The following is a 70,987-nucleotide window of genomic DNA, read 5'->3' on the forward strand; positions in this document are numbered from 1 at the left end:
CCGGATTTTGATCCAATGCAGTAGTTAGTATGTTTGATGCCTTCGTGGCCCAGACAGGATTTATGTGTTATGTGTTCCGGGCTACGACCCGATGCAGTATGAAGTATATGTGTGTTCATGCTAGTTGATATGTTTATGTTATGTTATGTTCAGTTAGTTCCGGACTTCGGTCCGATGTAGGGGGCAAGGCCCCAGTTAGTCCGGACTTCGGTCCGATGCAGGGGGCAAGGCCCCAGTTAGTCCGGACCTCGGTCCGATGCAGTGGGCAAGGCCCAGTATGTGCTTTATATGTTATTGCATGGTATGTGGTAGATTGGGGGAGCTCACTAAGTTTCGTGCTTACGGTTTTCAGTTTTGGTTTCAGGTACTCAGTTTTGAAAAGAGGAGTTCGGGAAGATTGCAGTGCACACACCATAGGCAGTTAGCCTGGGAATGTTTGACTCTGATAATGAGATTATGTTTTGAATTTAATACTCGAAAGTTATGTTATGACGTATGATACGTTTTTATAAATTTGGTTTTAGTAATGTTTTAAATAGAAATTTTTAGTCATGATTTTTGGGTCGTTACATTTTCGAGAGGTTTACTTCTCATAGACTTCGATTCTATTCTAGAATCCACTGGAATTCTGCCCCTTTTGATCCGATGGGGGGGGGGGGGGGGGGGATCGAGCTCGAATCGAAAATGGTTTAGAGCTTTAATGTCGAATTTTCTTCGATCATTTTCAAGAGTTATTCTGCTCCTTTTGGTCCGATTAACTCTTTTATTGCCGGAATTGAAAAAGAATATGTAAAGTCGGAGGGAAAATGCGTCGTCTGGGGGGCGGGGGGGGGGGGGGGGGTGCTTCTAAATCCAAAAAAAATAAACCTAAATAAAAATATGGCATTTTTTTGAGTTATGTGGCCCACAAACAACCGACTTACCCGGTTGTTTCTTCAAAAATGGTGTTTTAAACATTTGACATCTGACTTTATTCCCCATAAATGAAAAAAAAGACAATTTAGTGACCTTTTAAAACAAAAATGACAAGTTCCTTGGGCTAATATGATATTAACCCATAAATTTGTCACAAAAGCCTATATATGATTGTGTCCAAACCTAAGGCAACCCCCTTCTGGCCGTATGGGGGTCCAAATCCCCCATATACTTGAATATGAACATGAAAACACTCTCAAACAAGTTCTACACAACTCAATCTCTTTCACTACTAGAAACATGGGCATCATTGGCGAAAAATTTCATCTCAATTATGTCGTTGATCCTTAATTTATTGCCCATTCGTGAGAGACCAACGCCATAGACTTGTTGTCTATTAACAACATAATTAGCAACAAAGTTTTTGCAAATCAACGACAAAATTAGTGACAAAATGTTTTCGCAAGTAGTTTTTTTAAAAGGTACATTGTTATCACAAATCTATCACAGTATCTTTCCAACACATGTGTGCAAAATTCTAGATTTAATTTAATCTTTGTATTTTGAATACAAATCAAAAGCTCCCAAATTTATGTATTCTAAAAGCAAATTTCCTAAAATTGAATAGTCTACAACCGAAGCAACAATATTCAAAAAATGAAACTATCAAAATTAAACATTTATATTCCATTTCAAAATATAGTTACGTGTTAGTCAAAATCAAATTAATATATAGTTATTTAGCATGTGTCCCCTCTAAGATGTAGGACCTTGGTTTTTCATGTATATATTGTGTTATGTATTACCTAGTTTTTGATGTATTTGTTACATATTATGTTATGCACTTGTTTGTACATTCATTCAAGTAAATTGTCATAAAGAAAAAACTTTATAAAATGGGTATTCTAAAATGGTTTTACATATGTTTCAAAACATTTTATAAGTTGCATGTTGCATCCGTTCTAATAAGTTTGAATGAATGATCACTAGTGTGGTTTAGACACTTAAAAAGACTTTGGATATCTGATCAGGGAAATGGAATTGAAATAATTAAGTTGTGAACGATATTCTGAAAAACTTTTACCATGTTTTGGATTTTGCAAATGATCCACATGGTATGTGAGTGACGGTTCACATGAATGACTAGTGTGGTTTAGACACTTAAAAAGACGTGGATATTTGATCAAGGAAATGGAGACAAAATAATTAAGTTGTGAACGACATTCTAAAATACATTTACCATGTTTCGGGTTTTGCAAGTGATCCATATGGTACACGAGTGATGGTTCACATGTTACATACTAAGAAGTAAATAAGTTGGGGCCTCTATTTAGGTAATATGATTTGTGTTAGTTTCATATGTATGATTCATATGTATGATTCGTTAACTCGTCATCCCCTTGAGAAGAAGAAGAGAAACATTAGGAAACAAAGGAAAGATGATGAAATATGAATACTTGGGGTTATGGGCACTTTGTTCTAAATCGTATGTGTTATAGATACATTATTTTGTTTATATGATGTTTATGCATTAGTTTATAATGTTTTATTAAGATGGAAAATTAGGTTCCTTTAAATATATAAATTTGTGTTTATTTTTATATTTTCGTATGATTTACAACCATTATATGAATTATATGACTGACCAAATTTCTCAAGCCTAATGTATTATTTTAACGTGTGATTAGTTTAAGGCATAATTGGTGGTACAATTTTGAAGAAAATGAAATAGTTAAATAAGCTTTTAAAAAAGATTCAAATATTTGAAATAGTTGAGACTTTTATACCATTAACTTAGTTTTTTTATCGATTATAATGGCCACCATATACACTTTCAACAACAAATTTTTCTTTGTTAAACGTTTTTAATGTTTTAGGACTTTCATAAATGTTAAAAATGATTTATAAACCTTTAAACAATGTTTTAAATCATTATTTCAAACTACCACATACGACTCATGTTCCAAGATAACTCTCCTGAATTTTCTAATCTAAACAATAAAATTTAATTATATACATCAAACCTAAGTATTTATTATTTTTTTAATGTTAGAAGTATTACGGTGAGTTGGAAAAAACTACATTCATATTAAATGTTATACAATTTTTTATCATTTCAATACAAAACCAAATTGTACGATTAGTAGAAGATGCTCTTGAAATCACCTTTATAACAATTGTGTTTTTTTTAAACGCAAATACAAATATATATTAAACTACTCCTAAATTATAACAATCGTCTAATCATAAAAAACTGCACATTAAGCTGTTGGACGTTGTACTCCTACTGTATACAGTGGTGAGAAATTATGGACAGTGAGGGCTCTGATGTAACATCATGTCATGAAAATGTGTAGACAGTAAGCGTCGTGATGTAACACCACATCATGAAAATGTGTTTTGTGTGTTAAGCGTGAGAAGGACTTATTGCATCTAAGCCATATGGTATCACCGTATTATACATCAAGTTAAAACAATGTTACAGCAATACCCCTTAATTTTTTTTATATTCAAAATCTATCATGTGCGTTAGTTTTAGTTTCTAACATTCATATATTATTATTATTATTATTATTATTATTATTATTATTATTATTATTGTTTATTCTAAGTTTATAACGCCTTAATACAAAATTCTGTATGTATTTACGGGTGTTATAGTTAAACACCATAACACCCTAACCACAAGTACATGTAACATTACATGTAAAAATGGTATTAATTGCAAAGGACCGCATTGGAAAAATGTTTATTTTGAAATATTCTAATGTTTTTTTCTTCATTTAAAGGTCTGATAGTTAACTTATAGTAAAACTTGAAGTAAAAAAAATACCAAAATACATAAAAAAAAATGAAATGTTCCAAAAATACCGAGTAAAAATGTAACATCCGGATTCTTGGAGGTATTTAAATTTAATGTATTTTGGATTTTGGGCCGGACCATGTCGTGGTGAAGGCATCCCACGACGTGGTGATGGTCGATGTATCGCGAATTTTAAATGACCGCCACAGTATGGCAGCCTATGACCACGACGTGTCAGTTGTTTAATGAGAAACTCTAATATTCAGGGTTTGCGCCCCTATTTAAGGAAATGTGATGGCTAGGATTGTTCACCCTCAGCCTCCATCACACTCTCTCAGCCTCCAAGCAAACCCTAACCTCTATTTTCTCTCTACGCCTTTTGTGTTGATTTTTAGGGATTAGAAAAAGAAGAAGGTGTCATTTGGACTTGGATTCAACAAGCAACTCTTCTCATCATCTTGTTGTACGTCTTCTGGAATCTTGTAAGTCCTCAAATTCTAAGCTTTTGGGTTTTTGTGCATAGATCTAGGTTTCTATGTTTTATTCTTCATGTTGGGACTCATTGGAATGTTGGGATTCCATAAAGTTGCCAACTTTATGGATCCCTAGAGTTCCTTTGTGGTTAGGAGTGTTGGATCTGGAGTTTTATAGAACTCTTTTATGAGATCTTGGCCCTTTTTTTTACTTTATTTGACCTAGCTTGAGCTCAAGACATGCATTAGACATGCATGCCTATAAAGCAATGATTTTTATGGTCAATTGGATGAGAGAATGCCATCTGGAAAGATTGAACGGTTGGTTTTATGTATTAAGAGCTTATTGGATTAAGCTGCTCTGAAGCATCCTCACGGCATGGCGAATGGGTCACCACAACGTGGCGGATGGCTGCCTTGCAACTATTTTGTCCTATAGTCCCCACGGCGTGGTTAGAGGCTAACAACGACGTGTCGACTGACTAAGTTGACTTTTGACCAAGATTTTAACCTAGGGATATTTTGGGTATTTTGACCTGTAGTTTGAGACTAGGCCATTATTTGTTGTATATGTGATTTGTAGAGCTAGCAGTTGGAGTTGTGATCTGTTCAGCTATCTTTCTCAAACTGTGAGGTGAGTTTTCCTTACTGTACTTATGGGTCGAAGGCACCAAGGTCGGCCCACTGGATTATGTATCCTGGTATATTGGATTGATGTCATGTTGGTTATATGATAGACTGGTAGATCTATATGATTATTTGTGTTCACTGAGTATGCGTTAGACTGGTAGATATGTATGATTATCTGTGTTCACTGAGTATGTGTTAGACTGGTAGATTTGTATGATTACTTGTGTTCATTGAGTAGGCATTAGATTGTTAGATTGATATGATTACTTGTGTTTGTTGGTCATTGATTGTTATTGTATATGTCGACATGTTATGATTGTGTTGGGTTGAGGCGGTCCTGCTTTGTGATGAAGAACAAGATATCTGAGGCGGTCCGGATATGCTGAAGGCCTGAGAGGCGGTCCAGTCAGGAAGAATGCCCGAAGAGCGGTCCAGATAGAGTGTATGCCATGTGCGGCAGTCCGGTCAGGCTGAAGGCTCATTTATGCATGTTGTTATCTATTTGATTATGTGTGGTACTTTGGGGGGATTTCTAACATCCCAAAAATTTCAGATCAAAACTTCCCTTTAATTCATTTCAAAACATCTAGTAAACATGTTGAAACAACAAAAGATGTATCATAGTGTAATAATATCATAGTGCAAATCCCAAAATCACGCAAATGCGGAAAACATGGGCACATGCAGTGCGATCAAGTTGGGCCCTTCCCTTTCGAGCTGGGAGTACCTGAAACATAAACTGAGAACCGTAAGCACAAAACTTAGTGAGCTCCCCCAAAATATCACAAAACATATACACATACAGTCAAAACATGGTTGGGTCTATTTCACCCCCTTTGGCCGTTTTCAACCAGTATCGGGTATATGTCAACCCCTTCGATCTCTTTCAACCGTTATTGGGTATATTTTAACCTCTCCAGTCTCTTTCAACCGGTATTGAGTATATTTCAACCCCTTTGGTCTATTTCAATCAATATCAGGTCTATTTCGCCCTTACAGCTAGCATATAATCATAACAGTAATAGTCACAAAGACAACAAACATATACAAGCAATATATGGAATTGTCACGAAGACAACTATCATCCTACTAAGATAATCCAGTGGGTCGGCATTGGTGCCTTCGACCCACGTGTATAGTGAAGGAAACTCACCTCAGACTGAAGATATCAAATCACACTCGAGTTGTTGAATCGAGAAATCCTCTCACTAAATCACAAATAATAAAATCCTAATTAGAAATTGGGTCAATAACCCACCCTGAGAGTCCAAACCCTAAATCTCGACTTTAAGGGTAAAAGGTTGCTTTACCTTCCCTTATTTGGCCTAGCATACCAAGGCCCATATCCAAACTAGCCCAAAAGTCCAAAAGGCATTCCAAGTTTAATATAGGCTCAAATCCATAAAGGCCCAGCTTAGAAAACTTGTGGTCCAATAAGGGCCCAAAACCGTAAAGTCCAAAATGACTCAAAACTAAAGGCCTAAAAACCCCCCTTCGTGAGTACACTCAGTGTACCCTCAGTATGCCCGACGTACGCGGATGCTTCACCAGATTGAGACCCCAGGCGCATACGCTCAACGTACATCTGTGTACGCCCTAGTTGGCCAATGCCTCCTTTTAAGGTGTTAATCAATTAAGACTTAACGTCCAATTTTAGATCTAAGCTTATTAAAATGTATTAAGCCATAAATTTGAAAACTTCATGCTTTTTCATGGCTTAGAAAGGTCAAATCTTGGATTTTAACACCTCAACTTCATGAAACAACCCTCAACCTGTAACATCCCCAATTTCCGAGTCCAAAAATTTCAATTTTAATATAACGATTTAGAAAACATTTGTCATAAATCATCACTGTGTCATATCATTTCATAAACTGTAATCTCATGTCTGAAAATCATATCATAGAAGTAGTAACAATGTCAAAGTACAATCCCAAGAAATCTCATAAGGCGGAATCCCATGTGTGTATGATGTGCAGCTACCGCGCCGGCTCCTTCCCCTTCGCTGAAGAGGCACCTGAAACAAAACTGAAAATTGTAAGCACGAAGCTTAGTGAGTTCCCCCCCCCCCCCATCTTACCACATACCATACAATCATATAGCATACATACTGTCGGGCAATTCTGGGGTGCCCGACCTACCCGGTACGACCATTCTGGGGCGCCGACCTACCCGTGTCAAGCCATTCTAAGGTGCTGACCTACCCATGTCGAGCCATTCTGGGGCGCTGACCTACCCTTTGGTCCTACAACCTAACCTCGGGGACTATTCCGCCACCTACTACTTCTATCACATATATCATAACATAAACATATTATCAGACATATCTGGGGTGTCTGAACTACCCTTCGGTCCTATCAACCGAACTTGGGGACTATGCCCCTCCTACTACCACTATCACATATAACATATCATGCCGACATATAAGCATATCATAACATACTGTCAGACATATCTGGGATGTCCGACCTACCCTTCGGTCCTAACAACCGAACTCTACTAATATCACATATAACATATCATGCCAGCAAACCTAGATGAATATAACAAAGACAATCATCTAACATACAACTCTTACTGGTGGGCTGACATTGTGCCCATAGACCCACCGCTACCGGAAGGTAACTCACCTTGTAAGGCTGACTACTAAAAAGTTGATCGGCAGATGTCTGACTGCTGCTCTGGTGATCCTCCAGCTATAAATCCATAAAACACTTAATCAGACACCGATAACTACTCTTAGGGTAAAATGACCATTTTACCCCTGACCAAGCCAAAGTCAAAGTCAACTTCCAGTTGACCCGACTCGCCGAGTTGGGCCGCCAACTCATCGAGTCCTTATCCTTCCATTTGTCCTTCTTTATGCCTCTACTCGTCGAGTTTGGCAACGACTCGACGAGTTCTCCTTCTAAAACAACCCCGAATGAACCTCCATCCGACTCGCTGAGTTGTATGGACAACTCGTCGAGTTCATCTCCATCCTATGAACAAGTCCTGCCCTTGACTCGTCGAGTCGTATGAACAACCCGTCGAGTTCATCTTCGAAAGTTGGGAGATTGCCTTGGACTCGCCGAGTCTGTTCATACACTCGCCAAGTCCTATGATTACCAGGTCTATGGCTAAGTGCAATGTGTTGGGTCACTCCCCCGGACCCCTCTAAGACCACTCTAACACTCACTTGGTTCCTTCGAACCATAACAGAAAAGGGAAGTCAAGCCATGGACTCGCCGAGTCCCAAGAACGACTTGCCGAGTCGGGAATGACCAAGTCTCATTTCTCGATTTTTGATGTACAACACTTGACCAAAAGATAGATCTAGGCTTCTAAGATCGATCTATCACGTAAAGTTACAAACTTTATGTGCATGCATGGGACTATGAGCTCAAATGGACCTAAATGGGACTCTTAAGATCCATGGGGCTCTCTAAGGCTCCAAAATTAGTCCCTTTCTGCCTTGTAACCCCTTAAAGACCTTGGATCTGAAGTCTTAGCCCCCAACCATGCTTGCACCCATGATTGGTCACCAAGAATGGCTCCTATAAGCCCTAAATCACCCCAAAAAGGGATCTAAAACATGAAAGAGCAAGGTATAAGCTTTATACCTCTAAAGAACCGCAAAGGGTGCACAAACTCGAACTCCTTTGGCCTCCTCTTGATTCCTCAAGCCTTTCTCTTCCTTCTTATGTTCCAAAATCACCAAAAACCACCACAAAGGTCTTAGATCTTTACACAAACAATTAGGGTTTGATATGGAGGGTTCTGAGAGCAATAGGGACGAAGGGAGGCTGAATGGGATGCTTAAATAGGGTGAAATCCCTTAGATTAGGGTTTTGTCCAAACAGCGCCTACTCGTCGATTCGGTTTGCCGACTCGTCGAGTAGGCCACTAAACTCCCGCATCCAAAGTCGATTCTACTCGACGAGTTGGGCCTTCAACTCGCCGAGTCCCAGGCCAAAATGTTAAAATTACTTGAATGAAAATACGTACCAGGGACCAGGTGCTACACAACCCTTGCATGGTTGGGCTTAAACCATCAAGACACCATTTTTATGCACAAGGGACATCAGAAACACTAAGATTTATGATCATAACCTTTTGGAGTAGCTTATACTCTCAAGAAGCACTTTAAGGGACCAAAATAACCCAAAAACCCTAACTACCTATAACTAAGAGATGAATCATCAAAGTAGAACTTTATACCTTCCAGAAGCTAGAGAGGGTGAATAACCTCTGGATCTACAAGATTCCTATTGTCCAATGCTTCTCCACTAGTCTTTTCCTTCTTTAAGGTACACCACACACACAAACACACACACACAAGGTCAATCTCTTTGGAAAATGGATTAGGGTTTCGAGGTTAGCTCAAAAAGGCAATGGAGGCTGATAAGGTGAAGGACTTGGGGGACTTAATGAGCTGAAATAGGGTGCAAACCCTAAAAATTAGGTTTTTCCCCTTACTCATGTATGCCCTACATACGTATGGGTATGCCCAACATCATGGGAATGCCTCGACTCATGCACGCTCACTAGTACGCCCGACGTACCTTACGTACGCCCAGCGTACTAGGGTCCAAGGAAACAATTGAAATAACTACTATGGGTTTTATGTAACGCCCCGTTTATTTAAATAAATTAATAAATGTAATTAGTGGATTAATTTGTGAAGAATGTTAGAAGTTGGGGGTTAAAAGTGTAATTTCTAGATTTGTTTTGTAAGTATTTGTGAAGGCAGGGACTAAATGGTAATTTAAGGGACTTCTATTGAAAAGATATGATAGAACCAGGGGTAAAAGGGTAAATAATGGATTGAATATGAAAAGATATCATGGGAAAGGACCATAATTTTAATTATGGCAAAGAAGTGTTATGAGCGGGTATATAAGTTGTAACATTGATGGTTGCCACAAACCCTAACCCTAACTCGTAGCACCAGCCGCCACCCCCACCTTATCACCCCTCGTCTAGCCGCCACCTCCGTGAGACTATCGAGCCACCGTCGGCCACCACGGTGTGGTTGTGTGTGTGTGTTAGCTACTTAGTGTGTGTTTATCCTTGAGTAAAGCATTGTAATTGTAATTTCCAAAAGATTAATGAAAAGAAACTCAAACCACCACCGTGAGCCGCCATTGACCACAACTACCCGAGGTGGTAGTGGATGGTGCCCCGCTAGCAAACCCTAATGGGCTTATAGATTGGTTTTGGGCCTATTGGGCCATGTTTGGGTGGAAAACCCTAATTATGAGTATTGGGCCTTAGACTTATTGGGCCACTTGTGGGCCATTGCGATTGGATTGTGAATTAAGCCCAAATTATTCCATGCCATTTATCTAGTAGAGTAAAGGACTTAATGGACTAAGTCCTTAATGGGCTAATTGAGAAAATCCTAATATTTGAGAAATTATCAGGACGCACACGAGAATTATATAATAAGTGAAATATTAAATAATAATCATTGGCAGAAATTAATCTAAGCAATAACGGACTTAATGGATTAAGTCCTTAGTGGGTTAAGCCCTTAATGCCGGCCCGTTTAGTTAGCAGTAGTTCCAGACTACAGTCTGATGCAGTAGTTCGATATGCTTGGTGTCTTTGTGATACAGACATGGTATGAGTTATGTGTTCGGGACTATGGTCTGATGTTGTATGCAGTATATGTGTTCATATTATATGCTATGATTATGTTATGATGTTCAGTTAGTTCCGGACCTCGGTCCGATGCAGTAGTTAGAGTGCTTGATGTCTTTGTGATTCAAGCATGTTTTGTGTTATGTGTTCCGGACTCTGGTCCGATGCAGTATGCAGTGTATGTGTTCATGCTAGTTGATATGTTTATGCTATGTTCAGTCAGTTTTCGGACTTCGGTCCGATATAGGGGACGGGGTCCCAGTCAGTTCCGGACTTCGGTCCGATGTAGTTAGTTTCGGACTTCTGTCCGATGCAGGGGACGGGGTCCCAGTCAGTTCCGGACATCGGTCTGATGCAGTGGGCAAGGCCTAATATGTGTTTATATGTTATTGTATGGTATGTGGTAGTTTGGGGGAGCTCACTAAGCTTCGTGCTTACAGTTTCAGTTTTGGTTTCAGGTACTCGGTTTTCAAAAGAGGAGCTCGGGAAGATTGCAGTGCACGCACCATTTGTTCAGCTTGGGATGTTTATACTCTGATATACTTGACATTTGTTATAATATTTGAGATACATTGCTTATGATTTTTATATGAGGTTTATTGACTATGGTTTTCATTGTTAAACTAAACGAAATTTTTAGACTGTTTTTTTGGGATGTTACAAACCTGATAAATCAGGTGTTATAGGAACTCACTAAGCTTTGGCTTACAGTTTGAGTTTTATGTTACAGGTACTTCAAATGATCGGGGGAAAGCAAAGGCGTTATTGTATACATCTTTCAATTTTTATGAGTTTGGATGTTGGGATACTCTGATGTCATGGTTGGTACGTATTTCCTTATTTATTTATTTTGAGATTTATTGTGCTTATTTTGTGCTATATTTAGGTACATTTCTTACGAATTTTGTACCTGCTTTGGTGTTATTTGACTCGGGTGCAAGTCGATCCTTTGTGTCTTTGGCTTTTAATCGTCACATATGTGTCCAATGCGAGATGTTGAGTCGACCCCTGAGGTTTTCTATAGCGGACGAGCATGCGGTTTTTGCTACTGATGTGTTCCGAGGATGTGTGCTGGAGATATTTGGTTTCGAATTTCCGATTGATTTGGTACCAATTGCGATGGGGGATGTCTGTTTTATCGTGGGCATTAATTGGTTGAGCCGTTTTGGAGCAGTGATCAACTGCGAGTGTCAGTTGGTGACTATACGAGACCCTAGTGGGGGAGTGCTTACAGTGCATGGCGAGGGTACCAGATTTGGGTCAGCTTTCTACTTTGCTGCCAGGGCGAGGCAGATTTTGCAGCAGGGTTGTATGGGTTTTCTAAAACATGTGATGGATATGTGGGTTGCTACCAAGAGACCGAATTCCATTGTCGAGGTTCTGATAGTGAGTGAATTTCCAGATGTTTTTCCCGAGGAGTTACCGGGTGTGCCTCTCGAGAGGCAACTGGAGTTCCGAATTGATTTGGTTCCGAGAGCGACGCCTATCGCCAAGGAACTTTATCGCATTGCGCCTCCAGAGATGTAGGAGTTATCCTCATAGCTCCAGGACTGCTGGGGAAGGGTTTTATAATGCCGAGTAGCTCGTCGTGGGGAGCGCCGATCCTTTTTGTCAAGAAAAAGGATGGTTCGCACCGGATGTGCATTGATTATCAGGAGTTGAACAAGCTGACGGTCAAGAACCATTATCCACTTACGAGGATCAATGGTTTATTTGATTAACTGCAGGGGCATCTTGGTTTTCCAAGATTTATTTGAGATCCGGATATCACCAGATGAGAGTATGCGAGTAGGATATTCAAAAGATGACCTTTAGAACTCGTTATGGACATTATGAGTTCGTGGTGATGCCTTTCGGGCTCACCAACGCACCGGCGACATTCATGGATCTCATGAAACGGGTGTGCAGGCCTATGTTGGACCGTTCGGTGATCATGTTAATCGATGATATCTTAGTATATTCGAGATCTAGAGAGCATCATGAGGATCATCTGCGAGAGGTTCTTGGGGTTTTGAGGTCAGAGAGGTTGTATGCCAAATTTTCCAAGTGTGATTTCTGGTTATGAGAGGTCCATTTCATGGGATATCTCGTTAATCAGAATGGGATATTGGTCGATCCGGCCAAGATCGAGGCGGTTATGAGATGGGAGGTGTCGAGATCCCCACCCAAGATCAGGAGTTTTCTGGGATTGGTCGGCTACTATCGGAGATTTATCAAAGATTTCTCCAAGATTGCGGTTCCTCTCACCAGACTAACCCGGAAGGGCGTTACTTTTGTTTGGGGGCCTGAGAAGCAAGCATCATTCAAGACTCTTCGCCAAAGATTGTGCGAAGCTCCGGTGCTAGCCCTCCCAGCGGGAGTGGAGGACTTCGTAGTCTATTGTGATATGTCTATTTCAGGGATGGGTGCAGTGTTGATGCAAAGAGATCATGTGATAGCATATGCATCAAGGCAATTGAAGCATCATGAGACCAGGTATCCCACCTATGATCTAGAGCTGGGGGCGGTGGTGTTCGTCCTCAAGATCTGGCGCCACTATTTCTATGGGGTTCGGTGTACCATATACACGGACCACAAGAGCCCAACCTAAATATGTGATATAGGAGGTGGTTGGATGTGGTGAAGGACTATGATCTTGTACCATCCCGGCAAGGCTAATGTGGTAGCTGACGCCCTGAGCCGTAGAGCAGAGGGTGCTCCGATCCGAGATGTGTGTATGATAATGACGGTGATGACTCCAATCTTAGATACCATTCGAGAGACCCAGGTGGAGGCCATGAGACCGGAGAACCACAAGAAGGAGCGGGTGATTGGGCAGGTGTCTGAGTTTTTGATGGACAGTCGTGGGCTTATGACTTTCTGGGGGCGGATTTGGGTGCCCTATACTGGTGGAGCTCGCCATATTCTGATGGAGGAGGCGCACAGATCGAGATTCTCAATCCATCCAGGAGCCACTAAGATGTACTTGGAACTGAAGAGAGATTATTGGTGGCCCTGTATGAAGAGGGACGTGGCTTGGGTAGTTGAGATGTGCTTAACCTGTCGTCGGGTTAAGGCTGAGCACCAGCATCCTCATGGCAAGTTGCAGCCACTAGAGGTTCCCCAATGGAAGTGGGAACAAATTTCTATGGATTTTATCATCAATTTGTCAAGGACCGCGCGAGGTGTCGATGCGATTTGGGTGATTGTGGACCGGTTGACGAAGAGCACTCACTTCCTGGCTATTAGTGAGAGTTCTACTGCAGAGAGAATTGCCAAGATATATGTAAGAGAGGTGGTAGCTCGGCATGGAGTGCCGACATCGATAGTGTCAGACCGGGATGTGCGTTTTACTTCCAGGTTCTGGAAGAAGTTTTATGAGGAGTTGGGTACGCGATTGCACTTCAGTACAACCGACCACCTGCAGACAGACGGATAGAGTGAGCGGACGATTCAGACGCTCGAGGACATGCTTCGAGCATGTGTATTAGACTTCGATGGAAGTTTGGACACATATCTGCCCTTGGCTGAGTTTTCTTACAAGAGTAAATTACATTAATGGTCCCTATGGTTTGGGGTAATTTACGTGTTTGGTCCCTAACTAATTTTTTTAACTTGGAAAGTCCCTACTGTTTGTTTTTGTGACGCATTTGGTCCCTACTATTTTTTTAGTACGCGTTTGGTCCCTATCTTACCTAAAAAGACTATTATTTAAATAGGGAAAAACGGTGGTGTAGGTAAGGTAAGGTGAGGGGAATGGAGTTGGGGGTGTGTTTATTTAAATAAATTAAGATATCAATGGCAAAATAGTCTTTTTAGGTAAGACAAGGACCAAACGTGTAACAAAAACAAGCTATAGGGACCTTCCGAGTTGAAAAAATAAGTTAGGGACCAAACGTGCAAATTACCCTAAACCATAGGGACCATTTGTGTAATTTACTCTTCTTACAACAACAACCACCATTCCAGTATTGGTATGCCTCCTTTTGAGCTTCTTTATGGGAGGAGGTGTCAGACTCCTATCTGTTGAGGAGAGGTGGGGCAACGAGTGATGGCTAGCACTGAGATAGTGCTCAAGACGAATGAGCAGATTCAGCAGGTCAGTCAGAGGTTACTGACGGCCCAGAGTCTGCAAAAAAGTTACGCAGACAGGCGACGATCCGAGCTTGAGTTTCAGCTTTAAGATTTTGTCCTCCTGAGGGTATCTCCGTGGAAAGGGGTGATCCGATTCAGGAAGAGGGGAAAGTTGGGGCCCCGATACATCGGTCCTTTTAGGGTGACCGCCAGAGTGGGCAAGGTAGCGTTCCGTTTGGAGCTACCTGCGGAGTTGAGCCAGATTCATAACACCTTCCACGTGTCTCAACGAAGGAAGTGTGTAGTCGATGAGACGGCAGTGGTGCCATTATAGGACATTCAGGTGGATGCGATCATGAATTACATTGAGAGACCAAGTGTGATCATGGATCGAAAGGTGAAGGTTCTGAGGAACAAAGAGGTACCCCTGGTTCAGGTCCAATGGCAACATCGGAGAGGGTCCGAGTTGACTTGGGAGCCGGAGTTCGAGATGCGAGAGCAGTATCCAGAGTTATTTCCAGATCATGATTTCGAGGGCGAAGTCTGATTCTAGTGGAGGAGAATTGTAAAATTCGGACTTCCAGGTATGTTGTTTATTTATTTATTCATTTATTTTGAGGAACATTGAGCTACTCGATGAATCAGTGCTACAACTCGTCGAATAGATTCGCGATGCGCCACGTGGGATTAATGACTTACTCGATGAGTCCGAGAGCCGAATCACCGAGTAGACGCTGTGATGAGAAACCTTAAATCCCCGGGTTTGGGGCCTACTTTAAAGGCACTTATAGCCTCATTTGTGGCTATACTTCCCTGAAAGTAAACCCTATTTGGCCTGTGAGCTTAGAGAGAGAGTTTTTAGCTAACCTTGAGTATTTGGTGCATCTTTTGAAGAGAAGATAAGGATTCCAAGCCAAGATACGAGAAGGAGCTGCTAGATCTGTGGCTATTTCACCTCAGAGCTTCTAGGAAAGGTATAAAGCTTGCACCTTTCTCATTTTGTTGAGTAGATCTCATGATTTTGGGAGTTTAGGGCTTTTTCTATCTAATATGAGGACATAGAGTTTTTTGAGTTCATACTGAGGTTTGCACTTTAGATCTGGACCATGTGAGGTCCCTAGAGTCCAAAAGTTTCTGCTTTATTCAGCCATAATAATGCTATTGAGTGAAAAACCCTTTTTTAAGGTGTGTTTTAGCATTTCAAGCCCCAAGTGCCATGCATGGACGTAAAGTCTGTGACTTTACGTGATAAATGAGCCTTGAGAGTGTAGATCTAGAGTTTGGGAAGGTTTTATGCCTTGAAATCGTCTGAATGAGAAAAGAGTCGGAATGGACTCGTTGAGTCGAGGAGTCGAATCGACGAGTCAGTTAAGGTTTATCCTGATAAGTTGGCTATGTTGTTACTCGACGAGTTAAGGGTTAACTCGATGAGCTGGACCCTCACGAAGACTTACGAGGAATGACTGGACTCGACGAGTCACATGAGTGCACTCGGTGAGTCAGGTCAAACTGGGACTGTTGAACTCGAGTTTGACTTCTGTTGACTTTAGGGTTTGGTCAACATAAGTAATGGAGACCATGAAGGGGTAAAATGGTCTTTTACCCATTCCAAGAGTTAGAGAGAATGAGAGAACAACCTTTGGTGTATTTGAGTATGAGTGGAGTATTGATTAGAGATCTGTATCTAATGTGTTAGGTGGAGGCTAGTTCGAGATTCCCGAGTACAAGACTTTTACTTGCTAGCTTACGAGGTGAGTCTTCTAACTGTACTTACCAAGAGTGGTATATTTGCGTGATTAAGTTGTCTTATGTGCTTATCTGTGTATTGTGATATTATGCATTATGTCTTTGTGATTATGTTGAATATTGTTATTATGAGTTTACTGAGTTGGGACTGGAGGTTCCACTGAGACACACTGACCGGAGGGTCTTATTGAGTTATGGCCTAGAGTGGCTAATACACTGTGTGTGTGGTATTTTAGGGAACTCACTAAGCTTTGTGCTTACCGTGTTATGTGTTATGTGTTTCAGGTACTTCTCATGATCATAGGAAGGCGCCGGCTTGATTGTACAATGTACACACATAAGAGTTTGACTTATGATTGAGAGGATCATGGAGTTTTATATATATGCAGTTTTTAGACATGAGTTTTGATGATTTGACATTGTGACACTTTGTGGTTTTATTATTGGAATAAATGTGTTTTGAAATTGAAAATTTTGGTTTGAAAATTTACGTTGTTAAAAAAAAAAGTTATTCATGAACCCACTGTGGAAAAAATTGCTTGAAATAGTATTAAGGAAATAGTGGTTTGTAGTTTTTTAAATACGTTTTCCTTTTAAAAAACTAGAAAATTACTCTTTGTCTTGAAATTTCAAACTTCGAATTCTCAAAGTGTTTTGACCATGCGATATATTTTCAAAAAAAAAACATTAGTTGATATTGTTATAAAATAAGGGGTAACGGTGCAACTTGTTACTCGTTTTCTTTTAAGATTGTTTATTTTGTTATTTCTATAAAAAAAACTAAAAAGTTCTTCAAAAATTATGAAAATCTAAGAGATATTTTTACTAGTATTTTTGTAAAAGAAAAAAAATTAAAAATAGAATTTTGAAATGTTGATATTTTAATTTTAAGAAATACTAGCTTTTATAAAATACAATCGGAATTTTTTTTCGAAAAATTCAAAGAAAACAAAACATATGAAGGAACTATTCGTCTTACTATTTTAATGATTTTATACAAAAATATTGTTAAGGGTACTTACATTTTGTTTAAAGAAATTCAAGTTTTTATAAATACTAAGGTGCTGTTTGTTTTTTCGAAGTGAATCTGTCTGAAGTCTGCGGACCACCTCTGCAGACCTCTGCAGTAGAAGAGGTGGACCAAAGTGCTGCAGACTGTAATGAGAAGCATGTTTGTTTTCTTAACGTCTGCAGACTGCTGCAGATATTAAAAAATTTAAAATAAAGTAATTTAATAAACCGAAAATAGTTTGTTAATACCAAAAATTTAATAATTGTAGTCTTAAAACATTGAAATAAAATTCAAACAACGAAATTAGTCTTACAATAACATTTTTAAATAAAATTCATACAACCAAACTTTAATAATTTTCATTCCATATTTTGCATCAATTGTTCGGCAATTTCATCCCGTAACTGGCTCATATATTCACGGTCCGCAGCAGTACCATGTGTTGGAATCTCATCTTCATCATTATCAACGACCGCATTGTTATTCCGAACCGAGACATTTGGTTCATCATATCGTGCAAAAAACTCATCACGTAGTCCCTCTCTTCTTATAAAATTATGAAGCGCAAAACATGCTAGAGTAATGTTTCGTTGTGTAACCAACGAAAATGGTGCCATCCTCTTCAGTATAGGGAATCGTGCTTTCAAGACACCAAAAGCACGTTCAATGACATTCCGAAGTTTTGCGTGTCCATGGTTAAATTTTTCTTTATTCGTTAATGCACGTCTTCGACGGAAATCTCCAAGCCAATACCTAACATTACGGTACGGTGCCATAAAACCTCGAATGTTTGCATAGGCGGCATCACATAGATAATATTTATCTGTAAAAAAAAGTCATTTATTTTCAAATAAAGATAAAACTATTTAAATAACCATAAATTTACCTGAAGGTGGAAGCGGGAATGGTGCATGTGGATTTGCTAATGCTTCTGATAAAATTCTAGAATCGTGTGCTATCCCTTCCCAACCGGCAACAACAAACGTAAACATCATGTTAAAGTCACATATTGCCAATACGTTTTGGTAACAATCGCCTTTTCCCCTACTTCTATATAAATCCTGTTTGTTTGCAGGGACAACAGCATGTATCAAAGTGCCATCAAGTGCACCAACTGCTCCCTTGAACACCCGTCGTAGCCTCCTATTATGTCCCGGAATGTTTGGATTCGGATTAAAAGATGTTGGTACTATAATGTCATGTGCGAAAAGCAACATTTTGGCCAACACTTCATGAAAAAACTTATGAATTGTTTGCTTTGAGTGTTGAAATCTCCGCTTGATAATCACATAACGTTGGTTATGACCGATCATCATCAAAAACATAGCCATCTTCTCCTCAACCGACACATGTTTGCTATCCTTTAACGCGTAGTTTACTCTAAAATGAGCACATAGTCGGACAAATGATTCACGAGACATGCGTAACACTTCAAGACATTGTAGAGGATTACGGTGAAGTAACTCTAACGTGAATTCATGTCCTGTCATTTCCGAATCGTTGTCCCGCACTCGTTTTACACCCCTCTTCCAAAAGTAGCGGACATACAAGTACATAAGAATTATGAGTAGTATCTTTTTGTCGTGATCCATTACAAACCTATTAATAAAGAAAACATATAATAACATAAGATAATAATATATCATAAGATAATAATATATCATAAGATAATAATATAACATAAGATAATAACATAAATCTCAAGTACCAGAAAAATATAACATAAATTTCAAGTACCAAAAAACATATCATAAATCCCAAGTAGCAAATAACCAAATAACATTCAAGTACCAAATAACAAAATAACATTCAAGTACCAAAACATATCATAAATCCCAAGTAGCAAATAACCAAATAACATATAAACTTAACGAACAATCTTTCCATCCTTTAAAACTCCTAAACTTGTAGCTGTCATCTCGATCCATCCTCTTAATATTTGTGGATCATTAGGCAAATTTACCCACATCTCTCTAATATTCATGGTCCCTCCAAAAATGTGATACGCAGCAAATCGTATAGGGTCTATTGGGTCTAACTCGAGCAACTCAAGCTTCTCTAAACACTGGGGAATTGTTGGCCCTTGAGTCAAATGGCGTAGAGCTTTTTGCATCTCCAGTGCTAAATCATCAGCAGTAATAGAAGCTTTAGGCGAGGCACAAGAAGGTGGATCAGGTGAGGCACTGGGAGCTCGAGGTCTAGGAGTTGAAGGTTTAGCCCTTTTGTTGGGGTTACCAGAAGGTGAAGCAACATAAGGTGAATCAGCAGAAGGTGAAGCAGCAGAAGGTGGAGTCTGAGTAAAATGTTCACTTGTATGATTGGAAAAAAAATCATCTTCATCTATGTTAATGGAAGGCGCGTCCAAAAGCTGTAATGGTGCGCCATGGAAAGAAGATGATCCCGATGGTGTTTGGGATGTGGCATAGCTGAGATTACCAGATGCACTGCTTCCATCAAAGAGTTCTGCACAAAGCTCTGGAAACAATAATGGGACGGTTTTCAAAGAAGCAGCTTTCGGATGTCCCTAAACGCAATCAATGTAACAAAAGTAATATAAGAATAAATATGTGTGTGTGTGTGTGTGTATATATATATATATATGTATATATGTATATATGTATATATGTATACCTTTTTAAAGTCCTCCCACTCCTCATTTGTTAAGTTAAAAGTATTTGTTTGTGGGTTGTAAAGGTTTCCAGTTTTGTTTCTTAAGTATAACCATCCTGTGTATTTGGCTTTAAGGTTATCATAGGCGTTTTTTAATTGTCGTTGATTCAAATCCACGCCATACTTTTCCTTAATAGTTGTTCCTAACTTGTGCCATGATTGTTTGTGCAAACTCAAACCTTTTCTACCCACGGTTTGCACTTCTTCAATACAAGTTTGCAATAAGCATTTTGTTTGCTCATTGGTCCATGTATGTTTATCTCCCATTGCTAATAACAAAAAAAAAATATAGAATACATACTTTAGCTACAAAGATTAATCATATTCCAACATAATCAACAAATAAGTTTAAGATATTCAACAACAATACATCATGAATGAACAAAAAAAAAACAATTAAGCAAAGATTATGATTCCTATGTACTCAATAAGAAAACAAAAAAAAAAAAACAATCGTTAGTCAAATCAATAAGAAATCAAAAAAAATAAAAAAAAAAAAAAATTCCTATGTTTGATTCCTATGTACTCAATTTCATACAATCGTTAGTCAAATCAATAAGAAATCAAAAAAAATAAAAAAAAAAATAAAATTCCTATGTTTGATTCCTATGTTTGATTCCTATGTACTCAATTTCATACAATCGTTAGTCAAAAAAATAAGAAATCAAAAAAAATCAAAAAAAATAACTGATCTAGAAACCAAGGGCATGCAAGAAATTTATAATTTATAATATAATCATATATTTGCAATATTGTAAAGCCACTTAACATTGCTGGAATTTGAGATTCCATTGCTGGAATTTGAGATTCCATTGCTGGAATTTGAGACCTCATTGCTGGAATTTGAGATTCCATTCCCACTTAACATTCCTATGTTTGATTCATTCCAAAAGATTACAATCAACATACTTTTTTCCTACTTTTATGCATACTTTATACAATGGTATTGGAATTTGAGATTCCATTCCCACTTAACATTCCTATGTTTGATTCATTCAAAGAATCGGTACTCAAATGTATAAGAAATCACAGAATTTGTACTCAATTTCATTGAATCGGTGCTCAAAGAAATCAGAAAAAAAAAAAAAAAAAAATTTACCTGTGAAGATCGAGGGCAGCAGCAAGCGGCGTAGGCGACCGGCGATGGCGACCGGCGATGGCTGGCAGCGGAGGCGACCGGCGATGGCTAGCAGCGGAGGCGACCGGCGATGGCCGGAGGCTGGAGTCGTCGGACCAAGAAGAAGCGTAGAAGAAGAACGGGAAAGAAAAGGCAGCGGCGCTTTTTTTTTTGTTTAGGGCATAGAGTGATTTTTTAATGAGGTTAGAAGTAGTTAGAAGAGGTAAGCCCACTGCTGTGTGGGGAAGAGGACGGGAAGAGGTTTTTAAGCCCGAAGTCTGCAGAAAAACAAACAGCTGCGAACCTAAAAGTGTTGCGCGTGTGCTGCGCCACGCAGCACTAAGAGGTTAGAAGAGTTTTTTTCTAAAAAACAAACACCACCTAAGGTGCTGTTTGTTTTTTCGAAGTGAATCTGTCTGAAGTCTGCGGACCACCTCTGCAGACCTCTGCAGTAGAAGAGGTGGACCAAAGTGCTGCAGACTGTAATGAGAAGCATGTTTGTTTTCTTAACGTCTGCAGACTGCTGCAGATATTAAAAAATTTAAAATAAAGTAATTTAATAAACCGAAAATAGTTTGTTAATACCAAAAATTTAATAATTGTAGTCTTAAAACATTGAAATAAAATTCAAACAACGAAATTAGTCTTACAATAACATTTTTAAATAAAATTCATACAACCAAACTTTAATAATTTTCATTCCATATTTTGCATCAATTGTTCGGCAATTTCATCCCGTAACTGGCTCATATATTCACGGTCCGCAGCAGTACCATGTGTTGGAATCTCATCTTCATCATTATCAACGACCGCATTGTTATTCCGAACCGAGACATTTGGTTCATCATATCGTGCAAAAAACTCATCACGTAGTCCCTCTCTTCTTATAAAATTATGAAGCGCAAAACATGCTAGAGTAATGTTTCGTTGTGTAACCAACGAAAATGGTGCCATCCTCTTCAGTATAGGGAATCGTGCTTTCAAGACACCAAAAGCACGTTCAATGACATTCCGAAGTTTTGCGTGTCCATGGTTAAATTTTTCTTTATTCGTTAATGCACGTCTTCGACGGAAATCTCCAAGCCAATACCTAACATTACGGTACGGTGCCATAAAACCTCGAATGTTTGCATAGGCGGCATCACATAGATAATATTTATCTGTAAAAAAAAGTCATTTATTTTCAAATAAAGATAAAACTATTTAAATAACCATAAATTTACCTGAAGGTGGAAGCGGGAATGGTGCATGTGGATTTGCTAATGCTTCTGATAAAATTCTAGAATCGTGTGCTATCCCTTCCCAACCGGCAACAACAAACGTAAACATCATGTTAAAGTCACATATTGCCAATACGTTTTGGTAACAATCGCCTTTTCCCCTACTTCTATATAAATCCTGTTTGTTTGCAGGGACAACAGCATGTATCAAAGTGCCATCAAGTGCACCAACTGCTCCCTTGAACACCCGTCGTAGCCTCCTATTATGTCCCGGAATGTTTGGATTCGGATTAAAAGATGTTGGTACTATAATGTCATGTGCGAAAAGCAACATTTTGGCCAACACTTCATGAAAAAACTTATGAATTGTTTGCTTTGAGTGTTGAAATCTCCGCTTGATAATCACATAACGTTGGTTATGACCGATCATCATCAAAAACATAGCCATCTTCTCCTCAACCGACACATGTTTGCTATCCTTTAACGCGTAGTTTACTCTAAAATGAGCACATAGTCGGACAAATGATTCACGAGACATGCGTAACACTTCAAGACATTGTAGAGGATTACGGTGAAGTAACTCTAACGTGAATTCATGTCCTGTCATTTCCGAATCGTTGTCCCGCACTCGTTTTACACCCCTCTTCCAAAAGTAGCGGACATACAAGTACATAAGAATTATGAGTAGTATCTTTTTGTCGTGATCCATTACAAACCTATTAATAAAGAAAACATATAATAACATAAGATAATAATATATCATAAGATAATAATATATCATAAGATAATAATATAACATAAGATAATAACATAAATCTCAAGTACCAGAAAAATATAACATAAATTTCAAGTACCAAAAAACATATCATAAATCCCAAGTAGCAAATAACCAAATAACATTCAAGTACCAAATAACAAAATAACATTCAAGTACCAAAACATATCATAAATCCCAAGTAGCAAATAACCAAATAACATATAAACTTAACGAACAATCTTTCCATCCTTTAAAACTCCTAAACTTGTAGCTGTCATCTCGATCCATCCTCTTAATATTTGTGGATCATTAGGCAAATTTACCCACATCTCTCTAATATTCATGGTCCCTCCAAAAATGTGATACGCAGCAAATCGTATAGGGTCTATTGGGTCTAACTCGAGCAACTCAAGCTTCTCTAAACACTGGGGAATTGTTGGCCCTTGAGTCAAATGGCGTAGAGCTTTTTGCATCTCCAGTGCTAAATCATCAGCAGTAATAGAAGCTTTAGGCGAGGCACAAGAAGGTGGATCAGGTGAGGCACTGGGAGCTCGAGGTCTAGGAGTTGAAGGTTTAGCCCTTTTGTTGGGGTTACCAGAAGGTGAAGCAACATAAGGTGAATCAGCAGAAGGTGAAGCAGCAGAAGGTGGAGTCTGAGTAAAATGTTCACTTGTATGATTGGAAAAAAAATCATCTTCATCTATGTTAATGGAAGGCGCGTCCAAAAGCTGTAATGGTGCGCCATGGAAAGAAGATGATCCCGATGGTGTTTGGGATGTGGCATAGCTGAGATTACCAGATGCACTGCTTCCATCAAAGAGTTCTGCACAAAGCTCTGGAAACAATAATGGGACGGTTTTCAAAGAAGCAGCTTTCGGATGTCCCTAAACGCAATCAATGTAACAAAAGTAATATAAGAATAAATATGTGTGTGTGTGTGTGTGTATATATATATATATGTATATATGTATATATGTATATATGTATACCTTTTTAAAGTCCTCCCACTCCTCATTTGTTAAGTTAAAAGTATTTGTTTGTGGGTTGTAAAGGTTTCCAGTTTTGTTTCTTAAGTATAACCATCCTGTGTATTTGGCTTTAAGGTTATCATAGGCGTTTTTTAATTGTCGTTGATTCAAATCCACGCCATACTTTTCCTTAATAGTTGTTCCTAACTTGTGCCATGATTGTTTGTGCAAACTCAAACCTTTTCTACCCACGGTTTGCACTTCTTCAATACAAGTTTGCAATAAGCATTTTGTTTGCTCATTGGTCCATGTATGTTTATCTCCCATTGCTAATAACAAAAAAAAAATATAGAATACATACTTTAGCTACAAAGATTAATCATATTCCAACATAATCAACAAATAAGTTTAAGATATTCAACAACAATACATCATGAATGAACAAAAAAAAAACAATTAAGCAAAGATTATGATTCCTATGTACTCAATAAGAAAACAAAAAAAAAAAAACAATCGTTAGTCAAATCAATAAGAAATCAAAAAAAATAAAAAAAAAAAAAAATTCCTATGTTTGATTCCTATGTACTCAATTTCATACAATCGTTAGTCAAATCAATAAGAAATCAAAAAAAATAAAAAAAAAATAAAATTCCTATGTTTGATTCCTATGTTTGATTCCTATGTACTCAATTTCATACAATCGTTAGTCAAAAAAATAAGAAATCAAAAAAAATCAAAAAAAATAACTGATCTAGAAACCAAGGGCATGCAAGAAATTTATAATTTATAATATAATCATATATTTGCAATATTGTAAAGCCACTTAACATTGCTGGAATTTGAGATTCCATTGCTGGAATTTGAGATTCCATTGCTGGAATTTGAGACCTCATTGCTGGAATTTGAGATTCCATTCCCACTTAACATTCCTATGTTTGATTCATTCCAAAAGATTACAATCAACATACTTTTTTCCTACTTTTATGCATACTTTATACAATGGTATTGGAATTTGAGATTCCATTCCCACTTAACATTCCTATGTTTGATTCATTCAAAGAATCGGTACTCAAATGTATAAGAAATCACAGAATTTGTACTCAATTTCATTGAATCGGTGCTCAAAGAAATCAGAAAAAAAAAAAAAAAAAAATTTACCTGTGAAGATCGAGGGCAGCAGCAAGCGGCGTAGGCGACCGGCGATGGCGACCGGCGATGGCTGGCAGCGGAGGCGACCGGCGATGGCTAGCAGCGGAGGCGACCGGCGATGGCCGGAGGCTGGAGTCGTCGGACCAAGAAGAAGCGTAGAAGAAGAACGGGAAAGAAAAGGCAGCGGCGCTTTTTTTTTTGTTTAGGGCATAGAGTGATTTTTTAATGAGGTTAGAAGTAGTTAGAAGAGGTAAGCCCACTGCTGTGTGGGGAAGAGGACGGGAAGAGGTTTTTAAGCCCGAAGTCTGCAGAAAAACAAACAGCTGCGAACCTAAAAGTGCTGCGCGTGTGCTGCGCCACGCAGCACTAAGAGGTTAGAAGAGTTTTTTTCTAAAAAACAAACACCACCTAAGACGTGAAAAAAATTATTTTTTAAATTACTTTTTAAAAACTTGTTATATATCTTATATTATGAACTTTTTGAAAATAAATTTTCAAAATAAGTTTATTTTGATATCAAATTTTAATTTTAAGAAATATTAGTTTTCATTATTTTTATTTTTATAAAACAAAAAATATATTTTTTTAATTTTTTATATAAACTTTGTTTCATAAATTTTGTTTGATTCATACCAAATTTTAGATCATACGTTGACTTATAATATTTCATATCAAATCATTTCGAACCGAAAAAGGTTTTTATTATAGATTTTGGTTAATAACATTTGGAATCGTTCAATCATACTATTTAAGTTGATAATATTTTGATAATAACATTTTGAAACATACCTTTCAGAAAAAACTATTTTCACGTTGTTTTGATAATAACATTTTAAATCATAACATTTTGAATCATACTTTTTAAAAAACTATTTTCACAACCTGTAAATTTATTTTAAAAGCTTAAAAATTGAAGATGCTCATTCCCTGCACACTGCATACAAAACCTAAACACTTCACTCCACCAGTGTAGCAGAAAGGACAGATCTACGATTCTCTCGGGATACCAGCGATGGCTTCACCATCTTCTTCAGAAGGTAAAAATGACGAGAGGGAGCCGGCGACTTCCAAGTTGAAAAAGGAAAGATTAGGATGGATGGAGTGGCTTAGAGGTTGGTTCTATTTGGCATACGAGATGCTTTTCCAGAGAATAATGGCGTCTCATTTGCAGAATCCGATGCCTTTGCCTCCCCTCAACGATCTCACTTGCATCATTACCGGATCCACCAGTGGTATTGGCCGAGAAACTGCCAGGTCCTTGTTTTTTCTTATCTATTCCGAAGTTTTAGCATTATTATTCGATTCAGGTATTATGGATGATTCGAATTTGGGACAATTTTACGCTGTGTGACCATCAATTTTCGGTTAAAACTGGAAAAAAAAAATTCTAATCAGAACAGCATATTTGTCCACAAGATTAAACGATTTGTGGTTATTGATCTCTCCTTTTTAAATAATATGTCAAATTAAGGAATCCCTTGGTAATTGTGTGGTATGAATCATATCACTTAGGTATTTTTAATATTATTATCACTAGCATCTCAAAAATTGAATTTCAATAATCAGAGAAGCTAAAAAACGTAGATGATTTCCTAAATTAACCTGTATCTTAGATTGCAATTTCACATGGTTTTTAACGTCTCCACTGGTTTATTTTGGGGTTAGACCTTCATAGATGATGCATTGAAGAACACAGAATCTAGCAAGTCCTTGATGACCTAAGGATAAGAATTAATATCAAACTTTCAATGCTTGATCCCCTGCTCACAATGAGCTTCTTCATGTTGTATACTATATGCATCACTGAATTTTGTGATCCTTGCAAATTAGTATGACAAGTAACATTTCAACTTTGTTTAATCATTCTTGATTCTCTTATTCTTTAAACATGAGCAGACAGCTGGCAGAATCAGGGGCACATGTTGTTATGGCAGTTAGGAATACCAAGGCAGCCCATGACCAGATCAAGAAATGGCAGGATGAATGGTCTGGAAGAGGGCTTCCTCTCAATATTGAGGTATATTTATATAGTAAACTTTGGAACTTTTTTTATTTAAAAAGCAAAGCAAAAAACTTATTTAATTTGTGGAAATTAAGGTGATGGAACTGGATCTTCTCTCCTTGGCTTCTGTTGTAAGATTTTCCAAGGCATGGAATGCACGATCAGGACCTTTACATGTGCTGATAAACAACGCAGGAATATTTTCTATAGGAGGTTAGTTTGGTCACATAATTTTACATTTCTTCAAATATTTTTATACCTTCTAAAAAAAAGCAATCCAATAATTCCTCTTACTTTTTTTTTTTATTTAGAACCACAAAAGTTTTCAAAAGATGGATATGAAGAACACATGCAAGTGAATCACCTGGCTCCAGCACTGCTTTCAGTCTTACTCCTTCCATCTCTTATAAGAGGTTCCCCTAGTCGAATTGTAAACGTGAACTCAATTGTAAGTTTTATTCCCATCTTTTTTTTTTTTTTGTTTTTCAACTACCCAATTGTGAAAAAAGTAATTATTTTTTTTATAGATGCATCAAGTTGGATTTGTGGACACAGAAGATATGAATGTTGTTTCAGGGAAAAGAAAGTTCACAAGTTTAGTTGGTTACTCAAGCAGCAAATTAGCACAGGTGTGTTTCTTTTACTAAATTAGTTGAGTAATTAGTAAAATATTATTTAACTGTAACTTAATTTTCAGGTGATGTTTAGTAATGTTCTCCACAAAAAGTTACCTGGTGAAGCTGGCGTAAGTGTAGTATGTGTATCTCCAGGAATAGTTCAGACTAATGTGGTAACTACTCTGATCTGACTTTTTAATTTGTAAAATTAATTTATGATGAAATATCATATTTTAAATTGGAAAATTAGTTTATCACTAGTGATTGTTGAGATTGTGAATTTCAGGCGAGGGATCTTCCCAAAATTGTTCAGGCTGCTTATCGCCTAATCCCCTATTTTATCTTCAGTGCTGAAGAAGGCAAGAATTTAACATGCTTTTTTAGGGCAAATTGAATGAAATAACAGCAAACTTTTTTTAATTATTGTTTTCTACTACAACAACAGGTTCTAGAAGCTCTCTTTTTGCAGCTACTGATCCACAAATCCCGGAGTATTGTGAAATGCTGAAAGCGGATGAATGGCCAGTTTCTGCTTTTATTTCTCAAGAGTGTCGCCCTACAAACCCTTCTGAAGAGGCTTATAATGTTGAAACTTGTTTCAAAGTGTGGGAGAAGACATTAGAATTGGTTGGACTTCCTTTGGATGCAGTAGAGAGGCTTATACAAGGGGAAGATATCACCTGCAAATATGGAGCCCACGAGAATCACGATTAAAAAAAAAAAACGTCTCTTATTCATTTTTGTTCACCACACACATAGACACGCCAATATAACAAAATCAAAGTGTTTTGCTGTTTGGCTTTGTTGTAGCAGATCATTGGCTTTGCATGATTTTTGTTTTCTTTTCATTTTGGGTTGGCGTTTTAGAAATTTACAGGTTCACGTTTTTCTTGTGTTTCCAACTATCTAATTTTAACCATCATTCACAACAAATGTCTCCAAATTAGCTGTGTTTGGTTGTAGAAAATATTCTAAGAAATTTGAAAAGTTAAAAAACATGTTTGGTTCAATATTCGTTACAAAAATTTTCCTCATTTTTTATGTAATGTTAACCAGTACAAAGTTAATTTGATGATATGATATGAGTCGAAAAGTCTTTATGTAGGCTCAAAGAAGATAAATCTTAAATTGAGAGCATCATAAATGTTCATTAGACTATTATTTACTAACAAAGTCCTCAATAAGACAAACAATTAACTAACTTTATTATTTATTCTAATAAAAAGTTTGTAAGATACTAAGATTGCTAAGTATAAAAATTAAAAAATGTTTGGTTATGATGTGTTACCAATAAAATCTTAAAAACCATGCTTGATTAAGCAAAGTTGAAGAATAAATGATATTTAAACAACTCAAATAAAAAATGAAATTTGAACTTTAATAACTACATATTTCTATAAATTCAACCCACAACCACAAGAACAGAAAAAGATGGACCAAAAGATAAAGACAAGAAGAAATGCCAATCATCCTAATAGTGAAGATTAACAATTCAAGGAACCACATAATAAATGTAGGATGACCCTTCTCTAGTCTAGGTCATAACTCATACCATAGATAGTTGATAGTTGATAGTTGATACTGAAGAAACAGAATATTCTAGTCTTATATTTAACAGTTGTACCCACATACATAGCATAACTTCACCTATCCCATTCTGATGATGATGATGATGCTTGTGGATGCACCTTCAAAGAATCTCTGCCAACATTATTATCATCCAAGACCTGGTTGGTGCTATGCGCCCATCCCATGATATGTGGCAAAGCAAACTGCATTTCATTTTTCAAAATATATAAATTATAATTTTTAAATTCAGTTTGCATTAAAAAAAAGAATCAAAAACACACATACACTGAAAGCCGCACGCATAACTGCAAACTCAGCTGTACTTACAGGAACTGTTAATCGTTCGTTAGTTTTCAAGATATTGTTTGCTACAGCTGCAAATAAAACAAAACCCCAATATAAATTCAGCAACATCATATTTACATACTTAGAGAAATCAAAACCATGTTCATTCTCATTGAATAGAAAAATAACCTACTTAGAGAAATGAAATAACCATCCGTGTGTGGCTTAATTGATAAGCTTTTCCTCACTTGACCTGCATCCCTATAACATATACCATCATCAAATAATATTTCAACATGGTGAGTAAAAACTGATTTTTCCATATATTTACCATAACATAAGTAACAAAGGGTTATTATTATACCTTGATTGCATTAATGGATCATGGAAGAATTCACAAGAATCTCCTGGACCTAAACTTATGAATGATCCAACTTCTGTCACTGACAATGCAAACAACTATACAGCAATAAAAAACCAGTTAGATCACTAAAGAGGATTATTCTATTCCATAGTAATGCTCCATTCCATTCCATTCCAACTTTAATAACCCAGGAAAAAATAGAAAGTAAATTATAATTACAAATGTGCCATTACCTGTTTCTTTTCTGAATCATATTTGCGCTCACCAATAGCAGGCCGGAATGTCAGCATAATCACACCTCGCCGATCTACTTTTGTATAACCAGACTACATAACAAAAAAAATTCAGTAATTTGTGATTATATTTTCCAATTGATATGTTTAGTATTCTTTTTAAAAAGTAAAAGGCAGATAGAGAATCATACATCCGTTTTACTAAAACTAGGAAGAACAGGGGCAACAGAAAGTGCTGCTTTGCCTTTAAAAATTGCATAGTCTGCAAATATACGCCCAGAATTTCTCCCTCCTGATTCATGGTTGCATAAATAAGTGTTTTTTTAACCCTTTTATAAACTATATAAGAATCAAGCAACGAGTGTTGAGAATACCTTCAGCGCCATAACTTTGTCTGGCAGTAGAAATGCCACGCTGGAAGAGCTTGTTCCTAATTAACAACAACCATAAATAACTTCTAGGTTTAACAATTTAAATTAAAACCCCACATGTAATGTAATATATCGATAGATTAAACAACACAACACAGCATATGTTGATATACCCAGATAGAATATACGCTAACAATCGATAAATTAATGTAGTTTCGATGCAGATGTATAAATTTGATGAAGGAAAAGTGTACGGAAAAGCATTTGAACAGCACTGAATCAAGAAATAAAATGAAGAGAGGGTTTTTGGTAGTAGAAGTATTACCCAGAATTAAGGAAGTGAGAAAGCTTGACGATGGGTCTAGGGTTCATTGTGTACCGTGTGAGGACTGAAGAGGAGCGCGGTTTGGGGAAATTGGGAGAAGCCCTTCGAAACGATACAAACTACAAAGTGTTCGAGGCGCCAAGATTATGAGTGTTTTCCGGTGTGAAAAAGAAAGGGGCTAAAAGTGTAAAATATATTTTTTAATTTGGATATATTTGGTCTATAAATATTTTTTTCGTTCGTATTTAGCTTTCAACTTGTTAAACTGTACACGTTCAGTTTTTATAATCGGTTACTCAAGGTTAGTCGGTAAAAATGACTTAATAGAATAATATATTTCTCACTATGTACACATTTAATCTTAATATTTTTATACACATTTAGTCTTTAATATTTTTTTTTTGCAAAATTAGTCATTTTTGTTTTTGTACTCATTCAGTATTTATGATTGATTTCTTTACATTTTTTTACGACATCTTACGTTGGACAATCATTAATGAGATGTTTTGGGGCTTTTGATGCTTATGTCCATCATGATCTCGACTACTTGGTTGCTTATGTTATGTGTTCTGAGCGTCATATATTCTTCATATGTTCTCGGGTTTTAATGATCTTTATATCCATGTGTTCGTATTTTAGTCTACTACAACTTTCGTTTAGATTACTCCCGTTAAAAGGTAATATAATTTTACTTACGATCTTTATATCCATACGTTTTTTATAAATACATGTATAGATGTTTTTTTATTTTTATTTTATAAAACCGTAAGTAAAAATATATTACATTTTAACGGAATTAATCTTAACGAAAGTTATAGTAGACTCAAAAAAAAAAAAAAAACATGTGGATATAAAGATCGTTAAAATATGATATCGTATGAAGAAGTTACGACATTCAGAACACAAGACCTAAGCCAAACCACATGACCTACGCAACCAAGCAGTCGAGATCGCGGTGGACATAAGCATCAACAGCCTCAAACACTTCATCAATGATTGTCACACCATTATCTCTTTTTCAAAGTTCTTTTCTCTTTTCAAAATTCTTTTCTTTTTCTGAAAATTCTTTTATAAAAATGATTTTCTTTTGAAAATTTTCATACCAAGTCCTCAGTTTGAGTTCAGACACACCTGAGAGTATGCCCAAATCCCTCAAACCAAGACTCTAATACCAACTTGAAACATCCCAAAAAAATACGGTCCAAAATTTTCGTTTTGATTATTTATAAAAACCATAAATACCATTTGTCATTTCACAAAAACATAAGTAATGTATCTCAAATCATCATAATAAAATATTGTATCAAAATCAAGGGCCAAATATCAGAGTCTATACATCCCAGACTAAAAGTTGTGGTGTGTGCCATGCAGTCATCCCAAGCTCTTCCCCTTGCTAGCGGAAGTACCTGAAACCAAAAGTGAAAACTGTAAGCACGAAGCTTAATGAGTCTCCCCAAATTACCAAATAGCATATACATAATCACATAATAACATACATTGGGCCTTGCCCGCTACATCGGGCCCAACCCGGCATCGGCTCCGCTGGCATCAGACCGAAGTTCGATATACATATAACATAGCAACAGGCATATAACACATAAACATATAAACATTCCTCGGGCTTTCCCCGACATCGAACCGGAGTCTGGAACACATAACACATAACATATAAGCTAAATCTTCCTCGGGCTTTCCCCGACATCTGACTGAAGTTTGGAACACATAAACAAACACATGCAAGAATCACGAAGACATCAAGCATACAAACATTCCTCGGACTTGCCCCGGTATTGGACCGAAGTCTAGAAACATATAACTACATCGGGCTAACCCCGACATTGCTAATAAACATAAATGGCAGCTCCAACGACTCCCCGACTATCATTTTCACAATAAACACTTAGTCAAAAACTAAGAGTCCTTCTAAGGGTAAAATGACCATTTTATCCCTTGATCTAATTTGGACCATGACCTTGGCCCAATTCCCTTGAATCTTTTCAAACTCATTATTAGTCCACTAATGGCCTAATTTTCTAAATTGGGCCCAACCCCTCAAATGGGCCTTCCCTTAAGCCCAAACATGTCCTTGGTCCATTATCCGACTTCTGATGGCGCAATTCGGCCCAACATTTTCTAAGCCCAAAGATTGGCCCAAACCGAGGCCCAAATGTCGAAAAGCCCAAAATCTGAGAGTACGTCGATCGTACTCCTTTGTATGCTACGCATACAACTTGCATGGATTGTACGTTGCGCATACTGGCGTGTACGCCCATCGTACTACTTTGTTAAGTCATTTTCATCAAAACTGCTTAATCCCTTAAGACACTAAGTCCAAATTATAAATTTGACTCCAATAACCCGTCTTAACCCATAAAGCCGATTACTTGGTGGCTTGCAACCCACCAAGTGAGACCAAATTTGGAAAATAGCAACTAACTTTCATGGAAATGACTCCAAACTCACGCATGGTCATAAAAGGACATTAAAGATTGAGACTTTATTGCGTATGGGACATGAATATCACTGAGAGTAGCACCTTTTGTCCTTTAAACAAACTTGAGTCATAAAGGTCCATTCTTGGAACTAAAAACACCCTAAAAGAACACTACACTAGATCTAAGCATTTAAAAAGATACTTGAAAGCTTTATACCTCCAATGAGTCCCAAAAGTTGATGTTATCGTGGATCTTTGAGCTCAAGATACTCAAGTTCCTCTTCACTATCTTCTCCTTCCTTCTTTCAAGCTTCTAATCTCCAAACAAGCTTCACAAGGCCAAAAAATTTGGATTAGGTGTCTAAGCCCATAACTATATTTGGTATGTACTTGACCCGGTTGTAGCATGGTTCTTTTGGGTTGCCTTCACCAGAGCAACTTGACTGGATGATTAATGGAGAAAGAGGCTATTATGGTTTATTAATATATTATATGAATAATATATTAAAAGAGAAATCATATTGGTTAACTAATATTGGTCAAGAATTAATTAAGATTTAATTTTGTGGTCAAAAGATATTAATTGAACTTAGGGGATTGGAACTGCAATTATAAGATAATTGGATTTTCTGCTGAGTGTGACATCCCCAAAATCTCGGCCAGAAAAGACCGATTTTCATTTATGCTTTTAAATATTTTCAGAGTAAATCCTTTGATTTGAAAGAGTTGCGGAATTTGTTCCCAAAAACAAAACATGATAAAACAATGTTTACCGAAGCATTTCATACAAGAAATGTATTTTCATTATAATCAAAACTCGGGGTGTCATGTTCCGATACAGACCAATAAGCATAAACGAATACATTACAAGTCATTTAACAAATATAAACATATGCAGACTTGTAAACAAAACAACTTGATGGTTCATCCATCTCATGCCCTTTCGCCACTTCCTGTAATACAATTTAAAACTGAGTGGGTCAGGCTTGGGAGCCTGGTGAGCATATAGGGTTTTCAACCCACAATAAATATCATATTTAATTTTCACCAACCAACAATAACCCAATTACCCATTCCCGTTATTCTCACTTTAATGTCCCTAATACAACTAATCATAAGGGACCTAGTCTAAGAATATTTCATCGGGGCGACAACACATGCTTCGGGGGTACCTCAGCAATATAAGTCAAATAAGGCAACCATGAGGGGGATGGAGTGCAACGAATGAACACCCAAGTTCATTAACACCTACAGGTGGCGAACCTGCTAATGTTTCCACAAGACTATCTAGAAAAGTATGTGGTCGTCATCTAAACTCCGCTAGATGACTAAATCAAACAACAACGAGGCCTCTCATCTGTTTATTACACACCAACTATCTACCCATGTTCTACCCAACATATTAGTAGATAAAAATATACATTTGTATACATAGTTAAAACCTGTATAGCATGCTTTAATCAACACATATTTCACATAACAGATGAGGCACACACACACACATAACACATATCTCATAGAGAATAAATCATATTTATGAGTTAGAAGAAAGTGAATACACATTCACACATATAAACAACAATATACTTAATACACTCAAACCATACTTGTATTATTATCGTGTTTATGAAAGGTAGTATACACTCACTTGATCAGAAGATGATCGGACAGCACTACGACTTGCAGAAGTAGTAATCCTCAGCAGATCTGGAAGATCTCCTCAAAAAGCGAACTTCTCGCGGGCAGAGCTTCGACTCGGAAACCGCACTTCTCGGGATCTTCGAGATCTCGGGACTTGCCTCGGGGCTAGAGTAAGATACCAGGGCTTCGGGATATTTCTGGCACGCAAAACGATGCAAAACGGGAAAGAGAAGAGAGAAAATGAGCAAAAGACTTGGCTGCCTTCGGATCCTATTTATAGGAGGCTGGAGCCTCGGAGTACGCGGGGCGTACGCCAGTACGCGGGGCGTACTGGTCCGAATACGTCACTGCTTACGTATCCGAAGACTCGAGTGTGAGTGTCGACATCCCTCGGAGTACGCGGGGCGTACTCGCTTACGCAGGGCGTAAGTCGGATCGGACCGGTGACTCGGCTTCGGATAATGCTTCCGAATTTCCATTTAAAAATAAATACAAAATATTTAATAAACTTCGGAAATTCATATCTTCTTCATACGAACTCCGTTTTCGACGATCTTTATATCCACGGAAAGGTGAGACTACGCTCTACAACTTTCGTTTAGACTTCGTAGGCTAATTTTGACTTTATTTTATTATTTATTTTTAATAGGCCGCGACAGACAAACTTCGTTATAAATTCATAACTTCTTCGTTTGACGTCCGTTCTCGCCTAACTTTTTATCGCTTCAATACTAACAATGAGATCTTCGATTCTCATTTAGATTGCTTCGGCTAAAAACCCCTCGATCTCAAATCGAGTAAAACGGGCTGCATACTGCTAAGCCGAAACTTCGATAAATCATAACTTCCTCATACGAAGTCAGATTTGGACGTTCTATATATATTCGGAAACCTCGTTTCAACTACTACAACATAAATCAAAGATATTAAGTTTATTTTACACTTAAATTTTGACGCTTATTTTTATTCTTAATTAATCAAACCACATAATTAAACAATTAAGCACAAAACACACAATACTTAAATAATACAATCTTATTATTTCAAAACGGGTTACAAGGGTTAACCTAGACTATTACATTGCTAAAAGTGGCAAGCCCGGAAACACAGGCGTTACACTGAGGATCCCTTAGAAAGGGGTGGACGAAATCAAGGGTGGAAGCTCACCTTGAATTCGTCCAAGGCCTCATTCTGGAAGGTTCATTTGGACTGCTTAAGGCCTAAGCAATCAAATGAGAGTTTTGACTGAAACCCTAGCAGCTTACCTATATAAATGACCCTAGACTTTGCATTTTCGGCTACACCTTGAACCCCAAAGATCAAGAGCCGATTTTGAGCCTCCTTCCCCTCTCTCCAATATCATCCAACTTGCTTTGGTGTTTGAGATTCATTAGAGGCATCGCATTTAAGGTGCTAGGTTCTAAAAGCTCAAGATCTTCAAGCTACAATTGAAAGGTAACTTCCTAACCCAAGTTTAGTTGTGATTTCTAATTTATTGTATGATAGAATTAGGGTTTACAAGCTTTGAATGATTTGCATGTACAATTAGAGAAACCTAGATCCAAAACTTTAGGGTTTGCATGTACACCATACGATTGATGTAATGCTCAAAACCCATCATTGGTATCAGAGCCTAGGCTATTTTCTATTGTATTTGATGCATTGTTTGATCATTCATTTCTTGAAAAATCAAAAATTCTGCCCTTTAACAGTTGAACTCGTCGAGTCACCTGATGAACTCGACGAGTCCAGTCAGTGACTCGGCGAGTCGAAGAGTCTGAGAGCAGATCTTTCGGGATTTTGGCCTATGTTGGATTGGGATAATTACCAAAAACGTTTTTGATTAATAAAATCCGATTTTTATTACATTGATATGATTATCCTTATCAAAATAGAAGATAATTATCAATTAATTAGATAATTATTGCCTTCTATGATAATCTTAATTATTTAAATTATTTGATTCAATTATCTTGCCATGAAATTGAATTAGGTCAAATTTAGATAATCACTAATTAACTGTTTAATTAAATTATTTGTAATTTGATCTAGAAAGTTTTGAAAAGTTTTAAAACTTGCCCTCAAGTTTTGGAATTTAAATATTTTGATTAAAATTTTAATTTTGAAACATTTAAATTCTAAACCCTAGAATTTTACAAGTTTAAAATTCAACCCTTATACTATTATAATATTATAAGAATAATAATTATATATATGTATAAGATAAAGTTAGTCTTACCATTAGTAGGCCTCTTTCACGAAGCCGATCTGTAAGGGGGGTATAAGGTTGTTGCCTATAAAATGACAGTTAAATGGGTTTCCATTCTCACCCACCGCTTCCTTGATTGGAGGAGGATCGTTAGCCGAACGGGTAGGATAGGGCAACCAATTCCTCATTAATAAGTCTAATGATTATAAAGTAACTAAATTATTTTTTTTATAAAATTCTCAATCTTAGTTGCTTTAGGAAAAATGTGAAAATGTATGCTATTCCATGAAATTACACTTTGCACCTTGCCAAGTCGTTAGTGGAGCGTGTGTGGTTAGCTGGCACACAAATTTGGGACTAGCAAAGGTGACAAAGGGTAGCTTGATGTTTATCATAGATCAATGGAGCGTGTGTGGCTAACCGACACATTGATTGGGTGGTAAATGACATCGAGAGTACCAAGTATATTTGCATGGTTATTCACACCTTGTTTGTGATCCTCAGTATCCCAATCACAAACTTGAAGGGCATAATCGAGATTTACACATGTCATTGAAAAGTTCAATGAATCTTAAAAGAATCTAGGAATTTCAATTCATTTAAAACTTAAGGTCCTTTTTCGTTTTTCATGGTGGAATTGGTAAATCGTCATATACCTACCTTCATATTATGTGCAATTAGATTACGACATCCCTCTTCTGAATTGTAAATAATGATGTTGGATCTTAGCAGAAAATGCAAAGGTTTGTGGGCCGTCTGCTAAAGTTGAATGTGAACTTCGACGAAGAGCTGGCCATAGATATCATTCTACACTCGTTTAACTAGACATTGGGCATACAGGGTGTACGTTGGGCGTACTAGACCCGATCAATCGCGGAGGCCTAACTTATTACGTTTGGCATACCAGGTGTACGCTGGGCATACATGATCAGATGTCAAACCCTAATTTGAGGGCTTTGATCGCTATTTAAGCTCCTTAACTCCCCCAAACACTTTCCATTCTCACCCTCCACCCCTTCAATGTCCTCCCTTGAAACCCTAACCCTAGTTTGAGCCCTGTGAGCAAAATAATGTGTTTTAAGTGCTTTGGAGTGTTCTTGGTGCATCTTAGAGAAGAAGGAGCTCATTGGAGAAGTGTTGGTTGCATTGGATCTTGTAGATCCAGACCTTGTTCACCTTGATCTTTCTTCCGGAGGTATAAAGTTTGAATCTTAATGATGCATTTGTTAGATCTAGCTAATTTTGGGTATTATGAGTTTTTGGTCACTTTAAGTGCATAAAATTTAGATCTTGAAAGTTTGTGACCTTGTTATGGATAAAGTTGGAAACTCTATCCACCTAAACATCATATTGATTTAGATCTAAAGGTTTGAGACTCGAACTTAATGGGTTACATTGAGAAAGATGCATTTTGGTCCCTTTAAGACTTAAAGACTAGATCTTGTTTGTGGGACCATTCTAATGGACAAAATTGGAAACTTTATCCATTATGAAGCAATTAGGAACCATAAAAATGTGATCTTGGTCCTTCTATCCCTTCCATGCAAGAGTTATAATGTCTTAAAGGATTAATAAGTTAGGGTTTTGGCTTTTGGACCTCTTCTAGCCACGGAAAGTCATAAAGGTAGAAACTTTATGACTTAAGTCGATGTTTTGAGTCTAGATCTGAGCTCTGGACAAAAGGTCTTAAGTGGTCAAGCACTTAATGGAGAAATAAGATCAGGTCACGTATGTTGGGCGTATGCAACTGCTATGGAATTTGACTTTGTTGACTTTCGTTGACCATTGACTTTTGACCAAGTTTGACTTTAGGTCAAAATTGAGAGTTTTGGACTGTTGATTAAGGTTTTACTTGGTTTCGGTGATTAGCGGATTCGCGGGAGCATGCGGTGCAAAAAGAGAAACACGTCTCAGTTTTTCGGGTTTCTTCATTTTAGTTGAGTTTTGCCTCATTATACCCATGGGTCGAAGGCACCAATGTCGGCCCACTAGTTTTTGTTATCTTTTAGTATAAGGATGCCATAGGGACTATATATAGTCATGTAGGATAGATTGAGGACTCTTGATCTAGGCTTTCTTGCCCATTCCTTGTTTAGTTGTGGCTATAGAGTAGGATCACCTATTCGGGTGTCTATTTCACTCTATGTATATAACAGTTATGTATTCCTTGGATTGTTGGTATTTAGTATGTTGATATGATGTAGTGACCTATTAGATTTGTATCCTGATATATAGGATGTTGTTATGTTGTAGTGATCTGTTAGATTTGTATCCTGGTATATAGGATGTTGCTATGCTATAATGATCTGTTAGATCTATATACTTGTATATAGGATGTTGCTATGTTGTAGTGATTTGTTAGATCTGTATCCTGGTATATAGGATGCTACTATGTTGTAGTGATCTGTTTGTAACATCTAGACTCCCAGGTACAAATTTAAATTGTTTTATATTCATTTTGGCAGGGCAACTCGACGAGTTGGAGGCCCCAACTCGTCGAGTAGAGATTGAGATAGCCGCGTGGTTTTTAGAGTCAACTCGACGAGTAGGAGGACCCAAATCGACGAGTAGGAGCTAGGTGTGAAAACTCTAATTTACAAGGTTTGCATCCTATTTAAAGGACCTTAAGTCCTTTACCCCTCCTCCCTTATCACTTTAACACCTTGAGAGAAACCCTAATCGAGTTATTATAATCTGAGAGAGGGAGAGAGAGATGGAGAGAGAGAGAGAGAGAGAAAGGCTAAAAATGTGTGTTTTAGTGCATTCTTTGAAGAGCTTGAGGAGCAAAAGGCTTGGAACGAGAAGGAGTCCTTGGATCCAAAATTCTTTCAGCGTTAGCTACCTTTTGGAGGTAAAAAGCTATTACCTTGACCACTTGTTTGTTAGATCTCTCCATTAGGGAGCTTATGGCCGTATTTACCTTCTTTTGAGTCATTTAGTTGTTTGAGCATGCCTTGAAGATGAGGCTTCAGATTTGGACAATATTAGGTCCCTTAGGCCTAAAGATGCAAGCTTTATCAAGCTTTGGCCAATTTCCATGCCTTAAACCCCTTTGTTGAGCTTTGGTTTGGAAAACTTAGCCCTAGATGCCATGCATGGATGTAAAGCTTGCAGCTTTACATGGTATTTCAGCATTAGAAGGCTAGATCTAGAGGTTGGGGCCTGAATCTTGCTTAAAGACACCTGAATGAGAGAATAGCTTGAAGGGACTCGACGATCTGGTGAGCCAACTCCACGATTTGATTATGGTTTTCCCTGATAATCTGGATGCGTTAAGAACTCGGCGAGTTGGTGAGACAAGTCGGCGAGTTGAGTTGGATTTTCCCTATTCTTCAGAGAGACGAAGGAACTCGACGAGTCGCATAGATGCACTCGACGAGTTGGGTCAACATGGATTGTTGACTTGAGAGTTAACTTCTATTGAGTTTTAGGGTTTGGTCAAGTATGGACTTAGGAGACCATGGAGGGGTAAAATGGTCTTTCACCCTTTCCGAGGAAAAAGGAGTTAGTTTAACATCTTGGAGTTGTTATTATAAATTATTAATTAGAGATGATTATGATATATGTAGGCGGAGTCTAGACCTACCACTGACTACGATACATTCTTGTTCTACCTACGAGGTGAGTCTTCTCACCATACTTACCTGAGTGGTAATATTGTATGACCGGAGGGTCTTATTTGAGTTATCGACTGGAGGGTCTTATATGCTTATACTGAGTTATGTGATATATTATGCATTATGTCTCTGTGATTTATGTTATATATTATTATGTGCCTTATTGAGTTAGGACCGGAGGGTCCAAACTGAACTGTGAGCGGAGGATCCTTACTGAGATACAGGACCGGAGGGTCTAACCCGAGCTGTAAGACCGGTGGGTCCTCACGGAGACACATGACTGGAGGGTCCTTATTGAGATATAGCCATGAGAGGCTAATTATTTGTGTATGGTATTTTGGGGAACTCACTAAGCTTCGTGCTTACAGTGTTGTGTGAAATGTGTTTCAGATAACTCTCAGGATCGCGGGAAGGCGCCGGCATGATTGTACACACCAGCTAGAGATATTTTTTTGAGGATTATGGGATATTGTCAAACATTTTGTTATCTTGTGTTTTGAACACCTAATAAATGTTATTTTGAGAAATGTGAAACTGTGTTTTGTGAGGTTTTAAAATGAAAAATTTATTTGAAATTTTAGAGTGTTACACTGTTAGATCTGTATCCTGGTATATAGGATGTTACTATGCGCACTAGTAGAAAAATAGCCTTTTACGACGCGCGAACCATGACACGCAGTAATTAATGATACGCAAAGGTGAGTGTGTAAAAAATAATGTCATATCTTCCAAATTTTAAAGGATTTCAGACGCGCATTTTTGCGTGCCCTAAAATTAGTGTCTAAACAAAAAAAAAAAAAAAAAAAAAAAAAAAAAAAAAACACGGAGGGCACTTGCGTGTCGTCTACGACTGTCGCTTTATAAATTTTAATAGAACGCGCGCGTTCCATCTGGGGAAAATGAAATCCCAAAAACTTAAAATCCCCGCCTTCCTTTTTTTTCTCCCTCCACTTTAATTTCCCTCGTAGCTAGGGCTTTTTCAAGAACTTGCCCCGATTATTCCCTCCTATACTGCTCGTTCTCTCTTCAACTTCCCTTTCTCTCCTTCTCACTTTGACAAACCCTTTCTCTTCTTCTCAGTTCTCGACGTCGACAGCTTCTCCCACCTCCGACGTTTCTCTTGGTGTTGGCGCCTCCCACCTCTGACCTCCGTCTAGCCCCGCCCCACCGTCCAACGCTTTCCAGCGTCACCCAGCCGATGGAGCCCCTCATCTCCGGCAATCTCACCTCGCCTGCCCTTGCCAGCAACATTAGGTCCGGTGACCTTAAGGTCATTGCTTCTATTGCTCAAATTTACAAGCCCTATGTCTTATTAAGGTATGTTTTTCTTGATTCTAACTTCTCAATGTTTTCGTTCTTCTATAAGAACCCTAGCTTTGCTAAATCTCTTTTTCTTTCCGGCTTAATTTCTCTCTATTTCATTTACGATCGAAGGAACAAACTTCCGATATTTGGTGAAACTAACAATCGATGATGTGTGATTAGGTGAAATAATCGACTAGGGTTAACTAGGAACAAAGACACATGGAAACGGGAAAGGGGATGAAAAAGAAATACACAATATGTTTGATTAGGTGAAATCATCGGTTTTGGCAATTTTCTTGCCATCATTGGTACTACCGGAAATCTTAGTTGGCAGGAGGAGTCGCTTCACTTTGGCTAATGCAGATACAGCAGTCTCTGCAGCATCAATGGAAGATGATGTTTTGGCTAATTTGATCAGAGGCTTCACATCCCCTTCTACAATATAAGAGATTTTGTTCTTGGACAAAGCACCCAAGGCCCGAGCTGATTGAGTGGCAATAATTTGAGTGTTGCTTGTTAAAAGCTTCATCAAGGATGCACAACCTCATCAGTTTCAAGACTATCACATATATCTTGACGAATGCTGAAGAGATCAGCCAAGACAGAAGCTACATGTTCCTGTGTTTCCTCATTTGAAGAATTAAGAATCTGAACAAGCGATCTCAACCCTTTATAAGCATCTAATCCTTTTTGAACAAGGTCATAATGTGATGCCATGGTAAACACATGACCTAGTACTTCAATTTTGTGGGCTTTTGATTTTGGGGTGTCCCTCCAAAGCATAGCTAGTAGCTGATTAATAGTGGCAGCATCTGCCATGCGTATAAGCTTTCTTAGTGCCATCCTTGAGGCTTCTTGTCCCTTTGTTCCACCAGTTTTCAAGAACCATACGAAAACAGGAATTGCTTCAGCACTTTCAACACATGCATAGATATCTTCACTGTGACAACATAATTTCCACAGAACATAAGCTGCATCCTCCCTCGCTTTATCAGATCCAGTTTCTAGTTTCCAATACTAATATACGTTTCTCAAATTGAAGTATTTGTTGTTCATGATGAATTACTTCACATTATTAACGCGTTTAGCTCGCAATCACCTATATATCTATATATCTATTGACATTATTAACGCGTTTAGCTCGCAATCACCCATGACCTTTCTTTCTCTAAACAAAAATCTCCCAGCCTTACTCTACAAGCTCTCTTTCTCTATATCTCTCTCTAAACCTAACACTCCTCGACCATCTTCCCATGATTACTAATAAACAACACACAGAATGAACCGATTCAATACTTTCAGTCATATTCTTTACAAAAGAACCTCAAATTTTACATGAACTTGGCTTCAATAGTTTCATTCATACCATAATCAGTGTTCAGAAAGGAAAGATGAACCGATTAAGAATATAGAAAAAGTGATGTCTCCTACCAGGGTCCAACCCTTGAGATCGAGGGAGTTCTTTGGGGAAATCACGTATAATCGATGCCTAAGGAATTCGTCGTCAATGACAGCTGGAAAACGACAATGGCGGTGAAAGATTAGGAGTCTGAGAATCGCTTTCATTATCTTCAAAGATTTCGTTAGTCGTCTTTTCTCATTTTTATTTCTCATCTCAAAAATCTATGTTTTTATGTTTATTTTAGGGTTTTATTTTGCGTGTTATTCAGCCCCACTCTTGCTCTTTATCCACTCAGGTAAGCTACAGTTTTATTGCAAAAACTGCTATATGTTTTGTACGTAAAATCTTTTGATCATTTGTTTTTGGTGGAGTTTAAAATTAAGAAATCATGTCTTGAGTTGCTGGAATTCTCTTTACCCATAGTGCTTTGGCTTAATATTGATATTTGATTGTGCTATTTGACCATATACCATCACAGGTTTTCATAGGTTCACTAATGTGTGATCAGATAATGAAAGAGGTTTAGAGGCTACAGTTGTTTAAATAGTTCATACAATGGGCTGATGTGTGCTGTTATAGAAAGAAATAGACATCAATATTGAGTAATTGATTAGCTTATGGTGAGGATGTTAAAACATGAAATAAAACCTGACAAATCTAGTGCATCATCTGTCCACATAAATAAATAAGTTCTTGTGTCTTCTTAGCTTAAATATAAATAAGTATCAATCTCTTTTCATGACATATACAGTTTCTTTTTACAGGTATAACAAAATGTCTGGAAGGAATCGAATGCCATGGGGCCCACGTGAGGGCCCAATACACCAGGCCCATGGGCCCCTCCCCAAATTACCTGTTGTGAAAGGGAATTAACTGTTGTGAAAGATGAGATTCATATATTAGGTTAAATCATCCCCTCATTACATGCTGAAAAAGATGCAAGAGCCTTTGTGTTGGTTGTTATCTTTTCCTGTAAGACAACTCTGTTTCAATCTTACACTTCAGAAGCTTAAGTACAATAGACATGAGGTAAATTTGACATAAGCATATATATATATATATATATATATATATATATATATATATATATATATATATATATATATATATATATATTCCTTTGTGTTGGTTGTTATCTTTTCCTGTAATGAAGTTGTTTGTTTTTTGTTTGGAAAATATTGGTTTTAGAAATATAATTATTTTTCCTGTTCTATGACGTATAAGTACACCCATACTACAATAATATTAATATTTTTTTATTGTTGTTTAAAAAGCCGTAGGAGAGGTTTTAGATGGGATGAAGCCAACCTTGGTGAAATTGAAGCAAATAAACATGTAAGACAAAAAATCACAGAACCCAAAACTCCATATCATCCTATGATGCATGATACTGATGGTATTATACATATCCCACATTCCATTAAATTTAAATTAATTATTAATTTGTTATGTAAATTAATTCAAGTGTTGTTGACTTGTTGTAGGATCTTTATCTCCTATTGGGGGCTCTGATAGTTTCCTTGAAGGAGATGATAACATCAACATCAGACTGAATGCTGATGCAATTCGTTCAGCACTGAATGAGATGGCATCTTCTAGTAGCAACAGTAAATCCCATTCTGGATGGACATCTTCAGATGATGAAGATGAAGCAGATGTCATGGATCATGATCTAGGTTCTTCCTACTTCCTTCATCTTCACCCTTTTGCTTTTCTTTTATTCCAAAAAAAAATTAAAATTAAACTGATGATATGATGAGGGTTTAGATGATGAAGGTGGGAAGAGTGCAAGAAGCTTTAGGGAGAAAAGAAAGTCGCACTATGATGAATATCGCAAAGTGAAAGAGTTACAGAAGAAGGAATCAATGAAAAAGGATGATGAAAAGCAATCCACTGTTGATGGTGTGGGAGATATAAACATCAGTATGCACTACAAAAGATAAGGACATGCAAACATGTTCTTTATTTCTGATCTTATTGGATTTATTTATAAAATCATTATTAAGTTATCTGATGAGCTTATTCTGTACATCAGAATGCAATTCACATATGAAATTCGAGAGGGTAGGAGAAAACGGGTTCTCTCGGCTGCAGGGAGTTTGGATGCTGCGGGAGATTGTGATCTTGATTGTGATGAAGATACTAACAGCTCTGTGTTTCCCTTACGTGTTGTCACGAGGGGTATTTATGGTATTTTGTTACCTGTTGGTGGTGAACTCGGGTGTTTACAGGTTTGCATGGGTGGGGTGTATGACTTTTAGTATGGTAATCGGTAAAAGGTAAAAGGTAAAAGTGAGTCGACATTATAGCATATCATATTATCATATATTGGTATGTTATCATATATGAGTGGCTATTTGATCAATGTCAGTTGACACAAATATATAAAAGTGGGCTCACTCTATTACGATCTTTTTTACTCAATTGTCACATTACGTTTGGCCCAAAGTGAGTAGGCTTCAACAAATATTAATTCTTTTTTTTGTTTTATATTTGGGACAATGTTATTAAATATTATTTGTATTTTTGTATTCCCATGTTTTTAAGTCCAAACCATGGATATTTTGTTGATTTTGGAGGTGAAATGAGACGAGATATATTTGCGTGTTTTCCAATCGGGTGACACTGAATTGGGTTTGTCATCAAAGTAAGGTTTGATTTAATCTCTTCAATCCTTAACACATTGATATGTCATATGTTAAAGTTGACTCAATCAGTTCGTGTTTTTGTTGTAAATTGTAAATTGTAATTCAGGGGATTCTTGGTCCATGTGCATCACTTGAGAAGGTTCATATAGTATTTTAAATAATGTTGACTCTTTGTTGACTTATTGTTGTTTTTTGTGCAGAAAGGTGCTTTATGTTCTGATATTAGTATTGGTCAAGGGGGTACTATTACATGGAAGGTGCTTCAATACACACTTGCTTACTCCATTGTACACAAACTAAGGAAATAGGAAAACACACAACGGAAATTGGAAAGTAAATGAAAATGACAAGTGATTTTGTGTTGTGTTTACAGGGTTGATGAAAGCGAATAGCTCTCGAGTTAGAAGTGGAAAAGAAAGCTCAAGCCGAAAGAGATAAGATGCTGAAAATGCAAGTGTTGTATTCTTCATTTCAATTGTTAGTATGAAACATAGAGTAGATTAGATGAATGCAAATTTATATATTATAAGAACTAGAATTGTATGACATTAAAGTTTATTCAATGGATTGTATTTTTTTTGTATATGGTATTTTATTTCTATTATGACACATTAAATGCAAATTTAATTTAAAAATTAATAAATATATAAATATATATATTTTTAAATATTTAAACTTACGATACGCAAAAATGTGTGTCATCTTCATTTATGACATGACCTTTCTTGACAGGGGCTTTCTTGATACACATTGTGTGTCATTAACACGCGCGTCGTAAGGTTACGACACGTGAATGCGTGTCGTCTTTCTTTATGACAGGGCCTTCCTTGATACGCATTATGTCTCGTAAACGCGCGTCGTAATTGCGCGTCGTAAATGAGCGTCGTAAATGCGCGTCGTCTCTCTTTATGACAGGGCCTTCCTTGACGCGCATTTGCGCGTCGTCTGAGCCTTTTACGACGTAAAAGGCTGTTTTTCTAGTAGTGGCGGTAGTCATCTATAGATATGTATGTCTACCTGTACTTGCTAGTTATCATATAGTGGAGTGCCCTAGGGGTTGTATGTAGTCACGTAGGATAGCCTAAAAACTCTTGGTCTAGGCTTTCTTGCATGTTCCTTGTTTGGTTATGGCTCTAGAGTAGGATCATCTGTTTGGGTGGCTATCTCACCTCTGGTTACTTATGGTTACGCATTTCATGGAGGTTAGCTGGTACTAGGATAGTGTGCTGAGAGGGGACTAGTAGGCGGTAGTGAGCTGTATGATTGATGTTTGCATGTATTTTGTGCCTACTTAATCCTTTATTGTTTATATGTCGACATATGGTGGTAAGGGGTTGAGGCGAACCTGTTTTGTTTTGTAGGCCAAGATACCAGTGCGGGCGGGCAGTAAGCCGTAGACAAGAAGTCTCGGGAAGAGCGGTTCGGTTGAGGCACCAGGCCAACAAACCCTGGGTATTCCAGCTCGATGGCTGATTGGACCTGTTGCTGTGGTGTTCAAGGAGTTGTGCAGTTGGAAACTATTGAAATTTCTGAGGCGTCATGCCAAAACCTAAATGATTATGGAGAACTGCAACTACCAAATGCTCGCAGCTAAGGCATGGTAGCACCAACTACTAAGGTGACACAACTTGTCAAAACATAGGTGTAACAATTATTGAAGCACATGTTCTAAACATGAAAATTGAGATGTATGTCCTTACACCTAAACATGAGGCGTAAGTCCTCTAATTGACAATGTTTAAAACTACTACTAACCGTCCTGTTACCACTATTTTAATTCATATCCAACTATATTGAACCACTTGTATTTATACCTAATATAAGTATAAATTTAATCTCTAACAATCTATAAGAACCATATAAGCCTTATAAAATTTAGTGATTAAAATCATGATTAGAGCATCTCCAATGGGAGCTTTTTTATAGTGTATTTTTTTTTTAGATGATCACTTATTACCATTGGAGTAATTAGTTTGTTTGCTTTTTCTTTTTCTATTGACCGCTCAATATATATTGAGTAGTTGATAAACTTTCATGTTTAATACATTTACCCCCTAATTCTTTAATCATATTGCAATTTACCCCTTAATTATGTTTTAGTTGTAAATGTTTGTTATATATTTACTAATTAATTATTCCTATTAAATATTTAATGACAATTCATTTATAAAATAAAACTTTTATATCAATTATATAGTATTTTGAATCATTTTTTGTTTTTATAATTATGACATTAATTTTTTTTCTTCGTATTTTATGTATATAAAATAAAAGCCTAACATAGTTATATTTATATTTTTGTTTGTTTGTGACATTTAATATATAATATATGTTTTAAACCCAACTAATTAAACAAGGGAGTTTTATAGCAAATTTTAGATAGATAAGGATAGATTAGTTAAATTTATATATAAAAAAAAAAGCTATCGGAAGAAGTTAACCATTGGAGATGTTATTTATTTAGAGGTTAAAGTTAATGGAATGATGTGTTGACAATTTTTTTAAGTCATAGGATATGTTAACTACTGGAGATGCTCTTAGGTGTTGTTTGTTTTTTCTGAGGCAAAATATATGCAGTCTACGGATCACATCTGTAGACCTCTGCAGTAGAAGTGGTGGACCAAACGTCTGCAGTCTGAAAAAAGAAGAATGTTTGTTTTTTTAACATCTGTGGACTACTAAAATAAATTGAAATATAAATAAACTGATTTTTTTAAACTTCAAAGTGATTTTTTAATATTTTTATGATTTTGTTATAAATAATTATCGAATCTAGATCAACTTTTATGTATTATTGTATAAAAAATAAAAATAAAAATAGTATGAATTAACGTATATATTTGATAAAAACGAACAACTTTGGTTGCGAAGTTATAACTAAACATTATAATTAGTAATTAAAGAATTTGATATATAAATGAACGGAAATAAACTTCGATTTTTTCAATTAAATCTATTAAAAACGTACCATAAATATTTTCTAGAGAAATTGACGATACAGTATTAAATAATATTTTACAAAATTTGGCAAAAAAAAATATAAGATTATATTATGATTTTTTTTCATATTTATATAAACAACTTCAACGACGATTATTGTAATAAATTTGTATTTACAAATTTGTCAAAAATATCATGTTTGTATCGTCGAACGTTTTTTTTTAGTTTTGTAATTTTTTTTTCAAATTGTTTATCATTAATAAAGTTGGAAAAACATAAATTAAAAAAAAAACTTAAAAAAAATAAAGATATATATGTTTTTTTTAGGCTAGAAGATGTCTGAAGATGTAAGAAGACTCTGGTCCACATCTGCGCCAAGAAGAGGGCGCGCAGACATTTTTAGGTTTGCGGTCTTCAAAAAAACAAACAGTCTGCGAAGGGTAATGTCTGTGCGTGGTCTGCACGGCGCAGACAGAAGAGGCTATGTAGATCTGAAAACAAAAAACAAACACTACCTTAGTGTCTAAACTTGAAGTTGCATCTGAATGGATTATCCGGAGAGACTATAAGGATCAAATACTAACCATGAAAAGTGTCTCAAACGATCTAATTTGATATCAAAGATTGATTATCACTTCACCATGTACACAAATTCCTTATTAGGCTTGAACTTCCAAGACTGTTGCTACTATGGCGTTAAAACTTTACTAAAATTCAGAATATACAGTCATTCCATCTTTAAAAAGAAAGTAGAACATATACTTTAATGCATTCCTTGATGGCCATGTGGCAAAAATAGGTCGCACTCATACAAAAATATGAACTTACTAGCAAATATAATATTTTAAAGGGAAAATGACATAAATGCCCTACGAACTTTATAGGGTTTATCCTTTTAGACCCTAAATAATTTTTGTGGCCTTATGAGGGCACAAAGTTGTTTTTGTCGGGTGGATTACATCCTTTTGACCAAAGTGAAAGGGTCAGCCGGTTACTTCTTTAACACAATGACATTTGTTGACCAATTTTCTTACATTGACTTTGAATTTTCTCATACTCTCTCTCTCTCTCTCTCTCTCTCTCTCTCTCTCTCTCTCTCTCTCTCTCTCTCTCTGAAACCCACCTGCAAATAGAGGTCGTGTACTCCTGTTGTAACTAGCATCATATCAACAAATAAGGAGATTGAGTTTTTTGTTTAATCATTGACTACCATTTGTCGTCTCCGGTGAACCTCACCGACCATCTAATAGCCACATGACTGCTTCTACTTATCTAGTCGTACCCAATCACCTTCTCCGGCATGAAGATTGGCTATGTTTATCAACAATCTTGATAACCCACATCTGTCTTTGTGGGGTTTGTATGTTCATTGAGTAACACGTTCCTTGAAGTTATATCCACAATTACGTCCAATCTTATGTGCATGTTTGCTAGCCCAGAAATAAGAACAGAGTAATTTCTTTAATCTTGAAGCTCCAATTTCTTAGAGCCGACAGCCACCCACCTTTCTTTCCTCTTTCTTATTCACGTAAACAGTGCCTCTCCGCCTTCTCTCTAAATCTTGATTTGATTTTGCAAAAAAACATTACGAACACATACAAATCACATGATACCAAAGGGCGAGCGAGGGTCAGTGAGTGACCAGAGGAAGAAGGAGCGATTTCTAACTCACACATACATGTAACTTTTTGAAACAATTTCATATTCATAAACACATACACATATCGTTTTCAGAAACGAAAACATACACATAAAAATCGATATTTGGGGATGAACATATAGATATCAATTTCCAGAACCAAACCTTCATATACACTTACATAAATCGATTATAAAATTGGATTTATGGGTTTTCTTTTGATTGTTTGTTGAGCACTGCGTTTTGGATAACCCAAAAATATGGAGAGAGCGAGAGTAGGTGTGCAAATGTATGTTTGTTTATGATTGGATGTGAAATTTTGATTAAGAGATGAAGAAGATGAAAAGTCCTTTTGGGTAGAGAGAGAGAGAGAGAGGTGGGCCCCAAGTTTTGTCAATAAAACCGGGGAAAAGAGGTGAAAATGGCTAAATAAACAGGTTCCCCTACTTGGTTTCCTTATTAGGCCAAAAAATAAGTTAAATGACTAAAAGGATAGATCCTAAAAACATTATAGGGTCTATATGTCATTTTCCCTATTTTAAACTTGTGTTGACATGAACTTTCTAACACCATCCACATAGCAATGCTTAAAATGTTAGGTTTAAGCACTTCAACAATCTTGATAGACGATTTCATAAACAAAGTAATAATGCAAAAAGAAAATAAGAACATAATATTTAATGTGGTTCACACGATCAGGATGATCGACTATGTTCACGGGAGAGATTGAGAGAGATTTTTCCTTCCTGCCTAATTGCTATTTGTTACAAGTTACACAAATTCAAAGGAATATATTAATACTAATAAGTTGACCTAAAAATGTCTAATAGACCTGACAAATCTGATATAGGAACTAGTGGCTATAGGGTCAAAATGATGAATCAGTCTCCACAACTTAAAATAAAAGTCCTAAAACTAAGAATAATAAGAATGTACTCAATGTAGATCATCAATACTGCTTGTAAAACTTGCCTTACTCATAAATAATAGGTAATGTATAAGCTTACAAACTCTTTAACCATCAATTCCCCTATTGGAAACCACATAAATCAATTTTTCTATACAATAGGTGGAGATTTTGGACACAAAATTAACTATGTACTCAGACACAAAAGATATGTACTCAGAACACAAAAATTGAACATTTTTAATTTTATCACCAATAAAGAGCTCATGTCTAGCATGCCTAAAATATTCTTTTTGGACTTCAAGTTGATGATTCCAGCTTTGGTTTCTTCCTAGATGCATTCCAGCTAGAGGCATTGAGTAAATGAGTTAAAGCTGATGTTGAGGTGAGAGAAGCCTTGAGAAGTAAAAGTGCCTGCACAATCAAGCAAAGCAAAGGGTATCATTAATACAGTTCCTTGTCTACAGTATTACTTAAAAAAGGCATTTACTATTTTTGATATGTTTCTGATCAATCTAGCTAATTAATTACTTCATGTTCACCAAAACTCACTTCCAAAATCTCCATATCACCAACAGGAACACCAAGTGTGTTGAACTTTGAAAATATAGTCATCGATGGAGAGGCTATTATCTCCAAATCATTAGAAACTATGAATTGTGATTGCTCCAGCTTGAGGAAATTACCTGAGCGTGTATTTACTTTGTAAATTGGCAGAAAATCAGTCACACAATAATAATTAGCTGCAACCTTTGGGCAAAGCAACAAGTTGTTATTATCCTCAGACTTCAACAACTTTCCATCTCCCAAACATGAAATACTATTGTACAAATTACTTATACCCATTGATGCAGATGAACCTGAATCATCATCAACATCATCCTTTGTTAAACATATCACAGCACCCAATGGGGTGGTTAGGAAACTGAAGAGCATTTCCACAAAAAGATTCTCCACTTGTGCGCATAATATCTTCTTGTTTGATTTTTGAACAAGTAATTTCATTAAAGTCTGATTCTTGCCAGAGTTGCTTGATGTCAAATCTGAATTACTATTCAATGTAGAGTTTGTAGCACATGAACAGCATGGCTTAGGCTTGTACTTTGTACACAAAAAAGTTAACAATATATATATATATATATATATATATATATATATATATATATATATATCACAAAAAAGTTAGGTTTGTACTTTGTACACAAACTAACTGACCGTTATTGAGGATTCAAAATATCTCAAATTGAAATTATCTATTTACGGATTATGTAATAAAAAATTACACTTTTATATGAAAAAAAGGTCAGTACTGCAACCAAAAACTCAACTTTCTGTCTTTCTGATTTATTGTAAAATGACTTTTCTAGCCCTGACAAGTGACAATAAACTTGTTTTATTATTACAGTTTCTTGTCAATGTCATCAGTCAATACAGTAGTAGATTAATTGTTTTCTTTGTGATTTAGTTGGATTTTTACATGGGTGCTAAATACAAGGGTTGGGTATTTCTCATTACATTGGCTGTGACTCATGAATTCTATATAGTATTCAACTTGTAATAAGTCAAAAGATATCACAAAACAACATGAGAATATAGTGATCAAAGAGAAAGGAATGAAGTTGAAGTTGCAAATATAATTCGAATACCAGTAAGTCACGTATTAACAATCTAAATCAATCGATTGTTACTTTTGTCTATGGATTCTGTGAATCTCTGTTTTTTACTGAACAGAAAACCTAGTTTATTAACTTGTTTTGTAATTGATCCGATATGGCAAAGAAACTCATAGAAAAACTAGAAAATCTACTCGTTTTTTTCACAGGAAAATAGGTGATAGTAGAATAAATTTTGAGTTTGTGTTGTTTATGTATAACCAATCGAAGAATAAACTAGGGACGTACGTCATCAATCTTTGATTACATTGGTCGTAGATACGCACCTGTATAATTTGTGCAGACTTGTAGCGGGAAGAAACTTGGGGAAGTGGATAGCAACGGTGAAAGACGTGATACGATAATAATATTATTTTATTATATCTATAGTAGAATGCGGCTTAATTGTGGGCAATTTGGTAAAGTCCAAAGAGTTGTAGTCGTAATCTACCCCTTTTCTCTCCAAAAAAATCAAATAACGAGATTTTTCTTTTTTTCTTCCCAGATCTATTTCTGGTTAAGGAACACAGCGTAAAAGAAATGAAAGACAAGGAGACCAGGGAATGCCATAAATTTTAAAAGCAGGAGAAGGACCAACAAATAACAAAAGCTAACATACGGCGATCATACACAAATAGAAAAGAAAAAAAAAAACACCCATGATAAGAAAAAGTCTACAATATTAATTAGTAGTGCTTGTGACCATCAAACAGAGAGGCAAAAGTTAACAAAGAAGAGCAAAGCAAGTTGTAACATCAGAAAAGCATGTAAACAGACACAAAAACTATAGATCAGACTTCTCTTAGGGCTTCAAGTCGTTGGCTTTCCTTTAATTTGGTTCCTTCCGAAAAGCATTGAATAAATCAGTTAAAGCTGATGTTGAGGTGAGAGAAGCCTTGAGAAGTAGAAGTGCCTGCATAATCAAACAAAGAGAGTCATGCTATATTACTTGGATAATGCAGAGTTCATGCAGCAATATTGTCCAAAATTAATGCATTATTATTCACGTTTTCTAAATTAAGTACCTCATGTTCACCAACAGGAACACCAAGTGTGTTGAACTTTGAAATTGTGGTGATCGATGGACAGGCTGTTACTTCCAGGTCGTTTGAAACAAAAAAAAAATGTTGCGTGTTCCTTAAAGAAACGACCTGGGAGTGTATTTACTTGGTAAATTGGCAGTAAATCAGTCACACGATGATATTGAGGTGCAACCTTTGAGCAAAGCAACATGGTCTTGAAATCATCAGATTTCAAGTGTTTTCCATCTCCCAAAGACGAAATACTATTGTGCAAATTACTTATACCCAATGAAGATAAACCATCCTTTGTCAAACATACAGAAGCACCCAGCGGGATGGTTAGGAAGCTGAACAGTAGTTCCACAAAAAATCTCTCAATAGCTTCTTGTTTGATTTTTGTACCAGAAATTTCAATGTCTGAGTCTGGCTAGAGTTGTTCGATATCAAATCTGATTTACTAAATGAAGAGTTCATGGGGCATGATGCGCATTGCTTACCTCCCTCAAACACCAGATTTGTCAAAGTATTATTCGTCAACAATGACCACTTGAGTAGATTAAGGAACTGAAATAATTAATAAATAGAAATGAATACTAGAACAATAATAATCATAAAACCTCGATGCATGCAGATAAAACTCTAGAACATTACCTCTTCCACACCAAAATACATTGTTCTCTCTTCTAGCAAATTAATGTTTTCAATACCATGAGACTTAAGAAGTTTTATACTTGTATCAAACATGACAGGTAAAACAGTGAGGTCATCAGTAATGATGAAATTAGCCATGCTTCTTACGATCACCGGATAATAATCCTGACAACCAGCGACATTAGAGGCAATGGGCTTCATGTCATCTGGATTTATTTTAAGCTTCTGGCAAACAGAAGCAGATGAATTTCTTGGATTAACTAACCAATCCTTGTAACAAGAGAAATGTTTTTCATTTAAACTCACAACACTTTCATAAAGAGAAGTCAAGCTTCCAACTTTAACATCCTTTGAGTCCGCATGCTTTCTTGAGAGCTTTGCAATTGTTCCCAGGGGAAAAGTGAAAAAACTAAAGAGTAAGTCCACAAAGTCTTCTGCTGCTTCTGCAAAGATCACCTTTTTCTTCTTTTTGTCAACAAATACTTTCACTTGAACTGGTTTTTCAGGGGTTCCCATCGTATCTGATCAAGTTAACAATTTACACGGAAATTGTAGGTTTATAAAAAAAATTGATCTACTCTTATCAACAATTCAAAATACAACAAATTAAAGCAATCTACTAACGAATTATGCAAGAAAAACATATAATTTACTATGCAGAACATGCATGGTTCTAGGTTGCCACCATGCCTCCAACCAAATGACCAAGATCCGCTGGAGCTGAAACGTATAGACTATAGAAGAAAGCATAATACACATTAAAGTTATACAAAGACATCAAAAAGCAACCATCTGACACCCATTTTCTTATTTCAGCAGTAGAATCCATGAAACGTAAATATATAACGTATAATCCTCAAGAAACGTACTTTATTGTAAGATTAGTATTAAAAGAAATGAAGAACTCGAGACCAAGGGTTGCCAAGAATTGTAGCTATGCATAGCAAATAAGAATAACTAGAATGGTTTGATTCAACAAAAGCAGAAGACGGACTACCAGAATAGCAGAAGCAACCTGTTGCGAATATTAACCAACAAATACAAAATTAAATGAGAGAGAAATTCGAAGAAGGCGAACTAACCTACCAAGCAGAAAATATCTCAAAATCGATGAACAGCGCTGATTCAAAAAAATTCGAACGAGAAAATTCTAGTGAGGGAGAAGAAGAGAAGCAACAGCATATCACGAGAAATAGGCAACGAGCAGATACACGACAACCAATGAAGCGACAGCGGATGGCTAGAGGGAAACTGGAATTAGCAACGTTTCATTTTCCAAGAGAAAATAGGCAAGTAGGATTGAGGAGATCAAGAGCGGGAAACGTTTTAGTTCCCAAGTTTTACACCCAAAACCACAAGTTATCTTTATTTCTTTATATATATATATATATATATATATATATATATATATATATATATATATATATATATATATATATATATATATATATATATATATATATATATATATATATACTAGAAAATTTTGAGGCCCGTGTTAAGCACGACCCATAAAAAGTAATTTGGGTAATTTTTTCACCGTTGTATGATGTATATTAGCTAGGTGGATTTTCAACCTAAAATGCTTGATTTAGATATGAAAATGAAAGCATATTCTTTTAATCACAAGAGCATTACTATGATTGGTAATCAATTGTAAGTACATTGTTATAATAGGGTTAAATTATAAGTTCAATGCTATTACATGAAAAAAATAATGTACAATGCCAATAGTAATATAAAAAGTGAAGTATGTTATTCCTTGTAATTTACTATGTTTAGTATATTGCTGAGAAATATCTTTAATTTTTATTTATTTATTTATTTGGCATTCAACATAATTCGTAAAAAAAATATGTATCTTTGCAGGCATATCAATCACATATTGATTCATAATAAATATAATAATGGAATGTGTGATATTATGCAAAAAGAATATGGCAATAGACCAACTAATAGACGAAAATAAGTATTACATGACCAAAAATAGGCCCATGTCATGCATAAAGTAATTTATGTTGTAATAAACAAACAAATTAGGATTTAATGAAATAAAAACTAACCAATATCATTAATAAATGAGCATAATGTTTTCTAATTGTTAGTGTCACAAAGTGATGGTCTAGTTAAAATAACGTCTGATGTTCAAAGCCAAAAAAAGAAACATATCATAATCAAATTCAATAACAAACATATAATTCTAATAACATGCATTGCTAAGTTATTCGATACTAAGAAATTCCATTGAAATCACAACTAAATTTCAAACATATATTAATGAACTCTGAATCATTTATAGCTTTGTAGCCTCCAATTCTGTTCTTATTTGAGCATTCTATGTTTAAAGACATCTAACAACGGTTTTGCTCCGTTTAATTTCCCATTAGCTTTCCTCACAACACTCTCCATCTCTGGAAGCCTCTTCACAGTAGGATCTCAGTAGCCACCTTCCCCTGTTTCAAATGTTGTGTTAGCAAAAACATGTTCACTTTCATCTAGTCTCCCTCGTTCACTGTCAATGATTGAATGATTAAAAATTCATGGAAGTGTGCAAAATGGTATTCAACACATCCAGTCCACATGGTTGAAATTAAAAAAAAAAAAAAAAAAAAAAAAAAAAAAAAAGGTGGGATCTAATGATGTCCCTCAATTAGAACCATATATGACGCCAATAAATGGCATCACAAAAAATTGGGTAAGTTCAGAAATCAAAGTGACAGTTGAAATTATCTCTAAGGAAAAAAGAAAGCCTAAAAATTTGAGGACAATAGATTTTTAGATAATACAACGAAATCATCCATTAACATTATTGTAAACCCTAAATCATAATCAAGAATCAACTTTCATATGGAGGAAAGTTAATGTGTATTCAAGAATTACTTTAGAACATGAACAGAAAAACACATTTCATATGGAGGAAAGCTAATGTGAGAGAACTCACGTATAATCTTAGCATGTGAAGTCGTAGAAGCGTCTAACCGAAACAAACTACATCAATGTGACATTGGAACTAAATCAAGACTACATGAAATAGAAACATCAGTATATCATGCAATCCTCATAGTTTTCATTAACTTTCAATGATGGAAATGAAAGTTTTGCAAACGAAATCTGTACATTAAATGCAATTATTGAAACATCAGTTGACCCTAAATATCCACCGAAGATGTGGATAAAATGAAATTTATAATGTTCTTATTTATTGCTTCAATTTTCTTTGATTTAGTAATTGCATCTCGTTAACATACTCCAACAAAAATTAGTAATTACATCTCATTTATTGCTTTAATATTGTTTGATTTAGTAATTGTTTCGGATGTTGTACTTTTATGAAGGTATAGAACATCTAACAACCAAACATCATTTCTAATTACCTCAAAAATACATATAAATACTAAATCAACCGTAGATTAATAATTCCATAATTGTGGAAAAATAAGATCCGAGGAAAAAGAACCAAATTTATTCAAAGCCCTATAATGAAATAAACTAAAATCAAAGTTGAATCCAACCTGTGCCACGGGATCGTGATGCGATAAATGGTGATCAGTGTTAGGGTTAGAGAGTGGGAGGAGAAAGGGATTAGAGAGAAATTATTCATGACGATCCAAACGAAAATAGAACAACAAAGAACGAGAGAAGAGAAGCGGTTATCTATTGGGTAACATAAATAAAATTGCAGAAAGAGAGTAATCAATTGTCACGTGTTATGGACCTTTATTGAAGAGAGAGTTGAAGCGATTGTGTGAAGAATTTCCAGCGACTTGATGGAAGGTGTTTATCACCGTGACAAATATCGTAATCATTCAGAAACATTTTGTGCCAACTGCAAGGATTAGGGTAAAGCTTGTTGTGGTATAATATAAGAGAAACAAGAACGATTATAGGGTAGGAAATTGAAGACACATAAAATTGATGTTGCCCTGGTATGAGATGAGAAGGGGAGGTCGTCTGGAGGGGAATCAGAGAATTATCTCTTGAAGAAATTTCATAGTTCATTGGGGAACATCGGCGGTAACGATTGGCAATGAAACGGTGAACCGGATACGACACAGTAGAACATGAGCCATTGTGAATTGACGTTGGTGTCAATGGAATCGTTTCACAACGCAGTTGACGTGGCGTCCAATAAAGTCTGTAAATTTGATTTTGCTGGTAGGAGAATAAAAGGGCTTTTATATATAATAATGATATATATATATATATATATATATTGATAGACATTAAACTTTATTTATATTTATCTAAAACAAATTAGTTAAGGCTACGGTGAGTTGTCACACCCACTCTACCGGAAAAATGTTGTCACATGTGCGTCACGTCGACTTCACACCCAACCCACCACCATCCCACTAAACATCGGAAATGGTTACCACTCCACAATATTCTTTTTTATTTTTTATTTTTTTATTTTTGTAGCAATAATTTAATTAAAAAACATAATTTATAACATAAATATATACATTTTAAAAACATAGAATAATAAAACCACTCCACAATATTCTTTTTTTATTTTTTTTATTTTTGTAGCATTAAATTAATTAAAAAACATAATTTATAGCATAAATATATACATTTTAAAAACATAGAATAATAAAACCATATTTCATTTATATATATATATATATATATATATATATATATATATATATATATATATATATATATATATATATATATATTCTCTTCTAATAAAACAGTACCACAATGGCCACGTGGCATTACATTATCAACTCCAGCTTCAGTTTTCCCGCTCAAGAGTTCTAAGTGAATTTCCCACTTTGCCCTTCTATTCGAAAAATACTATCAAATCGAAAAATAAAATCCGGTAATTCAGTAAAAATGTAAATCAGGAAATCAGGAATTTTGAAATTCGAATTTTCAATTATCTAATATATATTAAAAAAGAAACCTGGTGACATCACATTCAACAATCAGGACCATTCATTGTGTTTCATTGATTAATTTCAACCATTGGATCATTTTGATGATGTCGTCATAAAATTAAATTAAATTAATATTAACTAAATTAATTTGACTACTTTAGGAAAAGTTGAAAACTTATTAATGGTGACTGAAACTTTTAATTGGAATGTATTGAAGTGAAATAAATGTCAACATATTTGTCAAAACATAAATATGGTTCTTTCCTTTTTAAAATCAAGTAATTTGTATATATCTTTCATAATTATAGAATTTGAAATCAAAGAATTCAAAATACTATGATATGAATCATAATATTAATTTCTTCATATCCTTTCCAAAATCGTTGTTCAAAATTATGTATAAGTATAATCTCATTTAGTTGTTATCACAATTTCATGAAATCATGACTTTGCAGCATCACGTTCGAATACCAGCTTCATAAGGTTAACATTTTTTTTGATATATTGATTAATTTCTTACATTTGATTATAGTTTATGTGTTCAATATATGTATTAGTGGCTTATTAGTGAGTTTTTGATAAACGGATTTTCTATTCTCACACACACTCTCTCCCTCTCTCTCTCTGTATATGTGTGTGTGTGTGTGTGTGTTTGTGATTGTGTGCTTGTGTGTGTTTGGTTTGGATTCTATGTTTGGATTAGATGAAGTAAAATTCAGTTTAATTAGTTCTGTGTTAATTGAATTGGATTATGTGTTCGGATTAAATGAAAAAATAAATAAATAAAAGTAAAAATAGAGTACCTTCTCGAAGGGTTTAGTGTCTATATATATTAAAAGAGAAACTTGATGACATCACATTAACAATCAGGACCATTAATTTTGTTTGCTTAATTAATTTTAATCATTGGATCATTTTGATGATGCCATAATAAAATAAAATAAATTAATATTAACTAAATTAAGTTGACTACGTTTGGGAAGTTGAAAGCTTATTAATGGTGACTGAAATTTTTAATTGGAATGTATTAAAGTGAAATAAATGTTAAAATAATTGTCAAAACATAAATATGGTTCATGCCTTTTTAAAATCAAGTAATTTGTATTTACCTTTTATAATTATAGAAATTGAAATCAAAGAATTCAAAATAGTATGATAATGAATATATGTATGAATTTTTTTATATATTTTTTAATTTTTTTTTTGAAATAGGAAATTGGTTTGTCCATCATTGTTACTGTCATCGGTTTTGATTTAGACGAATGCTGATATTCTTTTTATTGTCGTGACTATTCAAAAAAAGTAAGTAAGAATGATGGTGATACTAATGTTGAACCATTTACTTGTGATTATTGTGGTGAAGTTTCTGATGTTTATAGCAAGTAAGTTCATAATTTTACGTTTGTAAAGTTCTTGTGTCATTAATCTATATTTGAATGTTTCCAATTTTATTTCATTGTCCATTAAAGTGTCATTTTATAATTTTACAGCGATGGTCGTAATTCGTGTTCAATATGAATATGAGTCTGCTTCTTTTGTATTGATTGACCATCATGTTAAAGATGTTATTCACCATGTTAATTAGTGGTTGATGGAAAAGATATCAAATGTAGGGTAAATTTTTTAATCGGCAACTCATCTCTTATTTTGTTTTATGATATTAAGTTTGTTTAATATATGTATTGAAGAATTGAAAAAATTCATTTTAACCCATTAATGCATCCAATTCTTTTTAATATAAAAAGTTGTCCACATATATGGCATTCAACAATTTATATTTTTTTTGTATGTTCCCCGCGTTTAACGCGGGTTATAATCTAATACCATATAAATGTGCAACAAATCTGGAAGAAAATATGTGATAAATTTATCTATTCGAAAATTACTGTAAATTAGAAAAATAATGTAATCAGGAAAATTTTAAATGAGGAAATCAGGAAATTTGAAATTTGAATTTTCAATCATACCATATAAATCTGCAACAAATTAGGAATATCAATCCCAAATAAGGCAATCGAATATCAATCCCAATAAATGAGGCAATCCAATATCAATCGAATATATATACACGTTTACATTACTGTTTACGTTCTTGTTTCAATCGAATATCAATCGGGTAAGCGACAATACATTGTTTTCTCTCTGTTTTTTCCTATATCGACTGTAAACTCATCGATTTTTTTGTGTTTCCAATCTGTTTTCCCTATATCCAGGGTATACTCATCGATTTTTAGTTGTGGATTGCATAATCAAGCAAGTCAGTTTACTGTTTCCACTTATTCATGTAGTCAAATATTACACAACAATATACTTTACAAGTAATATCAACCCGCTTTTGATTATTGAATTCTTTTTTATTAACCTGTTAACCATGTTAACCATTAACCATTTCGATGAGTAGCAGCAATATACTTTACCTGGTTGATGTCTTTATTTTTACTGTTTACCCTTCATTGTTGTTTCTTCAGTATGTACCTATATCACGATTTGTGGAATTAAAGTTCCATAGTATCTGTTTTCTTTTTATATGCTATAAATGCCTAAAATGCCCCTCCCGCTGTTAATATACTCTTTAATTAAAATAAGTTTATGTTTTCTTTTTACATTATCAGTTAAATAGTAATGTACTTTCTTTTTGGCCGTTTGATTTTTTTTATTGGTTGATGATTATACGTGTCAAATTTATTGTAAACAATAAATTTTAAAGTTCCATAGTATATGTTTTCTTTTTATATGCTATAAATGCCTAAAATACCCATCCCATTGTTAATATACTCTTTAATTAAAACAAGTTTATGTTTTCTTTTTACATTATCAGTTAAATAACAATGTACTTTCTTTTTGGCTGTTTGATTTTTTTTAATGTAAACAATAAATTTTAAAGTTCAATTTACTGTTTCCCCTTATTTATCTCTAATTAACTTAAACACATGATAACAATGGATCTTTGTATCCATCAGAATCAAATAAATAGCATTGTACTACCTTTTTGGTTGATGTATGTATTTTTACTGTTTCCCGTTCATTGTTGTTTCTCTTTGACTGTTTGCTTTTTTTAATATAATTTTATTATATTTTTGTTGCTGATTATAAGTGTCAATTAAATAGTAATGTACTTTCTTTTTGGTTGTTTGAATTTTTTTTTTTTGTGATGATTATAATTGTCTAATTTAATGTAAAATGGTCATTAAATGCAGAAAATGAAAATAATATGAAATTTTACCCTTTTAATGCAGAAATTTACAAAAATTACATTTTTACTACATAAAATTATAGAAAAAAATACACTGTAATTGTGGAAAATGAGATAAATTATTATTTAAATGTATAAGTTGATAGGAAGTTACCATTTTAAAGCATGATTTTACAAAAATTACATTTTCATTAATGTGGTTCAACAAATGAAAACAGTTTTTGAAATCTTAAACACCACCAAATTAAAACTAATAAAAAAAATAAGATAAGTGCTAACTATTACTAAAGTGCACTATGCTTGTATAGTTATTTGTTTCCGTCTTTGAGTATTAAGGGAGCACAATATAATTATGTCTTAAACGTAAAACATGTGTAAAAAACAAATGCTTTCTTCTGAACAAAATAGAGAGTCGATTATGAACAATAGACCAAACCATCTGTCAAATCAAACTGTAAAAAAGAATTTCACATTCTGGTGTTGGATAGTTCATCAAGGAGGAAGTGTATGTTGGTGTTGGATTTTTATAATTTCACATTCGGTTTAAACTTGTGGAAACCACAGTTGAAAAAGAAAAACATTATTCATAATCAGAAATCATAATTTCCAATCAAATATTCACAACAGAAATCGCTCTCACTTTAGATCTTTTAACAGTTCCTTCTTTTTCCACCAATCCTGGTTCATCAAACAGAAAAAGGACCATTTTACCCATGTCCATAGAATACCCACGACTTCTAATTTTTAAAATATGAACTATAATATCAAAATTACAATGTTGTAATAAGAAAAAAATAAAAATTGGAAGTGGTTTAGAGCAGCCTACTTTCATTTTATTTCTTATTATAACATCGTACTTATAATTATTTTCTATTAGAGCATCTTGCTTTATAAAATATTGAGTAAATTACAAAATGATCCATAAGGGTAGCAAAGTGAAACATCATTGAAACATGTATAATGTAATCATTAATTATATATTGCAAATAGTTAGGTTTTTACAAATATAATATAGAACAAACAAAATCGTATGTACCAAAATGATGACGAAAATACCCTTGTGATACTATGCATTTTACTTATAAATGTAATTTTTAAAATTAGAGCACTTTTATAAATTAAAAAAAAAATAACATAAGGCACCTACTCTATACTTTAGTGAGATATTAACAGTTGATGTCAACAAAAAAAATTGTCTTTGGAACACATTCCAGATACAAATGGTTTGTTTTTTTGGTGTAGTTTTGATATCTAAAACGTAAGTAGTCAGTTGATAAAGGTTAAAAGGGCTCTTTTTGCAACCTAAGCTATAAATTAAGCTATAAATTTATAAATTAAATTCACCTTTTTTTTTCTCTGAACGTTGAACGTCCATCAAGGTTTCAACTGAAACCTTGCAATCTTTCAAATTTCTCTTTCCAGACAAACTCCAATATTCCATTGACAAATTTTAGTTTTACTAATTAGATCTTACTGCCATTTGCCCCAAAATAAAACAAAATAAAATCCATCAATTTTACCAAATTACACTAACACATAATTTATTAAAACTACTTATATATAGAACGACTTGAAAAGTATAAAGTCGGTAAAGTAAAGGAATCAAACAAAAAATGACTACTAAGGGGGTGTTTGGGGTATCTTTTCAAAGGGCAAAAGAACTTTTGGGAAAAGTTCCAAAAAGTCACGTTTCCCTGACTTTTCCAAAAAGTCAGTTTTCCCTCTTTAAAAAATCCAAAAGAAGCTTTCAAGAAGTTTTTCTCAAACATCTTTTGTATGTTATCTTTTCCCAAAAGTTCTTTTCCCTCTCAAAAATATATCCCAAACACCCCCTAAATGTTATGTGTATTACCCCAATGGTCACGTTTGCACATTATGTGCATTTCACATTATATCATGTATCATAGTCAAAGCAATGAATTCAAGTTATGAGTAGGAGTTGTTATTTGTATCAAATATCGTATGTGTATCTAAGCACTCCTACCATGAATGCTCCCATTTTAAGGCTGCACTTGTGCGTGTGAATTTCATAATATTTTCATTTCACGTCGTCATATCGAAGAAGAAATACGAACGAAATAAACATTCCATTTTTATTATTTTTACCGAAATTCATGCATGATTAACAACAGTTTTTTTAATACTTTCAAAATTTTAAAACAGATTATGTTCCCTCCACAACATTTCAAAAACAAAAGTTTAAACCTAAATTCAAAGATTATAAAACCTTAACCTTATTTTAGGTCGTTTCTTCTTAATCCTCTTTGCTTTGACGATAGTAGCTCCGTTTTTGCATTCTCGATTAATGTTGTACTCCCCAACTCCATACTACCGGTAAGCAATTCTTTACTTCTGAAAAATTGAAACTTTCAGTGAACTAAGAAGTCGATTTGTAGAATATGTTCGTCTCCGGTCCCCATTTTTCAGACCTTAACAGATCTGTGACCTTGTGAGTTTAATAGATCGACATAAATAAATGAATAACCTTTAACCCAACTATTGGTTTTCGTTCTTGATTTCTATCTAGAGAGAGAAGTGCGATTGTTTGCTTGTGTTTGTCTTTCAGACAGATATGTAAGCGTTGATGAGTACTTTCAAAAAAACAATGTGTAACGTCCCAAAATTCAAGACTAAAAATTTCTTTTAATAAAATATTACTTAAAGTAAAATCGTCGATTCAAAGCATAATCAAAGTAATAGTTTTCAAAACACATGTTCATTATCAGAGTACTACATCCCAGGCTGTCTAAAATATGGTGTGTGCCATGCGATCATCCCGAGCTCCATCATCCGCTACCGGAAGTACCTGAAACCAAAACTGAAAACCGTAAGCACAAAGCTTAGTGAGTTCCCCACCCTACCACATACCATGCAAACATACAACATACATACTGCCAGGCTATTCTGGGGTGCCTGACTACCCTGTACGGCCATTTTGGGGTGCCGACTACCCGTGCGGCCATTCTGGGGTGCTGACTACCCGTGTCAAGCCATTCTGGGGTGCTGACTACCCGTGTCAAGCCATTCTGGGGTGCTGACTACCCATCGGTCCTAACAACCGATCCTCGGGGACTATTTCACCCCTTACTGCTACTAGCACATATATCGTAACATAACATATTATCAGACATATATGGGGTTTCTGACCTACCCTTCGGTCCTAACAACCGAACTCTACTACTATCACATACACATATCATAACGTAACAGATTATCACACATATCTGGGGTGTCTGAGCTACCCTTCGGTCCTAACAACCGAACTTGGGGATTGGTCCCCTCCTACTACCTCTATCGCATATAACATAACAGGCCAGCATGCAAACATATCATCACATACTGTCAGATGTTTCTAGGGTGTCTGACTACCCTCCGGTCCTAACAACCGAACTCTACTGATGAGTCAGGGAGCCCCATCCATGCTCCTACTGATAGTGAGATATGGGCCCAGCCCACACTCACTCTTTCCCTAACTTGGGCCTCGCCCCTGATCTGCTGCTAATGAGATGTGGAACACCATCCACACTCTGCTATTGGTGAGGTACGGGACCTCGCCCACACTCACCACCCTACCAGGCACATACAAGTATCACACATACAACAAGTATAAACTATCACATAAACCATTCCTTGGGCACCCGCCCGCTAACATTGGACCTCGTCCTGAACAACATACTAGCATACGACGCCTAGGGCTAACCCCCGAGTCTTCTACTCATATCTACATGGGCCGGCATTGTGGCCGTAGACCCATTCACACAAAGGGAAACTCACCTGATACTGCTGAACTGCTGCTGCTAATCCCTTTGACCGCTACCTGACCACTGACTCCGAACTGCTGCTCCACTAGCTCCCCGAGCTACCAATATCAACATAACACTTAGTCTAACTGACCTCCAAGGTCAACTAAGTCAACTCTTGCCAATGACAAAGTCCTGGTCAAAGTCAACCTTTCCAGGTCAACCCTACTCGCCGAGTCCACATACTGACTCGCCGAGTTCATATACTCAGGGTCCTTCCATTCGTGACATGACTTGCCGAGTCAGTCCATGACTCGCCGATTCCAACGATTTCCGAGTCCTAACCTGTCCAACTCGCTGAGTCTCCACCCGACTCACTGATTCGAATCTCAACTCGAAGGGTTTGGGGCTACGCGACCTGACTCCCCGAGTCCAAGAACAGACTCGCCGAGCACAAGGAAACCTTCATCCAACTCGCCGAGTTCATGCCCATCTTCATCCGACTCGACGAGCTATTCATCCCGCTCGTCGAGTTCCTCCTCATCTTCATGTTACTCGCCGAGTCCACTCGAAGGACTCACCGAGTCCATTCAGATCTACACACATGCAGAGGACTTTTGAGTCATGCATGGACGCCAAACTGTAGATCTACCCTTCCCAAGCCTATTCCCCACGTAAAGTTGCAAACTTTACGTATAGAGAAGGAGATCTAGGCACAATCCACCATAAAGTAGGGTTTAAGACTAAGAGGCTCCGAAATCGACTCAATGGCTAATACTTTGTGCTTCTCTAGGCCATAACACACTTGGATCTGAAGTAGCAACTCCATATTCGGATTCTAACTCAATTGGGTGGCAAACCATGGCTTAAAAGCCCCAAATCTCACAACCATAGAAGATCTAAAAGAGAGAAACGACTTATTACCTTCAGATGCTCAGAAATGTTCCCCAATCTTCAGATCCAAGACCAATTCTTGAAGCCTCAATGATTTCCCCTTCTTCTTCCTTCAAATCACTCAATATGGCTTGGGAGCTTGAATGGGCAACAATGGGGCTTGGGGTTCGATGCTTTGGGTGCAAGAGGCAGTAAAGGGACCCTAGGAAGGAGATTAAGGCGTTTATAAAGGCTCCAAGTCCCGAATTTAGGATTTTCCTCGCACAGACCAGACTCGCCGAGTCACCTTGGCCGACTCACCGAGTCGGTCACTTACTCCTTGACTCGGATCCCGCTCGGACTCGCCGAGTTCCTCCTTGGACTCGCCGAGTCGCCCCTAAAAATTAGGGTTTCTTTCCTTTCTTGACCTTCCAGATTTTGGGTGTTACACAATGTTTTATCTTCTAACTAAACAAAAATCCAGATTATACTCCATGTTTATGTAAATTTGCGTAAATGGTCCCTGTTTCATATTAATTGACAAATATCTATATATTACCTTCTTAATCATTAACAAAAACTTATTTACGTTTTATTTACTACCATAAAATAAGTCTAATAAGATGTTTTACTATTTATAGTGATTATTGTTTAAAATAGCCGCAAATAAGACATTAAATATTGGTTACAAAATATTTATACTGATATTTTTTATATTTTATGATACTTATTGTTACTTTTATATATAAAAATATAATTATAATATAATCATAAATTACTTTTAGTTGCATGCATAATTGGTTATCATGATTACACATAAGAATTTAAAACGCGACCAAAAATTATTTATAGTGACACTGAAATTTTCTAATCATGACTATCGATCGACAACTATTAGTCACATATAACAGTTTAAATTGTAATAAAAAAAAAGCGACTCTTAATTTTTATCTTTTATCGTGCCTATAATAAAACATTTGGTCACACATTTATTTTATAGAATATAGTTTTCTTTTTTTTTTATTTGAATACTAATAATAATCGAAAATTAATGCATCGAATCAAATGCAGTACCAAACACAAGAAGTATATGCAAAAGTTAAAAGCAATATAACTTTTATTATTTTATTAGAAGTGTTGTATAAATTTTATTGTTCATCTTGATATTTTGAATTTCATTAGATTAAATTGTAGATACAATAGAGCAATACTAATATTTATTTCATGTTCAATCCTTATCATGTACTCTAATAACTCTAAAAAAAACTTAATAATTTCTACTTTAATAATAGAAAACATATATTTACGGTGTTGTGTTTACATCATATAAATATTAATTCTTTTTAATATAAATAGTATTTTTTTCATATTTTCTTTTATCAATGGTATATGAATATTCAATAAATATAATTTGTATATTAAGGTATAAAAAAATAAAAATTATTTAAATGCAATCATATCACAAGAATTGATGGACTTATGGAATTATATAAAACAAATTGCACTTAAATTTCATACTTTTTATTGCATATCATTTTATTTTATAAATTAATTGTTGTTATTTTTTTAGATTGCAAAGATATCATGAAGTCGTTTAATTCTATAAGAGTAGAAAATTAAATATTTTTTATTTAGATAATAGAAATAACATTAATTTGTCGACTATATCGATCCATCAAACTTCAACCACTACAAGTTCTATTACTTCAGCTTACAACAGTATGTTTTTTTATTTCAAATTACAAATTAAAAACTATAATTCTATTTCAATTTATCACATGTGGATTTCCACGGGTTTAAACCTAGTGTGTGTGTATATATATATAGGGGTTAATTGAGATAAAATTAAACATTTTCAGGGACCATTTTAGTAACTTCAGTAAAATAGAAAATGAATGAAAGGGGCGTTGCTGCTACTCTTTATTTCTATTGGTTGTCTTCACCCGTCTTGCCATCCACGCCACACTCAACCCACCTAACCTGGGGGCGGTGTTCACGCGTCTCCATAGTGTACACATCAGCATTCCACGCGTGGAAAAAGCACCACTCCGGATAGCCTAATTGCTAAACTTATTTTTCTAAAGATGCAATTGCTTGATAGTTGCAAAATATATCAAAAAATAATATTAAGTTTGCAGATTTTGATAAAGCAAAATTGTTATATTAACTAGGATTTCCACAAACGCCATACCACCGTAATCCATATGTATGTATAACAAGTAATATGTATAGTACAAAATTTTAAAGGACTATTGGGTTGATGTGTTAGGGAATGTATTAGTTGGTGGAGGAGGGACGGCCTAATCGGTAATTGTATAAATGTATTAGTTGGTTGAGGATGGACTGATCTAACATTAAAGCCAAAAATTGATTAATATAACCATAAATTTCTTGGAGTGGCCTAATATACGTGAAACTGAAATTGCAATCCAAATGTATGTTTTTATTAAAGCACAATCACACATAATGATGCGAACCATGAGCCCACCTAAAGGCAGACCACCGAGACGACCCAATAGGATCCACACGATACTAGCGAGATTGCAAGACCAGGTCTTTGAGGATTCACCACTCCGTATAATTCTAGGAAGAGACTTTATTCTCCTATTTGACCCAATAAAGAAGTTACTGCTTCTCTTAGGCCACGTTTAATTTAGTACATGTTCCTTTATTTTAGTACTTAATTTGATTTCCATATTGGTATAAATTGTAACAAGAAGTGGTGAAATATATATATATATATATATATATATATATATATATATATATATATATATATATATATATATATATATATATATATATATCAGAAAATTGTTCCAAATTCTTGTCTTCTTAACTTTTGTTCTTAGGGGATTTGTCATCCAAAATCAGCTCCTATCATTTTGGTGCTTTCATCGCTTCTTCCTCAACATGTATCCTAAACACGAGTCATCATCTTCAGCTGTCTCAACCAACAAAGCCTTGACGTTGGAAGCTTCCATGACAACCATGGCACACAACATCTCCAAGCTTATTACTTCCTCCGCCACCAATCAAGCCACCACACAATCCCAACTTGACATTATATGAAATAGTTAACAACACAGTAGGAACAAACCAACAACCTCATTGCACGCCCAACGACAAACCATCACCTTCCTTCGCCATTCCTAAAACATAATGCAAACCTCTTCAAACAGACCATCAACCCCGACCACCAAAGATCTCCCTCCCAAACTTCGATGGTAGTAACCCACTCAATTGGTTGTTCCAGGCAAAAAACTACTTTCACTACTATTCCATTCCACCCAAACAATGTCTTGCACTTTCGGTTTTCTACTT

At 35.7% G+C, this 70,987-nt stretch overlaps 9 protein-coding genes across 9 annotated transcripts; 2 read left to right on the forward strand and 7 right to left on the reverse strand.

Annotated features, from left to right (window-relative positions):
• Window positions 1-17,616: 17,616 nt before the first annotated feature.
• Window positions 17,617-18,747, reverse strand: LOC145075746 (uncharacterized). The gene is made up of 2 exons (XM_079021875.1): window positions 18,144-18,747; window positions 17,617-18,080 (listed from the first exon to the last, which is right to left on the reverse strand). The coding sequence occupies exons 1-2, from the start codon at window positions 18,745-18,747 to the stop codon at window positions 17,617-17,619; spliced, it is 1,068 nt and encodes a 355-aa protein (XP_078878001.1).
• Window positions 18,748-19,014: 267 nt separating this feature from the next.
• LOC145073196 (uncharacterized) lies at window positions 19,015-20,494 on the reverse strand. The gene is made up of 2 exons (XM_079019759.1): window positions 19,889-20,494; window positions 19,015-19,781 (listed from the first exon to the last, which is right to left on the reverse strand). The coding sequence occupies exons 1-2, from the start codon at window positions 20,192-20,194 to the stop codon at window positions 19,125-19,127; spliced, it is 963 nt and encodes a 320-aa protein (XP_078875885.1). The 5' UTR covers window positions 20,195-20,494; the 3' UTR covers window positions 19,015-19,124.
• Window positions 20,495-21,740: 1,246 nt separating this feature from the next.
• Window positions 21,741-22,871, reverse strand: LOC145075747 (uncharacterized). The gene is made up of 2 exons (XM_079021876.1): window positions 22,268-22,871; window positions 21,741-22,204 (listed from the first exon to the last, which is right to left on the reverse strand). The coding sequence occupies exons 1-2, from the start codon at window positions 22,869-22,871 to the stop codon at window positions 21,741-21,743; spliced, it is 1,068 nt and encodes a 355-aa protein (XP_078878002.1).
• Window positions 22,872-23,138: 267 nt separating this feature from the next.
• Window positions 23,139-25,035, reverse strand: LOC145073195 (uncharacterized). Its single transcript, XM_079019758.1, has 2 exons — window positions 24,011-25,035; window positions 23,139-23,905 (listed from the first exon to the last, which is right to left on the reverse strand). The coding sequence occupies exons 1-2, from the start codon at window positions 24,314-24,316 to the stop codon at window positions 23,249-23,251; spliced, it is 963 nt and encodes a 320-aa protein (XP_078875884.1). The 5' UTR covers window positions 24,317-25,035; the 3' UTR covers window positions 23,139-23,248.
• Window positions 25,036-26,052: 1,017 nt separating this feature from the next.
• LOC145073190 (dehydrogenase/reductase SDR family member FEY-like) lies at window positions 26,053-28,605 on the forward strand. Its single transcript, XM_079019752.1, has 8 exons — window positions 26,053-26,392; window positions 27,035-27,155; window positions 27,236-27,353; window positions 27,452-27,588; window positions 27,668-27,769; window positions 27,838-27,930; window positions 28,044-28,116; window positions 28,203-28,605. The coding sequence occupies exons 1-8, from the start codon at window positions 26,151-26,153 to the stop codon at window positions 28,469-28,471; spliced, it is 1,155 nt and encodes a 384-aa protein (XP_078875878.1). The 5' UTR covers window positions 26,053-26,150; the 3' UTR covers window positions 28,472-28,605.
• Window positions 28,606-29,201: 596 nt separating this feature from the next.
• On the reverse strand, window positions 29,202-31,061 carry ATWHY2 (WHIRLY 2). The gene is made up of 8 exons (XM_079019764.1): window positions 30,905-31,061; window positions 30,583-30,638; window positions 30,400-30,500; window positions 30,209-30,301; window positions 29,976-30,070; window positions 29,805-29,872; window positions 29,612-29,700; window positions 29,202-29,529 (listed from the first exon to the last, which is right to left on the reverse strand). The coding sequence occupies exons 1-8, from the start codon at window positions 30,949-30,951 to the stop codon at window positions 29,401-29,403; spliced, it is 678 nt and encodes a 225-aa protein (XP_078875890.1). The 5' UTR covers window positions 30,952-31,061; the 3' UTR covers window positions 29,202-29,400.
• Window positions 31,062-44,536: 13,475 nt separating this feature from the next.
• On the forward strand, window positions 44,537-46,539 carry LOC145075749 (uncharacterized). The gene is made up of 8 exons (XM_079021877.1): window positions 44,537-44,541; window positions 44,787-44,908; window positions 44,997-45,188; window positions 45,280-45,407; window positions 45,519-45,743; window positions 46,267-46,299; window positions 46,361-46,417; window positions 46,534-46,539. The coding sequence occupies exons 1-8, from the start codon at window positions 44,537-44,539 to the stop codon at window positions 46,537-46,539; spliced, it is 768 nt and encodes a 255-aa protein (XP_078878003.1).
• Window positions 46,540-51,946: 5,407 nt separating this feature from the next.
• On the reverse strand, window positions 51,947-52,651 carry LOC145075750 (uncharacterized). The gene is made up of 2 exons (XM_079021878.1): window positions 52,178-52,651; window positions 51,947-52,060 (listed from the first exon to the last, which is right to left on the reverse strand). The coding sequence occupies exons 1-2, from the start codon at window positions 52,649-52,651 to the stop codon at window positions 51,947-51,949; spliced, it is 588 nt and encodes a 195-aa protein (XP_078878004.1).
• A 1,476-nt stretch (window positions 52,652-54,127) lies between these two features.
• On the reverse strand, window positions 54,128-55,487 carry LOC145075751 (uncharacterized). The gene is made up of 5 exons (XM_079021879.1): window positions 54,972-55,487; window positions 54,818-54,884; window positions 54,450-54,743; window positions 54,324-54,388; window positions 54,128-54,211 (listed from the first exon to the last, which is right to left on the reverse strand). Exons 1-5 carry the CDS (start codon window positions 55,485-55,487, stop codon window positions 54,128-54,130), a joined length of 1,026 nt encoding a protein of 341 aa, XP_078878005.1.
• Between the last annotated feature and the right edge of the window lie 15,500 nt (window positions 55,488-70,987).

The sequence above is a fragment of the Lactuca serriola genome, chromosome 9 (genome assembly GCF_051521515.1).
Source record: "Lactuca serriola cultivar US96UC23 chromosome 9, Lser_US96UC23_V15, whole genome shotgun sequence".
In the NCBI taxonomy this organism is placed as follows: domain Eukaryota; kingdom Viridiplantae; phylum Streptophyta; class Magnoliopsida; order Asterales; family Asteraceae; genus Lactuca; species Lactuca serriola.

Excerpts from the sequence above, each read along its gene's own strand:
- LOC145075746 (XM_079021875.1), bottom strand. The coding sequence starts at position 18,747 with ATGACAGGACATGAATTCACGTTAGAGTTACTTCACCGTAATCCTCTA. Across the intron at positions 18,081-18,143 it reads ATTCCCGCTTCCACCTTCAG|ATAAATATTATCTATGTGAT; the intron begins GTAAATTTATGG and ends TTTTTTTTACAG.
- LOC145073196 (XM_079019759.1), bottom strand. The coding sequence starts at position 20,194 with ATGGGAGATAAACATACATGGACCAATGAGCAAACAAAATGCTTATTG. Across the intron at positions 19,782-19,888 it reads AGTGGGAGGACTTTAAAAAG|GGACATCCGAAAGCTGCTTC; the intron begins GTATACATATAT and ends GATTGCGTTTAG.
- LOC145075747 (XM_079021876.1), bottom strand. The coding sequence starts at position 22,871 with ATGACAGGACATGAATTCACGTTAGAGTTACTTCACCGTAATCCTCTA. Across the intron at positions 22,205-22,267 it reads ATTCCCGCTTCCACCTTCAG|ATAAATATTATCTATGTGAT; the intron begins GTAAATTTATGG and ends TTTTTTTTACAG.
- LOC145073195 (XM_079019758.1), bottom strand. The coding sequence starts at position 24,316 with ATGGGAGATAAACATACATGGACCAATGAGCAAACAAAATGCTTATTG. Across the intron at positions 23,906-24,010 it reads AGTGGGAGGACTTTAAAAAG|GGACATCCGAAAGCTGCTTC; the intron begins GTATACATATAT and ends GATTGCGTTTAG.
- LOC145073190 (XM_079019752.1), top strand. The coding sequence starts at position 26,151 with ATGGCTTCACCATCTTCTTCAGAAGGTAAAAATGACGAGAGGGAGCCG. Across the intron at positions 27,156-27,235 it reads GGCTTCCTCTCAATATTGAG|GTGATGGAACTGGATCTTCT; the intron begins GTATATTTATAT and ends GTGGAAATTAAG. Across the intron at positions 27,589-27,667 it reads TTGTAAACGTGAACTCAATT|ATGCATCAAGTTGGATTTGT; the intron begins GTAAGTTTTATT and ends TTTTTTTTATAG.
- ATWHY2 (XM_079019764.1), bottom strand. The coding sequence starts at position 30,951 with ATGAACCCTAGACCCATCGTCAAGCTTTCTCACTTCCTTAATTCTGG. Across the intron at positions 29,701-29,804 it reads TGGTTATTTCATTTCTCTAA|CTGTAGCAAACAATATCTTG; the intron begins GTAGGTTATTTT and ends TTTTATTTGCAG. Across the intron at positions 29,530-29,611 it reads TTATGCGTGCGGCTTTCAGT|TTTGCTTTGCCACATATCAT; the intron begins GTATGTGTGTTT and ends AATGAAATGCAG.
- LOC145075749 (XM_079021877.1), top strand. Across the intron at positions 45,189-45,279 it reads TGTCATGGATCATGATCTAG|ATGATGAAGGTGGGAAGAGT; the intron begins GTTCTTCCTACT and ends ATGAGGGTTTAG. Across the intron at positions 45,744-46,266 it reads GTGAACTCGGGTGTTTACAG|GGGATTCTTGGTCCATGTGC; the intron begins GTTTGCATGGGT and ends ATTGTAATTCAG.
- LOC145075750 (XM_079021878.1), bottom strand. The coding sequence starts at position 52,651 with ATGAAATTACTTGTTCAAAAATCAAACAAGAAGATATTATGCGCACAA. Across the intron at positions 52,061-52,177 it reads TGAGTTTTGGTGAACATGAA|GCACTTTTACTTCTCAAGGC; the intron begins GTAATTAATTAG and ends TTGATTGTGCAG.
- LOC145075751 (XM_079021879.1), bottom strand. The coding sequence starts at position 55,487 with ATGGGAACCCCTGAAAAACCAGTTCAAGTGAAAGTATTTGTTGACAAA. Across the intron at positions 54,885-54,971 it reads TGTATTTTGGTGTGGAAGAG|TTCCTTAATCTACTCAAGTG; the intron begins GTAATGTTCTAG and ends TAATTATTTCAG. Across the intron at positions 54,389-54,449 it reads CCAAGTAAATACACTCCCAG|CCTGTCCATCGATCACCACA; the intron begins GTCGTTTCTTTA and ends TGGAAGTAACAG.